At 34.3% G+C, this 58506-nt stretch overlaps 1 protein-coding gene across 1 annotated transcript; it reads left to right on the top strand.

The window, feature by feature from the left end:
• The first annotated feature begins 24364 nt into the window (after positions 1 to 24364).
• Npc2b (Niemann-Pick type C-2b) lies at positions 24365 to 58056 on the top strand. The gene is made up of 4 exons (XM_072533074.1): positions 24365 to 24551; positions 41789 to 41899; positions 52998 to 53200; positions 57923 to 58056. Exons 1-4 carry the CDS (start codon positions 24461 to 24463, stop codon positions 58010 to 58012), a joined length of 495 nt encoding a protein of 164 aa, XP_072389175.1. The 5' UTR covers positions 24365 to 24460; the 3' UTR covers positions 58013 to 58056.
• Positions 58057 to 58506: the final 450 nt, after the last annotated feature.

Here is a 58506-nt window from a genome sequence, read left to right as displayed (position 1 = left end):
TATATATATATATATATATATATATAAAGTAGTTAGGTATTATTGACTGACACGTTATGTAAAATAAAGTTTTATTTTGAGGTTGCAGTCATTAATAGGGCAGGAAAGTAAAACTCTTTGTTCTTTAATCAAGCTTTCGCAAAATTTATTTGCTTCTTCAGGATATGCTAAAATATGGTATCAGTAAATACAACGAAATTAGAACTAAATAGCATTGTATAAAACTAGTAAAAAAACTTACAACATGAGGTTAATCCATTAAATTTTCAAATTTGCAAAACATTAAAACTTAACTTATTTTAAAAATTATACAGTTATGTAAGTACAATATTCCAATTTAATTTAATTTTGTAAAAATTCATTTTGACATTGATTATGTTGATGTTTGATTTATGTCAGAAAGACACTCGTTTCTGTTTATTATATTTTTTGTTGTTGATAATTAGCTCTTGATTGTTATTATGGTTACGTACAAAGTGGCGCCAAATATGAATATTTAAATTTTTTGAAATTCTAATATTTATGGTCAGAAAATCTAATATTGGAAAATTATAGTATTAATTTTCGTAAGACAGAATGTAATTATAGATATTGCTTAGTTTATCAATATAAATATCAATGCGTTAATAAAAAAACTTTTGTTAAACACTTTATATTTAAACGACCTATTTTACTACACTTTTCACCTAAATTTTATAATATACTATGCAGACGATACAATTCTTATTTAAACTAAAGAAAATCAATTTAAAAAATGTCTTATCAATAGAACAATCTATCTAATCATCGTTAATTCTAATCGATTTTGCTCAACATTCATAAAACAATAAAAAAAATTATTTTTATGAGTTGCATACAAATTATCCTGGTGTCGTAATACGGATACTATGTTATAAGTTAGAAATTTAAATTTAAGTACTTATACATATTTTTTTCTTGGACAATAAAAATCAGTGAATCATAAAATGTAAAATACAACTCTGTATATTCGAGGTGTAAAACCTTGAGGATCTACACAATATTATGGTAATGTGACAAATAAATTTCCTATTCGAACAATTTTCTATTGTATGGTAATGGATCACAGGAAGGATCGAGTTAAATTGTGAATAAAAATTATCAACGTTATCAAAACTTTGTGTACAGCAGGAAGTCGCACTAAATTTATGATGGTTGGCAAAAAATGTGCAGAAGAAGTCATACAGTTCAGCTCGAGATAATATAAAACAGTTTTTTAAGTAATGCCAGTAAATATGGCTACTGTCTAATTCTTCTTGAGAGACCTTGAATTAATTAATCTGTTTCCGTGAGTCAGATACTATATATAACAACAAAAAACTGATTATTAGTGCTGTTTCTCCACATGTATTTATTCTTATTCACTTTAGTTTATGTTAATAACCACTGGCATGAACTGAAAACTATGTTTTAATATGCAATTACATCCTTCTAATTGAAAAAAAATTGCAAATTTTTAATAACACTTCCGTTCCTCTAGAAAAAATGTTATTAACTCTTCTATGTTCATTCGACTTTTAATGTATTTTGTTTTGTGAAAATTTGCTCCATCATTTTTAATAGGAACGGAAGGGTTATTATATTGTAGAATACAGGGGAAAAGGGAGGAATGTCAGAAATTTTTCTTTTTTTGTTTTAATAGTTCATTAAACTAAAGAGGGAAATTACAGAACTAAAACATCAACAAAGCGACTACAAAGATGAAATAAGAAAGATGCGAGAAACAAACGAAAAAGCTATTAAACAAATAGGCCAATTAGAGAAAGAAATTACCGCAGCAAACGAAAAAATAGAGAAACTGGAGAGAGAAAAAAAGAGGAAAAATGTAGTAATACAAGGACTAAACATTGACCCAAATGATCAAAAACTATTGCGAGAGGCCGTAGAGAACTTTCTAGAAAAAGAACTACAAGTGTCAGTAGATGTAAATGGAGCGAGAAAAATAGGAGAAAATACTACATTAGTAGAACTTAACAGCGTGAAGAACAAAATTGAAGTAATGAAAAATAAAAATAAACTAAAAAACAAAACAGACGAGCGAATCTACATAAATGAGGAAAGAATTATCCAGAAAGAAATTAGAAGTAAGGCTATGGCAGAGAGATATAATGGAAAAAATGTAAAAATAGGATTCCAGAAGCTAATCATAGATGGAGAAATATGGACATGGAATAACAGCCAACGACAATTAGTAAAAGATAAAAATGTAAAACCAAAAAACTAACAGCAAAATTTAAACAGGCTAAAATAACGAAGACGACTTGGCAAGATAAAGGTACAAGAGATCAACAAAATGTAGAGATCATTACTGGAAACAAAGTAATAAACGAATGCATATTAGTAGGGACATGGAATGTAAGAGGAACGTACGAGGAAGGAAAACTAAAACACATAATCGACGAATGCAAAAAATACAAGTTCGAAATAGTAGCGCTACAAGAAACAAAACAATTAGGGCAAAACTCAATGGAAATAAACGACTATTTATTTTTCAACAGCGGGGGAGAAAATAGAATGTTGGGCACAGGCTTTGTGGTAAATAAAAAGCTGAAAGATCTAATCGTTGACTTCAAACCAATTTCAGAGAGAATATGTGTATTAAGAATAAGAGGAAAATACCAAAAAATAACATTTATAAATATACATGCACCGACTGAAGACAAAAGTATAGAAATAAAAGAAGACTTTTATAATCAAATAGATACAGTATTCGAAAATATCCCCGAATACGATGTAAAAATAGTGCTAGGTGATAGTAATGCAAAAATAGGAAAAGAAGAAATATATGTACCCACCATAGGAAAATACAGCTTGCATGAAACAACGAACGAAAATGGTCTCTTCCTAATTGATTTCGCGAAAGAAAGAAATATGATCATTATGAGCACATACTTCCAACACAAAAGAATACACCAAGGAACGTGGAGATCACCGGATGGGAAAACCATAAACCAAATTGATCATGTGCTTGTCGAAAAAGATATGCAAAAATGTATAAAGAACATAAGAACATACAGAGGTCCAGATGCAGATTCAGATCACTTTATAGTTGGAATACAAATGAAACAACTTATTCCAGTGCTTAGAAACCAGCGGAAGAAAAAGTATAAAGCAACTAAACCTGTGAGACTACTAACAGAAGAGGAACAAAATAAATATGAAAGAATAGTCAGTAGAGGATTAGATAATATTGCAGAAAGTGGGGATATTGAACAAACATGGATGCAAATAAAAGTATGTATGACCAAAGCAGCTCAGGCCAGTAATAGAAATATAAAACACGAATACAAAGAATGGTTCGACGGTGAATGTAAAATGGAACTAGATGAACGAAATAAATTAAGAATGAAAACGATGCAAGAAAAAACAACAGAGATAGAGAGAAAATACAATGAACAAAGGAAAAGAGCCAAAAGAATAATAAGATCTAAGAAAAGAAAATACAATGAAGATAAATTAAAATGTATAGAACAGAGCTATAAAAATAGAGAAATTAGAAACTTATATCAAGGGGTGGAAAATGAGAAAAAGGGGTACCAAGGAAAACCTATACACTACAAAAACAAAAATAGAAGAAATTTAATAAGTGACGAAGAAATATTGAGCAGATGGAAAGAATACTTTGAAGAACTTTTAAATGAAATTTCCACAACAGAATATGAAGAGGAAGAAGAAGTGAAGGAAAATGTCGATCAAGAACGAATAGAGGAAAGACCGCCTAACGAAAAAGAAATAAAAGAAATAATAAAGAAACTAAAGAATAATAAGAGCCCAGGAAGAGATGAAGTAACAGCTGAAATGTTTAAATATGGAGGACCAGTACTAATTAAGCATTTGGAAAAGTTGCTAAAAGACATATGGGAACAAGAAAAATTACCGAAGGAATGAACCGAAGCGACACTGTGCCCTTTTCACAAAAAAGGCGACAAAAGTTTATGCCACAATTACAGGGGAATAGCCCTACTAAACGTTGCATATAAAATACTTGCAGTATATATAAAAGATAAGCTATTTCAAAATATAGATAATGACATAGGGGAATATCAATGTGGATTCAGAAGAGGGCGCAGCACAGTGGGTCAAATTTTCCTACTGCGCGAAATACAAGCAGAAAGCTACGAATATGGGAAACCTACAATGGCCCTATTCATCGACTTTAAACAAGCGTTCGATAGGATAAAGCGCAAAGAAATATACAAAGCACTACGTGAAATGGGAATTAGTGAAAAACTGATAACAATGGTAAAAGTGACACTCCGAAAAACAGTGAATAGGGTTAAAATAAATGGCGAAGAAACAGATAAGTTTGAGGTCAGTGAGGGGGTGCGACAAGGAGACCCACTGTCATCGCTGTTGTTCAGTATCGTCCTCGAAGTTACCATCAGAGAAGCTGGAATCAACAGGTCAGGACTTATATATCAAAGAAAACACCAATGCTTAGCATTCGCTGACGACATTGTACTGATAGCCAGAAGTAAGCAAGAATTAAAAGAAATAATAAAAAGATTAGAAATGAAAGCGAGAAAGAAAGGGATGTACATAAATGAAGAAAAGACCAAATATATCGAATGGACAGGAAGAGATTACCTACAAGAACAATATCTGACAGTAATAACAGATGAAAAAACATATAAATTCGAAGAAGTAGAAATATTCCAGTATTTAGGAGCGACATTCACGAGAAGACCAAATATGAAGGAAGAAATCCAAGCGAGAATTATGGCCGGTAACCGTTGTATTTTTGCACTAAACAATTTATTAAGAAGCAAAAACATATCTAGAAGGGCTAAGATAAGAATATATAAGACAGTAATAAGACCTATTGTATTATATGCCAGTGAAACATGGACAATGAACAAATTTGAGCAAGTCTTGCTGCAAGTCTGGGAAAGAAAAGTCCTCAGGAAAATATTTGGAGGTAAATTATGGAATGGTATATGGATAAAAAGACCAAATATGGAATTAGAGGAGATGTATGGAGAGCCGAATATCGTAGGGATCATAAAGTCACAAAGACTGAGATGGTTGGGACACATCCAAAGGATGGAAAACACGAGACTGCCAAAAAGAATGCTAATGGGAGGAATAGGAGGAAAAAGGAAGAAAGGCAGACCGAAAACCAGATGGAAGAAGGATGTTGAAAAAGACATAGAAAAACTTAAAATACCAAACTGGAAAAATAAAGCAACAAACAAAAAAGAATGGAAAAGAATAGTAACCCAAGCCATGTAAGTAGTTCAGCGAATGTAAATTTGTAAGAAAAAAAAATAATTTGGCTGCATGACCGATGTAAGTAAAAAACTTACAAAGCCATGTTCCAGGGCCTGTAAAAGATTGCAATGTTTTCAAAATGTTTCTAAAGGCTGTAGGAACAGTACTTTAAAGCAATTTAATTTGATGTGTTTTTTTGATGAACAAAACTCATATTTATGTGGTCTAATTACCACACAACAAATTCAAAACCGACGTTTACGTCAAATGGAAGAGAACGCTAAATTTAAAGATACCGTATATAGTTATAGACTAAGGTTTATAAATGATGAGAATGCAATAAAAAAATTTTTAATAAAATCCTTTATAAAAAGGTATATAAAAACCCAGTCGGGCTATGTTAAATAGACAAAACGTTTTCGGAATAAGTATTCCATCATCAGTGTCAGGTTAATACATGAATGTAGCCACTAAATATGGGGGTAAAAACCCTTTAAAAATTACTAAATGAAATTTAGTTTACATTATGTCTTCTTTAAAATTAAGATGGTAAAGTTACCGTTGGATTGGTAACATGGCGACATATGACTCTACATTAAGTTGCAAGTCCTGAGACGGTATGTCTACGAGGATTTTATTAAAGCAACTGAAGAGAGAAGAGAGAAGAAATAAAGAGAGTCGTCAGACAAGGCTGCATACTATCACCTATATTATTTAACGCTTATTCTGAAGAGGTAATTCGAGAAACTCTGGAAGATGAAACAGTCAGCATAAGAGTAAATGGAGTCTTAGTTAACAACATCAGATAGGTATGCAGATGATACAGTAATAATAGCCGATAGTTTACAAGACCTGGAAAGACTCATAAGTAAAATAGTAATGTGTAGTAGGGAGTACGGACTCTCGCTCAATATCAAAAAGACGAAGTTTATGAAAATTTGTAAAAACAACCACAATACTAACGAAATCTTGACAGTAGAAGCCCAGCAGATCGAAAGAGTAAAAAAGTACACGTACCTAGGAACACTTATAACAGAAAATAATGACTACACTGCAGAAATCAAAGTCAGAATCGAAAAAGCACGTTCTAATTTTATGAAAATGAAAAAGGTCCTATGTGGCAAAGATTTAACATTAGCTCTTAAAGTACGCCTAACAAAATATTACGTATACAGTGTACTATACTATGGAGTGGAATCATGGACGTTAAATCTAGATACAATGAGACGACTTAACGCCTTTGAAATGTGGACCTATAGAAGAATTATGAGGGTTTCCTGGGCAGATAGAGAGAGTTACGAACAATGAAGTACTGAGAAGAATAGGTAAAGAGAAGGAAGTTCAACTTACAATTAAAGAAAGAAAGCTACAGTATCTCGAACATGTGATGCGGGGCGAGAAGTATGGCATCCTGTGGCTCATAATGCAAGGAATGATAGATGGCAGAAGAAACATCGGAAGAAGACGAATTTCATGGCTCAAGAACCTGAGAGAATGGTTTGGATGCAGCTCAAAACAACTTTTTAGAGCTACTGCCTCAAAAATTAAAATAGCTATGATGATTGCCAACCTCCGTAGCGGAGATGGCACCTGAAGAAGAAGAAGTAATATTGGGAACTAAGTATTCTGATTGTATGTTTGATTCCTATTTCGAAGGAAAAGTTTGATAACATTGTGCATTCTTTGTGCTGTCCAGATTTTGCACAAAGAATGAAGAAGAGTATTTCAAAGCACTACCACATTCATATTTTTTGACATTTTGTGTTTTCTTTGTTAAGTCGGGTAATTCTGCAACGAACCAGTCTATTGAATTATACAAAACAATATCAAATATACTCAAAAACTTATTAATAATAGATTAAAAAATATTACAGAAACGAAAAAAATCACGGTTTTCGAAAAAATGAAACATATATTCTTAAAAATAGTAAAAATAAAAAAATATCTAGAGAGTTATTGTATCAAACTTTTGTTCGGCAAAGGGAAATAAGTTAACCTGAATTATTATTAATCAGATATCCTTCAGATACATAATTTGCGAAACACCAAGAGCTGTTTACCAAGTTTGTATGAAATATAATGTTTTCTTTTTATACCAAAAAATTCCGCTTGGTGATTATGGTAATTAATAATCAAGCCTGTTTATTTGCAATCTGCAAACTTGCAAGTACTTAAGAAGTGACATTGCTATTAAACGGGGTTTAAAAGTCAATTTGTATTTTTATCTTATTTTGAAACTTATTATGGAATTTATTATACACAAATGTTACATTTTAATGATATTTCAAGATAGTTTCATCTCTTTTTAACATTTTCGTGAAAAAATAATCTCGATATCTCTATTGACAAAGATTATATAAATCTTTTTAAAGTTTTTATGAATATTTAAAGCAAATCAAAGCAAAGATGACACTACTCACATAAACTTTATCGACATTTAAAACAACTAAGACAACATAACCTAACTAATCTTTAATAAGTTCTTTTCCTTGAAATTATTTAATAACGAGTATTGCCTTTTTTATTTCGTCACTGAGACTAGGCATACTTAAAATGAAGCGTAGTATTTAGTCTTGATTAATTGTATCCCAAACTTCTCTCACCATAACTTCTATGTCGTCAAGAAAGAGAGGTGGTGGTTGTTGGCTCCTGGCTTAACCCGGCAACTGTGTTTGTTAGCGCTTGTTAAAATAGTGGCAACATCGCCAGATTCATCTGGCGCCACGAGTACCTTCCCATAATATAACAGATCTTGTATTGCATCATAAATTTCAGTATATAAATAAGATTTTAACGAGTGGTGTCGCGTTCTTTGGACTTTTGGGTGATTTTAACCCCACCACACAGTTGAAGTGCAGTAATATTTAGTTTTTGGGTAATTTTAACCCCACAACACTGGTTAATTATTAACAGGTAAGTTCTTATACTAGCACAATTTATCTTTATTTTTTTAACAGAAACCTAATGTAATTGGTAGGAATATTGAAAATTAATTAGATATTTTTAATTTCAGACATATAGAAATATGTGTAGTTGGGAGAAAGAACAAGAAGCTCTCTTGAAGCTTTGGCAGAATGAATTAACTGGATCAGAGTTAGGATCAGACAGCGAATCTGAAAATGAAAGTCAGCAGGTTAGCCTTCGTCCCAGTGAGGATATTTTAGAAAACCAACTTCAATCAGTGGAAAATTGTCAGCCTGGAAGTTCTAATCAGAAAAATCAATCATCATCGGAAGATTCCTCTCAAGACAACAATAAGTTTGAAGATAATAAAGTAAGGCAATCTAAGTTTTTTATCGGACGGGATGGGAAAACAAAATGGGCAAAGAACTGTCCTAATAAATCGGTTAGAACACGACAAGAAAATTTAATAACTTTACTTCCCGGTGTTCGAAATAATGCAAAATATTGCAAGTCGCCCATTTCTTGCTGGGAATTATTCATGGATAATATTATTGTGGAAGATATTGTCCACTGCACTAATAAAAAAATCAGTTTAGTCGCTCAGAATTATAATGACCAACATAAATATATCACCAAGTCTACGGACGCAGAAGAAATTCGTGCAGTTTTCGGATTATTATATCTATCAGGCGTTTATAAAGCCAACAGGTTATATCTGGAGGATCTGTGGGCTACAGATGGAACAGGAATTGACATTTTCAGGCTAAAAATGTCCCTGCAAAGATTTATATTACTTTTAAAATGCCTACGATTCGATAATATCGAAAATAGAGAAGAACGAAAAAGAGTAGATAAACTGCCAGCTATACGAGCTGTTTTTGATCGATTTGTATCCAATTGTCAACAATATTTTATTCCTATTCAATACTTGACGATCGATGAAAAATTAGAATCTTTTCGGGGACGTTGTTCCTTTCGGCAATATATCCCCAATAAGCCGTCCAAATATGGAATTAAAATATTTACCTTAGTGGATGCCAAAACATTCTACATTTTAAATTTAGAGGTATATGTTGGCTCACAGCCTGAAGGACCTTTTCAATTTAGTAATAGACCGTTTGATGTAGTAAACAGGCTTGTAAATCCAATCCGTGTTACTAACCGCAACATTACATTCGACAACTGGTTTACCAGCATACCGCTAATGGAACATTTGCTTAATGAACATCGGTTAACATCTGTTGGAACTATTCGTAAAAACAAGAGGGAAATACCGACAATCTTTTTGAATTCCAAAAACAGAGCTGAAAACCACGCAATTTTCGGATTTAAAAAAGACATTTCTTTGGTGTCCTTTGTCCCGAAGAAAAATAAAATAGTGTTAGTAGCTTCTTCACTTCATCATGATACAGAATTTGACCATAAATCAAATAAACCTGAGATTATACACTTTTATAATCACACAAAAGGTGGCGTAGATATGGTTGACGAAATGTCTGCGTTATATAATGTGTCTCGTAATAGCAAGCGATGGCCTCCAACAATTTTTTTTTCACTGCTTAATAATGCAGGAATAAATAGTTATGTTATTTATCAACATAACAAGCCAACTGAAAAACTAAAACGCAGATTTTTTTTAAAAGAACTTGGTTTGGCACTAATTAAACCATATATTGAAAAAAGAGGTAACAATCAAAGAATACCATCAGACATAAGAGCGAAACTAAAAAGAAATGATGGTGGAGAGGACTCTCAAGGACTTCCAAACAAGAAGCAACGAACAACATCCAGATGTGGAGTGTGTCCCCGTGGAAAGGACAGAAAGTGCCAAAAAAATGTGTGAAATGTGACATTTTTCTTTGTCTTGAACATTGTGTATATTTTTGTTCTAAATGTGCACATAATTGTTAATTATGCTATTTAAACAAAAGTTCCTAGTTACTTTTTATAAAATTTGTATTTTTTTTTATTCTATATCTCTAATAAAAATTTTGGTAACAAAAATTGTGGTAGTGGTTTAAATATAAACTAAATTTTAGTATATTTTTTAAATTGTTGAATTTTTAACGGAAATTTTTTAAATGATTTATCTTTGAAAAATATTATATAACAATATAACCATGATTTAAAATCTTAAGGTTGCATGTAAAAATAAAATATTTTCTCAATTTTATAAATAAAAAAAATGGGGTGATAATTACCCCAACACACAGCTCCTGTCAGAAAATTTCACCACACAGTCGCCGGGTTAAGAATCAATAATATCCCATAAATGCTCTATAGGATTTAGGTCAGGGCTGCAGGGTGGCCAGTTCATGGTTTGTATATCAATCGCGTTCAAATAATCACACATCACACGTCCAACAAGTGATCGTGCATTATCATAATATTAAAAGAAAATTATTTTCTATGTGAGGAGCGAAGGGAACTATGTAGTTGGATAAAATGTCTGTAATATACCTTTTACTTGTTAAGGAACCTCTTCGTAAAGCAACAAGGTCTGTTCGCACTGTAAGGGATTTTCCTTCCCAAATAATTACAGATCCATTCAATAAAGTCACAGGGCAAGCATTCTATTGTCCGTCGAATAACTTTTACGCGTCTGTCTGAGCTATATAAGCAATATCTCGATTCATCTGTGAACAATACTTGCTCCCAGTCATCAAAGTTCCTGTCAAGGAACTCTCTTGCATATTGAAATTTATTTCTACGATGAGATACGTTTAAAGCTGCTGCTTTGGCTGGTATCCTTACATGCACATCTTATTCAGTACTAATTTGAACTAGTTTTTCTACTAATTTTAATATTATGAACATCTGGCACTTGTATTTGTAAATGTTTGACTGTGACAAAACGTTTTCTTATAGCAGAAAGTCTGATAAATTGATCTTGGGGTGATGTTGATTTTTCCACTACCTTATCCAGGCTGCCTCGTGTTGTCGTTTATTTCTCGAAACTATTAAACGACTAGTGATATATTATAGTAATCGTCGGTCAATAAGTCTCGAACCTTACCATGAGATGGCGACTCTAATGAATTTTCTATATGATATTTGAGTAGTCTTAACCTTCAAAACCATACTGTTAAAATTTCATGTTATTCGGATCATTATCCACCGAGTTAAAGTCAATAGAAGATATGTATACTTTTAGTTTACTCAGCAACAACATGAACGAATTCTGAGAATTTCTGATATATTCACAAAACTTGTTTCCGTCGTCCATTATCTCTTTATATAAAGTAAAAAATTCTCCTTCTGATGCACCCACACGTGTTTATTAGTAGTTTATGTTGCCTTTTCCTGTTGTTCTTCACAGCAATCATCAACAGTTCGCTCTCGGAAAACACTACCATTCTGGTAACCTTCGTTACACGGCACTGTGCTGTGTGAACACGAACTGGCACAGTCGAAATAAGGTAATGTCCCGTTACAGTCACGTCACAGGTGTATGTGAATCGACCTTAGAAGTGCTTGAAGTGACGTTTCTTTTGTGATTTCTATAAACAATGAATTTAAAGCAACTTCTTGTGTTGATTTGTCACTGTTATTTTATGGAAAAAAATACCGTCCAAACTGAGCAATGGCTCAAAAAGTGTTACCGGGCTCTGATCCATCGATTACAACCATTAATTTAACAAATCATCCATGGCTTGCTTAATTATAATGATTTCGTATAGACATCAATAATGCTGAGTGCTCTGGAAGGCAAAATGATGCAGTTATCAACGAAAGCAGCGAAGAAAACGCTGAAAATTATTAAGTAAAACCGCAAATACCCGCAGGAAATAGTTGACACTATAAAGTTACCAAAAGGTGGTTTTGACTATTACCATGAACATTTTGTATCGAAGGATACTAAAAATTCCATGGACTAGCAGAACTAGAAACGAAGAAGTTCTTCGAAGAATGGGACATCAACGAACTCTATTAAATATTATTAAGAGGCGTAAACTAGAATATCTTGGACATATAATCAGAGGACCAAGATATGAGTTCCTTCGGCTAATTCTCAACGGTAAAATTGAAGGAAAGAAATGGATAGGACGGAAAAAACTCTCTTGGCTGAGGAATTTGCGGCAGTGGACAGGTTTGACAGCGGACCAATTGCTACACGTAGCGCAAGACCGAGATCAGTATAAAAATATTATAAGCATAGTAGTCGCCGACGTTCCGTAGGGATATGGCACTTTAAGAAGAAGATGAACATTTTGGTATGCATTTTGCTATCCAAACAGAAGCGGCGTTTTCTAACATTAGAGCAAAAAAAAAACAACCACTTGATGAATCTCGGCGCTATTTAGATATGTTTAATCGGAATAAGTCGGAGTTTTGCAGCAGTATGTCACAATGGACGAAACATGGATCGATGACTTCACTTCGGAATCAAACAGGCCGTCATCTGAGTAGAAAGCACCTGGAGAAAGCGATCTAAAGCGATCAAAGACTCAACAAACTACTGGAAAAGTTATGGTCTATGTATTTTGGAACCAGCAAGTATTTTCATTGACTATTTAAAACATGGAGTAACAATCAACAACAACTACTATATTGGTCTATTGGAACGTTTGAAGAACGAAATTGCAAGGAAAAGATCTCGTTTGTCGATGAAAAAATTATTGTTTTACCCAGACAATACACTGTGTGATAAACCTATGAAAACGATGGCAAAAATGCACGAATTGGGCTTTGAATTCCTTATCACCCACCATATAGTTCAGATCTGGCTCCCAGCGATTACCATGTTTTTTCCGATGTAAAAAAAATGCTCCGCGGTAAGAGATATCGCTCCTATTAGGAAGTAATTGGCGAAAGTGAAGCCTATTTTTAAGGCAAAGATAAATTGTTTTACAACGACGGCATCGAAAAATTAGAAAAGCTTTGGAATGGTTGCATCAACGCTAAAGGATATTATTTTAATGAATAAAGAGTAATTTTTACAAAAAATGTTGTTTTACTAGTTAGGCCTTATTGACCAACTTTGCCAGGGCCGCCGCTACCATGTGTGCCAAGTGTGCATCGCACACGGGCGGCCAACAATAGGGGCGGCCAAAAGCAGTCCACTGATGATAATACTTTTTTAAAACGAAACAAAATTCAAATAATTAAATAATAATGATTCAGATAATTCTGTGAACTCTAATATTCCAAACAATAACAATTATTCAGTACGTGATAATACTAAAATGCGTTTCATTTATCATGTATACTTCTTTTTTTCTACATGAAAATATAGAAGACTCCTGCGGATAGAGACGGAGGATTTGATGACAATAATAGCGATAGTGCGAGTGCTGATGCTGAAACGCCTGAACCTAAAACCACCAACCAAGACAGAACAATTAATGTTCCAGTTAATCTGGATTGCAGTGTAGGAAGCTCCAGCATATACTTGGTTTCAGATGATCCCGGAAAATGGCCTGCAAATATGAATCCAAGTGAAGTTCAATTTGTTGTTGAGAATTTTCCTCAGCAAATTACAAAAAGTAACTTCCCCAGAGATACAAATAGGAAATTTTCAGAAACTTATTATCGCACAGTCTAAATCATTATTCTAAATGTTCAAGTAAGTATTTATCTATTTACAAATTATTATTGTTATGTTATGCATCTTCTGCATATTTCTTTAAATAATAGTATGTATGTCTAAAGTGTTGGAAGGGGGGCGGCAAATATTAAGTTGCACACGGGCGGCCAATACCTTAGCGGCGGCCCTGAACGTTGCTGTCAGGAGTTACCATCGCACAAGGTAACAGTAGCTGTATTATGTATTATTGCATAAAAAGCTTTCTTGAAATACGATCCACGTCATCTAATTAACATATGCAAATCGGACAAAACAATTTATTGAATTGTAAACAATATTTTTAGTCTAAAACTGCACTGACAAAATTTTTTAATTAACATTCAAACTTATTCGACAAAAATATAAATTAAAATTGCCAATACTCAAAAACTGGACTAAAATATGATATATATTTCCTATAGACGTAGGAGTGTTGAGGCAGGTTGAGGTATTAAACGTGGTAGGTATATCATTCGCTTACCACTAACCAATTCAGGCATTATCTTGAAATTGTATGTTATAAACCCGCCTTGTTTTTATTTCACACAAATCGCCTGTCGATAGTAAAAATATCTATACCGCCTTTTATAACTATTTTGGGTGTTGTAATGCTTTTTTGTGACCCTATATTATTTACTAGTTTTTATGTAGCTAATACATTAATTAGGCAGGTAATTGAACTTGTTTTCGAGGATAAAACTTACAATAATCGAGTAGTGGAATACAAATAAATCAAATGAAAAGACTGATAATATGTTTTTGTACAAACTTATGACAAATAACTCAAGTTTGGAATATTTTCCTCTCATTAGAAAATTTTGCTTAGCGTATACACCGAGCGTGTGTAGTTCCAACACAGCTAACAATAATACACTGCGCTATAAAATTATCGCATAATTTAAAAATTCTTATTTTGAGTTGTAATAAAAAAATTTTTGTTTGTTCTTTTCTGCTTTATGGTTGTTTTAGAACATCTTAAATAAAAAACTTTTCTTTTTTTACAAAAAATGTATTGAAATTAACAATATAACATCATAAATCTAAACATCTAAACAAACAACAGATCTAAACAAACTAACAATATAAATAAAATTATTGACGAAATTGAAATTTTTAAAGTTGAAGAAAATACCAGTACCGTGTACTAGTATCGAGTATTGCCTCCTCTGGCATTTATTACTGCTTGACAACGATCTCTCATACTGAGAATAATCATTCTGATTTCTTCTTGATCAATTCTTGATCTTCTTGATCCCAAATTTCAACCAACCGCAAAAACAGTTCATCTTATGTATTTGGTGCATTGGGTAGTTGTCGTAGTCATTTGCCTATAATGTCCCAAACATATTCTATTGGGTTGAAGTCAGGACTTTTCGCAGGACAATCCATGGCAGGCATTCTAACCTCCTGACGATACCGCTGCACAATTCTTGCCATGTGTGGCCTGGCATTATCTTGCATAAGCATGAAATTATCCCCAATAAATGGTGCAAATGGCACGACATTCTAAAATGTCTGTTATATACCTCTGCGATGTAAGCCGACCGCGATCTATTCTAACTAATTCCGTACGAGCCTCTAAATTACTCCCACCCCAACACTATTACCTAGCCGCCGCCATACTGTACAATCTCTGCGGTGTTACACTGTGCGTAACGTTCCCCAGGCCTTCTATACACTAGGTTTCTCCTGTCATCAGAAAAAAGACAGTACCTGGATTCATCGGTGAACAATATTCTTTCCCAATCGTCATTATTCCAATCAACATGTTCACGAGCAAAATGTAATCTTTGCCTTCTATGGTCTCTGGTCAATAATGGGCCAATTGGTGCCCTTCTAGGGTGTAGGTCGTTTTCGGCAAGTCTTCTTCTAATCGTATTTTGGCTGATTCTAAAGTTATAACAATCCAAAAATTCATTTTGCAGAGAAGCACTGGTAACAAACCATTGTCTCAGTGTACGAAGTGTCAAAAACCGGTCTTGATTAGGAGTTGTAACCCTTCTACGGCCTTGACCGGGTCTTCTCGAGCTACTTCCAGTAACAGAAAAACGTGTTAACACTCTTGAAATGGTTGACTGGGTGACGTTAAAACGTCCAGTGAGTTCTACTTGAGTGTATTCTTCTTCGCGAAGAGTAACGATTTTAAAACAGTCACTTTCTGACAAATTTCGATTTTCTTGCTGCTGGTGGTTCATTTCAAAGAAAAAACACTTTTTTGAAAAACCCCTTCAAACGTTCAGCACAACGTCATCCAACCAAACTAAATTCGAAATAAAATGAAGCACTACTAGCTTGTTTTTAATTTTTTTTTGTAAAAAATGGTAAAAACATCAGGGTTTTTTACTGTTCTTTCGATAAATTTTACAATATACCGGGGGTAACAATAATATATTAGCACAAAAATCGAATTATTAAAATTATTTGAGTTACCAGGGTTTTTAAAATTATGGATTAATTTTGGAGCGCAGTGTATTTTCAACATGGGTATTGCGTTTGATGTTTACCTACTAAAAGGGAAACACATGGGGAAACACTGTTCTCGACATTTCTTATTTAATTTAAAAACTGTTTTAAGGAACATGCGCTGATGATAGCTTCAGGCGCTGACTGTTCAAGTGGCACGACGAAATAATATAACCAGTTACACCGCTGGTAGTACACAACTATGAGAAATATTCTTTAGGATTCTCAAAAAGTCTTGCTGTAGCTAATGGATACATATATTGACCAATACAGTAGTTAATCTATTTTTTGCATCTTTTTATACAAAAACATCAATACTTGAAAAAGTCTTTCTATATTCTACATACTTAAGAAAGAGAAAAACATTAAAGTTCTTCTAGAAAAATTATTTCTTATCTTCATTATATATCAAGTTGGGGAAAGATTTTCTGCCTACATGCCCTAAAATAAATGCCTTGTCATAACCAACCTTGTTAACCTGGGGCCTGATTCTAATTGAGATTTCGACTCAAAACATGTCGAAATTAATATGGCGACGTCGAAATGCGACTTTGCGAACCTAGTGAATTTCAGCTGAACTAACCAAACGACGTCACTAATTTTCGACTTATCGAAATTAATTTCAACTTCAAGAAAGTGGTTGAAATTTCATTTCGAGTCGAAATTAATCTGACATGACTGACTGGACTGGGAGAAGTGAACTTAGGTTCAGTTGAGGTAGGCGGTGTTTTGATCCTTGCAAGGAAAACTGAGGCAAAAAGTATCAATATGGCTGTGTTTTACGGACATTTGCTAGTTTTGGAGGAATTAGAGAGGTTAGATATCCGACGCTCATAACGGAGGATAAGAAGAATGTTACGGGATATTCAAAATTCTTTTTCACTAAGTGATGCTCAATTTAGGCAGCAATTCCGGCTTAATAAACAAGCTGCAAATTATTTAATAAGGGTATTAGAACCATATTTGGAAGAAGGTGTTTATGCCTCTAGGATACCCAAAATGTTTAGGGTTAGTATTACTAAACTGCAGTAAATTTAAAAATTTATTAGAATATAACCACTAAGTCAAATCTTAGTCGTTATAATTTAAGAATCTCCCAAATCGCCTTTTTTTTCTTGCCATCTTTTCTTTCAATTCAAAATATAATTGAGAATGGCCAATATTTATGATTTAACAACTCAAACAAGAAAAAAAAGACGTTCAGGTAACGTAAACAAAACAAACATTCAACAAGCGTAGTGCAGCCAATAAACAACAGGGCCAACCCAAATTTTCAGCAGTGTCAAAATGATAAAGTAAATATCCCCAGTTTTAACTACAATCGAAATGAATGAGAATCGCTAGCGATTGCGACTGTCATGGCGTAGTCGCTTTTAAATTTCGACATCGAAATGAAATAGAATCAGGGCCCTGATCGTGTTGTTTTTATTTTATTTAGGCAAACTAAAAGTGTGAATGCAACTTTGTTACTTTCAAATTATGAATGAAATCGTTTGAACTGTTGACCCAACGCTGTATGTATATTAAAAAAGAGTGAATTAAAATACAATTATTATTCGCATTGATAATCCGTACGTAATTCTATCTGTGGTGGATTATTAAATGTTTACAGGCAGGTACGGATCTAATATTGTAGTCGATCTAATTTTTAAATGTTGGTATAGATATTTATATATAACAGATTTAAACAAGTATAGTCGAAGTATAAAAAGAATGCTAAATTAAATTTGGAAATAAAACGCCTGGCAATTATTTGAAGTGGTTAATGTGGATTATGTTTTTTCTAAATAAAAAAAAATTATTTGAAGATTTAAAACACAAGTAATGACACCAACTCACAAAGTACGTGTCTATTTTAAAGTTAAATTGAAAACCAATGTAGTTAAAAACACAAAACATTTCATAGTAAAATTATTAAATAATTATTAAAAATAAAACAATTAAGAATTACTTGTTAAAAAGCACTTAAAAGTGCATATAGGCAAAATTGATGATTTATGGCATGTCTTGGATATTAATTGCCACTCGCCATTATGGCATTTCAAAGAAAGCAAGAAGGGAAACCAACAAACTCAACAGATAGGAAGGAATGATAGATGCCGCAAAAATTTAAAAATGGTAGTGTATACTGTCCTTAACATTGGATGCATACGATTGTAATGTTTTAATAACTTGCGTGATTGTGAATTCTTTTTCTTCTTCTTAGAGTGCCTGTCCGTTCCGAACGTTGGCGATTATTCTGGCTATGATGACTCTGTTGGTTGCTATACGGAATAGCTGGCTAACTTCTTCATTGGTGACTTTGTGTGTCCATGGTATCTTCAGGATCCTTCTGTATAACCATAGCTCAAAATCCTGAAGTATTGATAGAACTTCAATGTCCACGTTTCTACTCCGTACAGAAGCACTGATTACACGTAATATTTCAGGAGCCTTATTTTTGTTTCTAGGGTAAGGTCATGACTCTTGAACAGAGAGCTTATGGTCAAGAATGCACTTTTTGCTTTTCCGATACGACATTTAATCTCTTGGGTATTGTCCCACGACTCATTGATTATAGTTCTTAAGTAGTTATACTCTCACACTCACTTCGATTCACATACAGATTTGCTCCAATATTAAAAATAGCCAACATTCATCTTAATAACAACTAACCTTAATAATTCATCAAATAAATATTATTCTTCTAACTTTTCTTTTATTGTTATTTTTATTTTTACATTTGAAATAATTTAAATTTTTTATCGTATAGCTGTAACGAACGTGCTTAAGACAATTTAATCTTGACATTCAATATTTCAAATACTTCAATGTCAGTTTTTATTTGCGAAATCTTTTAAATTCTGTGAGTGTTTTAAAATGTATTTGTACGCCATTTTTTGTAATGTTCAAATTGTTTTTAGTTTACTCCTGAGGAAGCTTTTAAATAAATGGCGAAATATTGAGTAATTTAGAAAAAAGAAAGATTTTTATTACAGACCACTTTACCCGATAATTTGAACGTATTTATATATACATATAACGGGTGTTTTTTTTAGAGGTATAGAAATAGAAGTTGGCAACACGTTTTTAAGGGGCGGCCATTTTGACAGGTGTCAGGTGATTATTATTTACTTTAGTTTGACATTTTAATATAAATAGACTGACGCCTGAACAACGCTTTCAAATTGTGCAAATTTATTTTGAAAATCATAGTTCTGTTCGGAATACGTATCGCGCACTACGTCCATTTTATGGTATACATAATCGCCCATCAGAGCAATTAATTCGATCAACTGTGGAACGTTTTCGCACCACGTTCACTCTTGACGATAATACGCATCAACAGAGTGCGTACAGAAGATGTTGTTGCTGCTGTTGAGCGTAGTATAGAGGAAGACCCGAATCAGTCTATACGCCATCGTGCATAGCAGTTGGATATGTGTCCATCCACTTTATGGAAGATTTTGCGAAAAGATCTTGGTTTGCGTGCTTACAAAATTTAACTCGTGCAGGAATTGAAGCCACACGATCACCTAGCAAGGCGCAGATTCGGTGAATGGGCCCAAAACGAAATTGCCGTTGATCCCGACTTTCATAAGCGAATTGTTTACCGACGAAGCTCACTTTTGGTTAAATGGCTACGTCAACAAACAAAACTGCCGTATTTGGAGTGAAGATAATCCTCAAGTGTATGTTGAGAAACCACTATATCCAGAAACATTGACTGTTTGGTGTGCTTTGTGGGCTGGTGGAATCATTGGTCCGTACTTCATCAAAAACAATGCTGGCCAGAACGTTACAGTCAATGGTGACCGCTATAGAGCCATGATTACTGACTTTTTTATTCCTGAATTGAACAACCATAATATGCAGGAGCTGTGGTTTCAGCAAGACGGCGCAACATGTCACACAGCTCGTGCTACAATGGATTTATTGAGGGAAACGTTTGGTAACCGCATAATCTCGCGTTTAGGACCCGTGAATTGGCCTCCAAGGTCGTGCGATTTAACACCGTTAGACTATTTTCTGTGGGGTTATGTGAAGTCGCTAGTCTATGCCAATAAGCCTGAAACGATTGACGAACTGGAGGACAAAATTCGCCGCGTTATTGCCGATATACGGCCACAAATAGTGGAAAAAGTCGTCGAAAATTGGACCTCCAGATTAGACTACGTCAGAGCCAGCCTTGGTGGTCATATGCCAGAAATCATATTTAAAATATAATGTCAATAAATTATCTTTCAAATAAAGTTAATTTCCTGTTCATATAAAAAATAATCTTTGTTTTATTCCACTTTAAAGTTCTATGCCTCTAAAAAAAACACCCGTTATATATATATATATATATATATATATATATATATATATATATATATATATATATATATATATATATATATATATATATATATATATATATACATACATATATAACGTCCCGTCCTATAAGACTTAGCGACAATAATCAAAGGTCATCCGAAATAAATTCAATAAGATAAACACTCTTACAAAACGGCTACCACAAAACCCAAATCAATAGGAGCATTTAAAAACATCTAAACCCCATTCCACCCTAAAAAGAAACCTTGTCACCGGATCAACCCCAAATCTTTCTACCTTTCATTAAATGTGTCACTGACAAGATCAGTAGAACTCTTATCTCTCTAAACATCAAAACCATCTCCACTACTCACTCAAAATTGTCCAATCTTGTCAGATCCGTAAAAGACCAAATCCCCAATGAAGACCATGGTGTCTACGAGATACCTTGTTCCAGTTGCCCACATACATACGTAGGACAGACAAACCAACGAACCCATAACCGTATTTACGAACATTCTCACAGGCCACAAAATATATTTCGAAAAAGTAAAAACCATCGCTCGTGTCTTTGATTTTAAAAATGTCTTAAAAAAATGTCCTTTTTGATTTTATGGCTATATTTTATAAAATAATGTACCTGCTTTAGGCTTTGCAATAATCGAAATTAAGAACTGCTTATTTTACCCCTTCAAAGTATCAAACGGTTGTTATACGGACTAAGGAGCAAGCAAACAATTTAATTAAACCCAGCTTGTGAGACATGTTCACCCTAAGAATTACGTTCGGGTGTAATAATTCATTGGAGCGAGGTGTATTAACTCGAGTAAAACCAGGAGTCACTCCACCGCGCTCCAATGCCCCAGAATATTCCTTTCCCCGCTATAGCACTCTGACGCGGATAGGGGCTCAACTATCAGCCAAATGCTCTTCATGTGGGAGTCCTGTGTGTGCTGTTGGTTTCTTTTGACTGTGGACTTAATCCATTAGCCGAACTAAAATTACTATTATAATATATCTCTTATACTCATTATATTTATAAATATTTATAACCTATTTGATAATGATTTACAATAGTAATTCACACATATATTATACAGGTATCTACATATATATTTTAGTGAGCGTTTTTTGTTTTTGTTGAAGAATTAGACAAAAAATACTGCATGCTATACTAAATATGAATACTACCTACTAATAACTATTAAATTATATAAATTTCTTTTTTTTTTAACACAGCGCTAGGGCATAAACCCTGTTCAACACCTCGGAGTTTTAGGCCCTCTTTGTGTGTTTTTTTATTTATTTTTTTTTTGTTTTTTTTTGTTTTTTTTTATTTATTCCTTTTTTTAATTATTTATTTATTTATTTTTTTATTTATTTATAATTTTTTTTATGTGGGAGTCCTGGATAATAGAACTCCAACATGGTTCCCTAACCGAATCAAATTCAGGACAGCGCATTGTCGATATAATCCTGTTATCTTAATGTGGCTTATCCGCGAACTAAAATTGCTTACTTGGGCCTCAAGTTTACGCTCTGAGCTAGGCTCAGTTCGGAGGCTTGGTGCTCAAGGGGTTGGGCCCTACGTGCCCCGGTTTTTTGTGGTTTTGTGTTCATTTTTTTTGTAGCATACGCCGGTTTTTTGTTCGTAATTTTTTTGATTTTTTTGTTGGTCGAATCCGTTTTTTGTGTGTTTTGTGGATTTTTTTTGTAGGATACCTGAAACAAAAAATCAGAATTAGTGTATACTTATGTATAATAATAACCAAATTAAAATTAACTGGGCCCACGCTGTTCGTTGCGATTGTCCACGAGTTTTTTGAGCTACAAACACATCTTCCTTGTGTGCTGTTATATTTTGTAATGTTTTCTCTCTAGTGTTTTGTTTTCTGTCTGATGTTTGAGACTGAGAAGCTGTTCCTGTCATCGCCTTTTATATCGTAGAGTAATTTTCAAAAATGCATGAAATCGACCTTTTTTTTAACAACACTTTGGGCTAAAAATCTAATGAACTATCCTAACATCAAATTATTCTGAAACGTATCTAAGAAATAAAATTTTAAGTTCTTTTAAATTTGATGATGGCATTCACTTTGTTGTTTGTTGTAAGCGAGGAAGATAAAATGGAATTGTTGAATAATTAGTTTGGTCTAGCGTAAATACAATCTACTTACAGAATAAGCCACAGTTCCTTGATTTCCTAGTTTATTTATACATATTAAATTCTGGAAGTCGAAGCATCAAATAACGAATTTATTTTATAATTTTTAGAAAACGCATAGACCGTTGAAAAGGTATATTTTTTATGCCTTAGAAGACACGATTTTATTTTTTTTTAATATGTGGAAAGGGGAAGTATAAGCGTTGATAGAATATCCTAATATCCACAAACTTAAGCTTAAGTTTATACTATTATAACCATCTTCTTCTTGCAGTACCGTCTCCTATCGGAGGTTGGCTACCATCACAGCAATCTTTACTTTGTTGGCTGCAGCTCTGAACAACTGTATTGAACTGCACCCGTACCACTCCCTTAAATTTCGCAACCAGGAAATCCTCCTACGTCCCACATTTCTCTTTCCCAAGATTTTTCCTTGGATTATGAGTCTAAGCAGAGAGTACTTTTCTCCTCTCATTATGTGGCCCAGAGATTGCAGTTTTTTCGTTTGTATGGTTTTTATGACTTCGCATTCCTTCCCCATCTTCAGCAGAACATCTTGATTTATTACTCTTTCTTTCCATGGTATTTTCCACATTCTCCTGTAACACCACATCTCGAATGCCTCAATGTTTTTGATGTTTATCTTTTTCAGTGTCCAGGCTTCCATGCCGTACAGCAGAACGGAGAAAACATAGCACCTTAACATTCTCGTTCTTAAGTTTATATTTATGTCCCGGCTGCATAGGAACTTTTTCATTTTGACAAACGATTGTCTCGCTATCTCTATTCGCCTCTTGATTTCTCTTGTCTGGTCATTAGTATCAGTGAAGCAAACCCCTAAATATTTGTAGGACGTAACTCTTTCAACTGGCTGATTATTTATGGTTAAATTCACATTGGTGTATAGCTTCTTTGTTACAATCATGAATTTAGTCTTTTTGATGTTCAGTTTTAGACCATATTTTTTGGTATGGGTGTTTATGTTTTCCATCAAAAACTGTAAATTTGCTAGGTTATATGTTACTACTAGCGTGTCATCAGCGTATCGTATATTGTTAATTAACTCTCCGTTAATGTTCATACCAATGTTTTGCTCTAGGAGCGCTTCCTGACATATTGTTTCGCTATATATATATATATATATATATATATATATATATATATATATATATATATATATATATATATATATATATATATATATATTATAATCATCCCCACACATCAAAAAATAAAATTACATCCTCTCAAAAATGTAGTCTCAATGTAACTTTTCACTGGACTAGCAGAGGATTGATTATTTTTATCAAAATATTAATAATAACAAGAACATTCTACATAGTACGAAGCACCACAACATATTATATTGTATGCCTTTTTAACAATCCCATTTTATCATAAACATAAATCTTTTATCTAAATTTATTTATATAAACTAACAAATTGCATTCAGGAAATAAAACGAATAATCTATTTTACATGCGGGGACTCTTCCTCCTCGATTGTTCTACCAGATTTACTTCAAAGGTCATGATTAGTAGACATCAACAAACACATTTGCGAATTCAATTCACGTTTGCAATTATTATAACTCTTGTCATACTCTTGTCTCATACTAATATCCCTTTACATACTAGGAAATATCGTTTGGCACAAAATATTCCGGCTCAAAGTTTCATACCTGGGGAAGTGTCAGGTATAGAAGGGGTCAAGGACGAATCTTCTTATTTAAAACATTCTTGAAGTGAGAGTGTAGCTACAGTACCAACAGCAACTCAGTGGTCTAGGTAGTATTCGGTAGTTTATTGCCTGACTAAGTGATAACGTGCAAAATGAAATACGTTTTGATTGTTGTTTTATGCACTGTTAGTGTTGCATACGTTGCGGCTACGGCAGTGAAAGAATGTCCAAATAATAGTAATGGTAAGTCACTTTTATCAAAAAATTCAACAGAAGATATTATGTAATAAATGGGTCACTATTCAGATTAGTATATTATATAATATAACGACTTTGAAGGTGTACTATTCTTCCTATATTTCCTGAGATGACCTCTTTACGTACTCGAAGTTTACTTAATATTTTCTAAAGTTTTCATGCTAGTTTATTTGCAGTCTATATTGTGAAGAAGTTATTAAAATTTTAATAATTAAGAAACTATTAGTTCCCCACATAATACGTCCAAGATGATACAGTTCACAACTTTTCATGGATGCACAATTTCGGTCCTTTTAATGTTCGTATTGATTTACTTAATCGACAATTTTTGCTATTATTCTTTAGATAGGTACACATCTATTTTATTCTAGTAATAATTATTCGTGGTGCAACTTGCTACAAAATACACAAATGAAATAGATTTACCTACAGCATTAAAGTTTGATTAATAAATGTTAATGATAGGATAAAACATTTTCCGCCCTTTAATTTTTTAGTGTGATTCTTTCTCGCTTTTCTTAACCCTTCTATTTACAGATTCGTTGTTGATTTTCTGTATCTTAATTTTTAACTGCTGGGTAGTAGCATCATTTAAAGTAGTTTTAATTTGTGGTAGCATCTGGCTTACTTTCACTTCCGCCTTACTTTTTTTTGTTTATTTAATCTCTGACATATACAGGGTGAGTTTTTAGTGCGCCATCGGTTGATAATTCCATTGTATTCTACAGGGTATTTAATACGAGAAGCTAATTAACCCAAGCGATGCCGACGTTGCCAGATTTTCTTTACCTAGATTTTAGCGCGATTTTTAAATAATGGAGGCGTATTACGCGTATATCCTCTTTCGGGAAACACATCTTAACCATCAAAATGAAAATTTTTTATGAAGACTTTATTCAAAACATTGATTTGTTTTGAATAAAGTCTTCATTGTTTTGAATGAAGTCTTCCCTGTTAATAAAAGAATGAAATATTTTTGTAGTTATTTTTTAAAAGAAATAAATACTTTGATTATTTGATTCGTTAATAGCAAGGAATACATACTTTATTTAAAACAAAACTTCACTTGTAAAATTTTTATATTGATGGTTACGATGTTATTATTTGTTATTATAAGGAAAAGGTCAATATTTTCCTAACGTTTCTCTTTGACTCTAGAATTAATTGTACATTTTTTTATTATTTTAAAGCAACTGTTGCAAAATATAATTAGTATATTAAATTACAACATTCGTACATAAAAACTACACAACAATTCTATTTAAGAAATTTTAATTTGCAAGTTGCAACACAATAAAAATTCCACATTTTAGAAAATGTATATATATATATATTTGATGGATTCGACCGTTACTTGATGGAAATTCATTTTATGTAACAATAAAACACTGAAAACTTTGTTTTCAAAACTTTCACAAAATTTATTTTAAATTCTTATCACTTCAGCTGTTTCGGCTGATTGCCTTTCTCAAGTAATCTGTTTTTGGCATGGGTTTACACTTTATAGTCTCTAATGAAATAGGTTGAGGAGGGGAGAACTGTTTGTCTCAAGCTGGTCATTCAGAATTATATCTGTGTTTTTTAATTTGTTGATTTCCATAGCTTCTAACAAAGATAGCTTAAGGCCTTTATTTTGAATGTGTAGAATTTTAAATTCGTCATTAAAAGAATGATTATGATCTAGAAGGTGAAGTGCGTATGTAGAATCTGTTTTTCTATTATTGAAAGCCCTTTTATGTTCTGCTATTCGTTTATTAAAATTTCTACCTGTTTGACCAATGTAAGTTTTTGGGCAGTCGCCACATTTAAGTTTGTACACACCACTGTGTATTCTATGCTATTATATTTAAGCCCTTTAATACCATATTTAATTAAAATAATATTACCATAATTCATGTCTTAACATTAAAATGACCACATAAATGTCCAGGTAAACTTAGTCATTCCAAATATTGGTATTTTTTTATTGTCCTTCAGGTATTTTCTTGTGACATCTTAATACAATTTACTCTTCTTATGATTTACTTCGGAAATCGTTATCAAAATACAAAACATAAACTTTGAAAAATCGTATCTTGGTTACTATAAACTCTAAGGACTTCTAACAAATGTCATTTTGAAAAGAAAGAATATAAGCTTTTTTTTATGAAGCATTGCCTATACCTACACGCCTGTGGAAAAAAAGTTATGGCGCAAAAAATTGCGAGTTTTTGTGATTTTTTGCTTTGTTTTTTGGATATATTTTTTTCAAAAAAATTTTTGATTTGATTTTTTGATCTTGAATTTGATGTAAGGATAAGAGTGGATTAGTAGAATAGGTCGTTCTAAGAGTACAAAGATGCATTTCAGTTAAACAAAAGATATTTTCCCGGTAATATTGTATTAACGCCAAAACGAACAATAAGGCCAACGCCATTTTTCTAGGGTATAAATTTAAGAGATTTTTGGCACATACAAAACTAAGGGAACACAGCTCTTTTATTTTTGAAAATGTATGGCACATTTATCTGCATCAATAGTGATTTTAGCATATTCTTCATCAGTTTTTCTCAGCAGTTTTAGTTGTTCTGCAATCTAAATGAGTATTCGTGTTGTAATATTTAACAAATTTTTTTTTTACCCCAAGGCCCTTGGTGCTTTTTTGTAGGTTAACGAGTCCTAACGCATAGTGAAATTTATTTGTATTTTACGAAATACAAGCATACAAAAAGTTTTTCCTTTTTGTCTTGCGAGCTATTAAGAAAGTGAAGTTGATTAAAAATAATTACTATAACTAGTAATAAGAAATAGTAGTAAGAAATAATTAGTAAAGTGTGTACCTATTTGCGATGCGAGAATTAGGAACTGTGTCACAATGTACGAGGTGTTCTGGCAATATCGCAAAAGCACGCAGTTCTTATCTGATGTTTTTTTTTTTAAATTAGTGTTGTCAAGAATAGTATGAATCTTTAAGTAATCTGCCTGTAGTACTTACGACAACTTCCTGGCGGCGTATTGAAAAACAAAGAGGGCCATGTCTACGTAAAAAGAAGAAGAAGAGAAAGGACAATAGAAAACAAAAAAATAGTTGGGTGTTATTAAAGTGACGCAAGCAAATAGAGCAGTATCTATAATATATCTATAATAATTGAATTTCATTAAAAATAAATCAATAGAAAACAACATAGTGTTTACAAAAGCAGACTAAGGTAACACTACTATTGCTATAGATAAAATAGAATATAATAACAAAACAATAGAATTTTTAAATAATCAAAACATTGAAACGTTACACAAAGATCCAACAGAAAAGTATCAAAAACAAATTAAGTTAGCGTTAGAAAATTCAAAATCAATAGTAAATCCAATAGAACAGAAATACCTCAGTATCATGAACCCACAGCCTCCTAAATTATACTCTTTCATTAAACTACACAAACCGGATGACCCAATAAGACCTGTAGTGTCTTTTTATACAGCTTCGTCATATAAACTTTCAAAAAAACTGTTAGAGATTATTTTAGAACACACTAAATTTTCACGTAAATTTACCATAAAAAATACAATAGAACTAGTTAATAAAATACAACATTTTCAGTTACCTAACAACTCCAGATTAATTTCATTTGACGTAAAAAATCTTTTTCCTAGTATCCCTCCTACAGAAACTTTTATTCTAGTAAAAAACCTTTTAGACCAAAATAGTATAAATCCAATCATTACATCTGAAATTTTACATCTTCTTGAAGTTTGCATAAATCAGGACTACTTTGAATTTAATAATTAATTATATACAAATAACAGTGCAGGACTTATAATGGGCAATCCTCTAAGCCCATTGCTATCAGATATTTTTATGGATCATCTAGAGACAAAGATTTCAAAACATCCCATATTCAAACAGTTTTTATATTGGTTGAGATACGTAGACGACGTACTGGTATGTTTCACAGGAACTAACAGGCAACTCGACCAATTTTTATAGTATATTAATTCTCTTCATAGTCATATAGAATTTACAATAGAAACAGAACAAAATCAATCCATAAATTTTTTAGATTTAAAAATTACCAGACTTAAAAACAAACATGACTTCTCCATATTTCATAAACCTACCCATACTGACACGACTATTCACAATTCATCATCCCATCCCACACAACATAAACTGGCAGCCTATCATAGTATGTTACATAGATTAACAGCAATTCCTATGTCAAAATACAATTTTGAGACATAATTAAATATCATTAAGCAAATAGCAGTAAACAATGGGTACAACGAACAAACAATTAATAAAATGTTAAATCAAAAACTACACAAGAAAGCCCTGAACTTAGTATTTCCACCACCAGAGAAAAAACCCAGTACCTTCTGCTCGATTACATATACAGGCAAAATATCAACAAAAATAGCCAAACACATAAAAAAGAAAGGAATAACACCATCTTTCAAAACAAATAACAACCTAGGCAAATATATTAATAACAACAAGAGCCAACATAAAAAACACTTACACAGTGGTGTGTACAAACTTAAATGTGGCGACTGCCCAAAAACTTACATTGGTCAAACAGGTAGAAATTTTAATAAACGAATAGCAGAATATAAAAGGGCTTTCAATAATAGAAAAACAGATTCTACATACGCACTTCACCTTCTAGATCATAATCATTCTTTTAATGACGAATTTAAAATTCTCCACATTCAAAATAAAGGCCTTAAGCTATCTTTGTTAGAATCTATGGAAATGAACAAATTAAAAAACACAGATATAATTCTGAATGACCAGCTTGAGACAAACAGTTCTCCCCTAGTCAACCTATTCCATTAGAGACTATAAAGTGTAAACCCATGCCAAAAACAGATCACTTGAGAAAGGCAATCAGCCGAAACAGCTGTAGTGATAAGAATTTAAAATAAATTTTGTGGAAGTTTTGAAAACAAAGTTTTCAGTGTTTTATTGTTACATATCTATAATACACAAAAAATGGCGTAAAAATATAACTTCCGGGATCAAATATCTGTAAAACTAATTAAGATGAATGTGTGTCTCATTTTCACTTCTTCATAAAGTCTTCGTAATCTATCAAAGGTTGGTGATCATAACGGCTATTTGCATTGTGTTTACAGCTGCTCTAAAACAGTTGATGTAATGAACACAAACCATTTTCTAAGATAACGGGCCAAGACATTCGTCTTGATCCAACGCTGCCTTTTCCTATAACCTTTTCTTGAATAATAGCTTTTAAAAGCTGATATTTGGTCCTTCTCATCACATGGTCTAGATATTGTAATTTTCGTTTCTTTCATTCATTGTCTTCGCAAAAGTTCGACATGCGCGTTTTTGAGTTATTACTAAAGTTCTGTTACAAAAGAATTGTTTTAATTTCATGAATGAACTATGAGCAATTTTAATTCGTGTACTTAGTTGTATAAAAAAATCATTCTTATATTTTATTAACGTTCTAAGATACTTGTATTTTTGCACACTTTTGGAAAACTTTGTACAGGTTTATGTTTATCTTATTCATATTCTCATTTTTAGGACTGTTTTTGCTAGGTAACCTCTTTGTTGAATTGCTCTTTTCAAAATCTCTTCATTTTTACTATCTCCTCTATTTTTGCTTTTCCAGTTCTCTTCACTAGTACTCTCGTATTCCGATCTAACTGCACCTGTTTTCTTGTATGTATGCTCTGGCTCTGTGCATTTTGTGCCTTTCTTTAGATTTTATTAATAAATAAAATAAATAAAAATATTAATAAAGCTTTTACGGTTACTTCGGAAACCTGAATAACATAAAATAAGTGACCGGTTTATTTAAAAAACATATCTTTGATATAAATGATTTTCTGTGACTGTGTAACAAAAGTTGATCACTCTGAGAATTAGATGAAAGTTTTGAATTTTTGGATCATTAGTTTATATTAATGAAAAAGTTGTCTTATAAAATTAGTTTTTTGCGATTAAAAATTATGCAATTAAAAATCATATTCATAATTTTAAATAATAATTGGTTTGCGTAATCGTTTATACTTAATTACAAAATTTAATTAACTTTATACCATTAAATTTAAACGGCAAAACTTTAGTCAAGCGGTTTTAAACTATTTTATAAAAGCTATTATTAGCTGTTATTTATAACTTACTGTTTTCTTCCAATACTAGTAATCTAGTGTAGCACGGCAAAAATATCGTAAAATATCCGATTTCCAACAACACGTATTGATTTTGATGAAGTTTTGGGATAAATCTATATTTATGCTGAACTTCAAAATCTATTTTATATGTCGTTATAATACGTGCTTATTATTCTGAGGGGTAGAAAATATCTCTTATTAGCCCTTATAGTCCAGTTGCCAGATATTTTACCTCTAATAATCACACGAACAAGCTGAATTTTGTTGGGAATATCAATTTGGGACACCAAAAAAGATACAAAACAGTTTACTACTTTTACCAACCGGCTTCCCGCTTGACGCCTCATCGTAGGGCGGTGGGAAAACAGAAAACAAAATGTTTTAAATAAAAAATGTAGCTAAGATAATTTTTGAACAAAAATTAGCACTTTTTGTGTAGAATGAACCGTTCTCACAGAAACAGCGCTTGAAGCGACCGGCGGTAAAAATTCGATATCTTTTGATTAGAGTGTCGTATCGACTAAAATGAAAATGCGTTTTAAAGGTAAAGATTGCAGCTTTCGTATGTAATTTTTTAATTTTAATATAATTTTTGATTATAGTGTTTAATTTTTGAAAAAAAAAATTCTTCATCTTCATCAGCTTCTTCAATAATTTTTTGTAAAGCTGATTTATTTTGCATGGCGATTTCCACAATTAATTCTTCGGCTACACGGTTTTCCTTGATAGAAGTGGAATGATTTTTCCTTTAAATTCCTCTCACCTTGAAGACAGTTCTTCACTGAAGACAAACAAATCACTGAATTAGTGCTTTGTTTGTCTTCAGTGGAGAACCATCTCTAAATGAAGCCAAATGTTCGTTTATGGTAACTGGAAATATTCCACAAGAACTAAAGCGCTCTAAGATAATAGCCATACTAAAGCCAGGCAAACCCGCCGACAACCTAAAAAACTACAGACCAATTGCGCTTCTCTCTGCCATCTACAAACTATTAGAGAGGCTTATATATAATAGAATCAGTACAAAACTGTACCAGGCGATCCCAGTCGAACAAGCGGGTTTTCGACCAGAACGAAGCTGTGCAGACCAGGTAATGTCACTCACCACCTACATCGAAGCCGGTTTCCAAAGAAGACTTAAAACTTGCAATCGCCTGTAAACCAATAGCACGCCTAATAGATAGCATGCTCAACGACCGAATGTTTCAAGTAGTGATGGGCACAGATATCAGCCTACCAAAGAAACTTAAGAATGGCCTACCACAGGGGTCAGTGCTCTCTCCACTACTATTTAGCTTATACCTAGCAGATATGCCGGAAACACAGTCAAGAAAGTTCGGATACGCCGATGACTGGGCCCTCGCTACACGATGCAGAATACTAGAAACGTCTGAAGAAGTTCTGACGGCAGACTTGTATATATTGGGCAAATATTTTCGCAAGTGGCGACTTCAACCAAATGCATCCAAAACAGAAGTTAGTTGCTTTCACCTGAACAATAAACTTGCTGGAAAGGAACTCAACATACGGTTTGAAAATACCACACTTACCCACAACAAAACACCGAAGTACCTGGGCGTAACACTAGACAGAACGCTATCATTTAAAGAGCATTTAACAAAAACTGCCCAAAAGTTGAGTACAAGAAATAACATTATACAGAAGCTCTGCGGTACCACCTGGGGAGCATCGGTTTCCACTCTCCGCTCTACTGCCTTAGCCCTTGTTTTACCGCTGAATATTGTGCTCCAGTCTGGCTACACAGTCCACACGTAAAAAAGGTCGACAATCAGCTGCACAGCACTATGAGGATGATAGCTGGTACAATTAAATCAACTCCCACCCAATGGCTTTCAGTATTAAGTCACATCCCACCTCCACATTTACGACGAGTCGACGCACTTACACGTGAGTACAAAAAGATCATGAACAATATAAACCTGCCGATCCACCAAGATACCGAGGATACACGAAATAAGAAGCCACCAGGTTTTGATCTTCCACGCAAAACATGGTCCACTCTAAATAGGATCCGAACCAGACATGGCAGATGTGCATACATGCTACATAAATGGGGAAAGAACCCGTCTCCTCAATGTGACTGTGGGGAGAACCAAACCATCGACCACATTATTCAAGATTGTCCCTCAAGATCCTACAATTGTAGCCCTGAAGACTTCCTGTTTGCAACTTCAGAGTCAATTGATTATATAAATACACTTGATGTTTGTTTGTAACTATTTAAAGTTTGTCAAATACCTACATTACTAGTGTTTGTGTATTTGTTCTAAATGTGTTGTAATTGCCGTACGATAAATAAATGTCCGTTTAAAATTTTTTAAATCTTCGTATTTACGAATATGAACATTATTTTCTGCAGAGTTTGTGTGTTTTTTGTTTTTTTTTTGGTAAGTTAGTTTTAAATAATGAGTAAAGTTTACGTACATATATCAAAACATCGATAATATACTACAGTTAGAACTGATGAAGCTTCATATAATATTGTTCTGAAGCTATTTTCTTGTGGCATTTTAAATTAATTACTATTTAAATGAGAATAAGCTACAATTAAAGGTTAAAATACGTTTATTGACGTTTCAATTTCCACTTCGGACAATTGGTTTTTTATGCTTACCCTTGGATAAATTCTTAAAACCTCGTATGCTACCTTTTTTTTTTATAAACCTCTGGACACAACCTTTGGACGTGCCATTTTTTCGGCCATTGAAAGCAACATGGCGACAGATTCTCGAAGAGTGGAAAAAGGGCACAGGAAGAGCGGAAGTAACTGTTAATAAGGATAAATTTCCAATGTTATTGAAAAAGTTGTGTGATTCATTGAAGAAAGAAAATGTGATCGCCGGTTTTAAGAAGTGCGGTATAGCGTTTCTAAATAGGAACAAAGTGCTGTCTATGCTTCCACAAATTATTGATGAAGAGGAAAACCAAAATCCTGAAAACATTCAGAAGAACCACGAAGCTGTTGACAATAGTTTCAAAGAGCTCCTTCATAGTCTTAGAGAAGATCAGACTCCTAAGATAAGGAAAAAGAGAACCAAAGTTAATGTGAAACCCGGCAAAAGTATCAGTGTTGAGGACTTTGTCGACGACGATGAGAACTTAAATCCCCAAACTTCACTTGCTAGTGACCAAAACCCATGTTCCTCCAAACAGGTTCAGCCAAATAAAAGCCGAAAGCGTGTGGAGTTATCATCAGAAGATGAAGATGACTTTTCAGTGCAGGATACTGACTCTTCAGATGCCCCTGATCTAGATGAAAGTACTGACAAGGCCTCAGGCGAAAACCTCGTCATCAATGAAGATGACTACATGTTAGTCAAAGTTTATGGTAAAAAAAACATCTTTTAGATGTTATATATGCAAGGTTGCTTTCCTTGAAGATGACGGTTTCGTTGGAATATTTTTGAAAAGAGTGCAACAAACTAATAAGTTTACCATAACTGAAGAAGAATCACTTGTCTCCAGAAACGACGTCATCCTAAAACTATACTCCCCAGTATTTTCCTCAAGTACGCGATTTAAAGACATATTTTTCGAAGATGACCTGTCTAATTTCACAATTTGTTTACTTAGAGTTACGTAATTTCTTTTGTTTATATAGCTACCTACTTAAATAAATCATTATGTTGAGAAATAAATTTGTATTTATCCATTTATAAATTAAAAATACCATATCTAACTGCTTCTATTTACCCCCGATTCCCTTCAATAGAAACAAACATCAAATTAAAGTACTGTTTCTATTCACCCCCCTTTGAGGGGTGAATAGAAACACCATGTTTTAATTTTTTTTCTTTAAAATAAAATACATTAAATATATATATGTATATATATATATATATATATATATATATATATATATATATATATATATATATATATATATATATATATACGTTAAATAGTGGGTTTGCAGCAATAAAAATGAAATGTGTACTCTTTTAAATTTATTGCTGCAAACCCACTATTTAACGTTTACTTCCTTACGTTGTCAGCAAATACTTCTGGTTCATTATATATATATATATATATATATATATATATATATATATATATATATATATATATATATATATATATATGTATATATATTCCTTCTCTGGAATTCTTCATTCTTTCTTCTCTTGCAAGGGATCTGGGATAGACGGATAGACGTTGAGCTTTAAGGATTTTTCTAAACTTTGGTATGTTTACTTTTCCTATTAACCTAGGGACATCATCATCATCATCAGTGGCGTTACAGCTCTTTATGAGCCAAAGCCTTCTTCAGAACAATCTTCCATTCGCCCCTGTCTCTGGCAACTCTTCTCCATGCTCTAATTCCGATAGACTTCAAATCATTTTCTAGGTTGTCTTGATACCTAAGTCTCGATCTTCCTCTTCTTCGTTGTCCGATCGGCCCTCTTCGGTCAAAAACTTTTCTGACTATGGCATCTTCCTCTCGTCTGATTACATGACCTATCCATCTGAGGCGTGCTACCTTAATAAATTTTACAACGTCAGGTTCTCCAAATCTTCTATACAACTCAAAATTGTAACACCTGCGCCACAAACCTTGTTCTTTTATGCCTCCATATATTCGTCTTAGTATTTTTCGCTCAAAACGTTTGAGCAATTCTTAGTCATTCTGTGTTAGTGTCCAAGTTTCTGAACCATATGTTAGCACTGGTCTTATTACTGTTTTGTATACAGTCAGTTTAATTTTTCTAGGCAATTTGAGGCCATTTGTCTTCTTAAGCCATAGTAACACTTATTGGCGAGCACTATTCTTCTTTTGATTTCTTCACTGACGTTGTTATCTTTGGTTAGCAGCGACCCTAGGTATATGAAGGTGTCAACACCTTTCAGTTCTAGGTCATCAATTATTATTCGTGTAGGTGTCGGGTTGCTTGACCTAGTGCAACACATATATTTGGTCTTTTGAACATTTGTATTTAGTCCCATTCTGTGTGCAGATGCTCTTAACGACCGAAATGCTTCAGTCAGAGATTCTGTGGACCTACCTATGATGTCTATGTCATCTGCGTATCCGACAATTTGTACTGATTTGTTAACGATAGTACCATTCGTAGTAATCTGCGACTTTCGAATTATTTTTCTAATGCCAGGTTAAATAAGAGACACGATAGTCCATCACCCTGTCTTAGTCCATTTTTGCAATGGAAGGGTCTTGAGAGATCGTTTTGGATTTTTACCATGCTCTCTGCACCTGTGAGTGTAAGTTCAGTTAACCGGACAAGATCAAACGGAATGCGAAATTCTACCATAGCAAGTAGAAGTTTATTTCTATTAACGGAGTCGTATGCGGCTTTGAAGTCAACAAATATGTGGTGGGTGTCGACGCCGAACTCTAGGGTTTTTTCAAGGATCTGCCTCACTGTAAATATCTGGTCCGTTGTTGATTTATTAGGATGAAAACCGCACTGATATCCTCCCACTTTAGGAGAACACTTTAAATGCGATATTGAGTAGAGTGATGCCTCTATAATTATCACACACCATCATGTCTCCCTTTTTGTGTATAGGACACAGTACACCTAACTTCCAATATGTGAGTGTTTCTTTCTGTTGCCAGATTGCAGTTATCAGTTTATGCGTGTGTTTAATGAGGGGGTCGCCGCCATTTTTGAAAAGTTCGGCAGGGAGATTATCCGAACCGGGAGCTTTATTATTTTTCAGTGTTGCGATGGCTTCTTTAATTTCTTCTTCGGTGGGGGGTGGTTGCCGATCATCTTCATTCATTTGAAACATGGGATCCTCAATCTCACCATCTTCGTGGTTGCCGCTAAACAGTTCTTCAAAATGGTCCGCCCATCTGTTTAGTATCTGTTCTTTGTTACTAATTATAGAACCGTCCCTATCTTTACAGGCTATGATTCTGGGTTTGAATTCTTTTCTGCAGCTGTTTATCTGTTGGTAGAATTTTCGTGAGTCTTTTCCATTGTGGTGGTTAACAATTTCGTTTAGAGCGTGTTCGTATTGTTCTTTCTTTTTTCTTCTAAACATTCTCTTTTCTTCTCTTCTAAGATTTTCATAATCTTCCAGAGTTAATCTCGTTCTGCGCTGCTGGAGTCTCTTATATGCTTCGTTTTTTTGTTGGTTGATATGTCTGCACTCTTCATCGAACCAATCTTCGTTTTTTTTGGTCTTAATAGGTTTTAATACAGTTTCGGCCGCTGTGTGCATAGCTTCTTTACATTTAGTCCAATGTTCTTCTATACTTAGATTTTCTTCGATTGTTGGTAACGCTTCGTTTAATTAGTTTAGTTTAATTTTATTCACCTAGGGACATTTATATTTTATTTTATTGTATAGGGTGTTTTTTAGAGGAATTACATTTCCCTAATTCCAGTTATTACAGTTTTTCCGCTAATACTCGGTCGCCAGAGCCTTATCTGTGATAACAGAGTTCACAAACGTGCAAATGAGGTTGACATTTAAGTCGGAGAGGCTATTTGAGAATGTTTCACTAGCCTTACTAGTATTTTTTCTGTATAGCTATCGATCCTTTTGGACAAGTTTCTTTTTTTTAACGCCACTGATGTGCATGCATTTTCTACAGGTCTGCATTCCTTGTTCTTTCTTTTTTGTTGCAAATAGAGCAATAAAGCCTAGCTTATTTTTTTTAACTTTTCGTAGAATGTCTTGTGTCTTTGGTCTTATTCCTGGTATGTTACACTTTCTATAAATCAATGAATAAGAGAAGAAAAAAACGTTGATAGTCTTAAAATAAATCCTATTACAATAAACATAATTACATGTACTACGATTTGATCCAAGTTCAAGAACATATATTTACGTACATACTCACATTGTTTGATTAATCACCTATAAAATGGATTTACGCGATATCACGAGGTAAATAAACACATTTCTAATACAAGAAATCTGATCACGCGTCTAGTTGTGGTAGAAAATAATAATATAATCTTAATCCCTAGGATTGACGTGTCTGAGATACCAATAATCTTGGGACATCGCAGTCTTCAGATATGTTTTTAAGTGATCGAAAAAATAAATAAAAATTTAAGGATCAAATCAATAACGTACTTACTTCATAATACGTTTTTAATAGAACTAAAATTATACACCTGGTGATATATAAATTTTCTTCAATTTTTTATTATGAATAGTATAAAGGTAAAATATTTATATTAAAAACATAATGTGTACAGCTAGAGGAACATGCATCCAGAGTTGCCAGACCGGCAACACTGGAAGAACACTCACATCACAAAAAACACAAAATTGATATTTCCTATCGCCACCTATGCTTCACAGACTTGGACAATAAAAAAAAGCTGATTCAAAGCGTAGAATGGCATTTGAAATGTGGGTCTACCGTAAAATGTTGCATAAAACTTAACATAAAAACTAGACTCATCACAACATTGGTTTATCAAGGAGGCAATTTGGTTTTTGCAAAGGGAAAAGCACGATTGATGCAATCATGAGTGTACTCGAAGCATTGCGCAACAGAGGGGATGAACATCGCTGGGCGGCTCTGCTGTTATTTGATGTTAAGAATGCATTCAATACGTTGCAGTGGAACGAGGTAATGAAGGCTATGGAGGAGAGAGAATGTCCTGGTTACCTGATGAATGTGGTGGCGGAGTATCTGTCCGAGAGAAGGATTATGGTGGAAAAGGGCACGATCGTGGACGTGACGGCCGGGGTACCCCAGGGATCTGTATTGGGCCCGACGCTATGGAATCTGGCATATGACGGGGTTATGCACTGTGAATATGGAGAGGGTACAACCCCCTTCGCATTCGCGGATGACCTCGCTGTACTGGTAGTGGCTCGGGATGAGCCAGATCTCAAATACCGGGTTAGAAACGCAGGCGGCGTCGTAAAGAAATGGATGACGCAGCACGGACTGAAACTTGCGACAGAGAAAACCGAAGCCATCATTCTGAAGGGGACAAGGCATAGGCAAAATATTGAATTAAAATGTGCGGGAGCATGTCTAACACCTAAGAAACATGTAAAGTATCTAGGAGTGACATTGCACCAGAATGGAAAATGGGGAGAGCACGTGCGGGAGGTGGTCCGGAAGGCTGCGAATAGTACGGCTGCGTTGGGGAGGGTGATGCCGAACATTGGAGGACCCAAATCCGAAAGGAGGAGGGTCTTACACGGTGTTGTACAATCGATCGTCCTCTACGCGGCACCAGTCTGGAGCGAGGCGGTAGAGATAACTGCCTGTAGGAGTCTCATGACACGAGTAGACAGAATAAGTCTGTTGCGAGTGGCATGCGCCTACAGGACTGTGTCTGCGGCAGCCTTATGGACCATCACTGGATGTGTTCCGTTGCATATTTTGGCGGTGGAAAGAAAAGAGCTTTATGAGAGAAGAGGTCCAAACCTTACTGTGGCCGAGAAAAGACAGGAAAGGGAAAGGTCAGTTGAAAGATGGCAAGAAGAATGGAACAACACGGAAGATGTGGCACAGTGGACGAAAATGCTGATCCCGAACATAAGAGATTGGGTGGACTGTGGCCACAGGCGACTGGATTATTTCCTGACGCAGGTGCTCACAGGACACGGGTGTTTTAGGGCCTACCTCTATAGGATCGGAAAGGCTGATACGATGAATGCCTATACTGTGGATACTCGGACACTGTGACACATACGATGTTAGATTGCAGCAGATGGATAGTGGAAAGGAACAGAATGGAGAGAGAGACAGGTGTGAATTTTGTTACAGTGAGAGAAATGATTGAGAGAATGATTGAAAATAAATTAGTTTGGACTAACATACACAGCTATATCCGTGCAGTGATCAAGAAAAAGGAAGAGGAAGAAAGACTGCTAAACCAACGCTAAACGAGACAGGGAACCTCCTTGCTGATGAATAGAGTGTGGATGTGTATGAATGGAGAATGAATGAATAAAGGTAGTGATTCGAAAGTGATACCGGCCTTACAGCGGCCATTCCGCTTCCGGATCGCTGGATGACAGAGGAGGGTCTGGTTTAGCAGGTAGGCGTTCGGCGTAGACTCGGCGACGAGAGGGCATTTTAAAGTACCTCGGTAACTATCGCCGGGAGTACGAAGAACGAATCCTGCAGGCGGCGCCCTGGACTGAGATGTCTTTTGAAGATTCCAGACCCCCCCTCTATAAAGACGAAAAAAAAAAGACTCATCACAACTATCAATCAAAATATGCTGAGATATTTTGGACGTATAACTAGAAGAAGAGAAGGCATGGAGCAAATGATAGTTGAAGGTATCGTAGGGTGTAAAAGATCGCGAGGAAGATCTCCAGTACGATGGTCAGACCAAATAAAGGACATGACTGGTTACTCATTCTCCGAAGCAAAACACGCACACGCACACTTAGAAAAGAGAAAAAATAGATGAGGAGGACCCTTATATGAAACATGACCGAAAAACAAAAAGCAGATTAAATGTATTAGCGTAGAAGGGACAGTGGAACACTAAGTTATATGAGAAGACCAACAGATTGTATCAAATTTTATCGTTGTTGGACATACGATCTTTCTTTATCTGTACATAAAATTTAGGGAGATCGGCCTTGTCCGGTCTTGTTGAAATTACCAACCATTCTTGCAAATTATTTTGATTCTACGTAAGTTAAAAGAGTTGGTCGACTAACTACTTCAGATATCCAGTGGAAAATGTTCTACTCTGTATTATTAGGTATGTCTCAAGATACAATACTGGTTACCTTGAAGAATGTGACCTAGATAGGACATTTCTCGACATTTTGTGGTTGTTAAGAGTTTACGAAGTTTACGAGTTTATTTGGAGAAGGCGATATAATTTCGAATTGTACGAGAAGTATAAAAAAATAGTAAATGGTAGAGATGTAATATCCTTCATAAAAATAGGTAGTCTTAGATGGGCTGGACATGTGTCAAGAGCAACTGAAAATTACCCACCCAGACGAACTCTATTATCGGTCCCAGTGGGAAATAGGAGTAGAGGCAGACCACGACTGAGATAGAGGGACGGTGTGGACGAGGACGCAAGGAAAATCGGCGCGGCAAATTGGCAACGGTTGGCGATGAACAGAAACGACTGGCGAAATAGACTGGGGAAGGTCAAGGCTCAACTAGAGCTGTAGCACCACTGATGATGATGATGATGAAGAGTTTACGAATAGTGGTAAGCGTTGTAAGACTCCATTCGTTATTTAATCGGTTTTCACCTACGATACCAATATAACTGAGCTGGGAACCAAATTGACAATTGGGAGGATTGAAACTAGATACATAGTAAGGTCTAATATTCCTTAGATCAAATGTTGAAATTTTGTGAAATTTTAAAATTGATGTGACGCAAGGTCGATGTTGAAAGATTTTACTTTAAGGGAACATACTGAGTCCTACTCGAAAAAAGGAAGAGAGATACCAGCCAACTCTGCAGCAACTCGAGAACTCTCATTTCTGACTGACGTTATTCCTGTCATTTACTATTGAGCCCAGGTAGGGAAATCTGGAGGCATGTTTGAAGGTATGATTCTATACATTTAAGTTGTCATGTCAAACAAATTTTGTGCACTTAATTTTTGTTTTTCTTTTGTTAATGTTTACGCTAAATTTAGCGATTTCTCGTTTTAAGTCCTTATTCTTTTCACACAGCTTCCTTATGTTACGGTTTATCACTATAATATTAGGAACATATAATTCTGTTCTTATGCTGATATTCCAAGTTCGTAATTTTTATCTTAATCTCGAATATTTATTCTGTAGTTTTAGTTGTCCGTTTGGTCGTTCGATTTCTGTATTGTTTATAGCATCTGCAATAGATGTGAATAAGGTGAACAGGTTATTAGCCTATTTGAATCCTAGTCCAGTACAAGAGCTACCGTCCATGCCTTCTGGAGTAACCACGGTTTCTTCCGGATGCGGTAGCAAGGCATTTCCTCCAAGCTTGTAGTACTAGTGTTTTACCGCTCATACTTAGTCGTCAGAGCTTCGTTGGTTTTGAGCAAAATATATCGGGTAGTTCTTACTACCATTCGAGCAGTGGGAGTTTCTGTTTAACGTCTTGCACTTTCTGTTAGCATATATTATGTACTTCATTACTATTAATATCCATTATTTTTTTCAGGTTTAAGTTACACTGATTTAGCAGACAGGGTTGTTCTTCAAAACTGTACTAAACCTCCATGCAGAGCCAGAAAAGATAGCTTTTTGAAAGTTGAATACAAATTTACACCAGGTAAGTTAGCGATATAATGAATTATGTACATATATATGTTTATAAATTATGATGCCTTTTCTCAATACACCGATAATCACATATCTACCCGACAAATAACAAATCATATAGACAAAACTTTTAAATCGCTAAATGAATTAATTTTAGAAAGTGCTATACAATAGTAAAACCAAACAAATACAGGGACATATAACAGTACTGTGGTACTAAAGAATACGAAGAGGCCATAAGAACAATAAATTTGCTTAAATAACTACAAAAAAGCAATAATACACCGCAAAATAAAATTCTTACAAATTAATGGCAAAAGAGCAACTTACTTATAACTTATAACACAAGCTAAAAGGAATTCGTGGCAAAAGTTTGTCTTGAAAATCAGCAAAATAACAAGCTCAAAATGTTTGGAACTCTTCAGACTTTTGACAAACACTTAAAGTATAAAATAAAATTATATCTAAGTACAGATGAAGATGTCGCACACCTTCTAGCGGATTTTTACGAAAGCTTCGGACAGACTCTTCACACTATAAAAAATCACCTGGAAACTATAAATTTCTTAACTATAAAAATCCTATGGTAGCTAGTCTTGGACCCGATGATATCCTAAGCATATTTCTAAAACATCTTCTTCTTCTTAGGGTGCCTGTCCATTTCGAACGTTGGGGATCATTCTAGCTATGATGACTTTGTTGGTTGCTATACGGAATGGCTGTGTTAAAGTCTTTCTATACCATGCTCTCAGGTTAGCAAGCCAGGATATTCTTTTTCGTCTTGGAGCCCTTTTTCCTTCGATTTTACGTTGCAAAATGCATTAAAGTAGCTCATATTTGCCTTGATTTCTCATTATATATCCAAAGTACTGCAGCTTACGACTCTTCACGATGTTGACCAAATCTGCGGTTTTTTTATCCTTTATAGTACTTCTTCATTGGTAAGTACTTCTTCATTCCATATCTTTAGCATCCATCTGTATAACCATAGCTCAAAATCCTAAAGTTTTGATAGAGTTTACGATTTTAATGTCCAAGTTTCTACTCCGTACAGAAGCACTGATTACATGTTACATTTAAGGAGCCTTATTTTTGTTTCTAGGGTGAGGTCATGGCTCTCAAACACAGAGCTCATAGTCAAGAATGCACTTTATGCCTTTCCTAATCTCTTGGATATTGTCCCACGACTTATTGATTATAGTTTCCAAGTAGTTGTACTGTGATACACGTTCAATTCTCATTTGGTTCACATACATATTTGATCCAGTTATGTTTTCCTTGCTGATGATAATTAGCTTGGTTTTGCTGGTGTTTATATTCAGTCCATATGTTTTACTTGTTTCCGTTATTTTGTTCATTAAGTTTTGTAGCCGTTCTATGGTATTGGAAAACACTATTGTGTCATCTGCCGCAGGTTAATGAGCTTGGCTTCATTTATTGAGATGCCTCTATCAATATCTTTTAGAGCCTCTTCAAAAATGTGCTTCGAGTACAGATTAAATATCAGTGGTGAAATTATGTACCCCTGTCACATTTCCCTTAAGATTTTGATCTGATCTGTATATTTTCCATATATTCGGAGCATCGCTAATTGATTGCAATATAGGTTAGCTATTATTTTTAGGTCTCTTATGTCAATCCCTGATCATTTGTTCATGCCTGACTCTATCGAAAGCCTTCGTGTAGTTAATCAGGCATGCAAAAACATCACAGCTGGCATCTCTACATTTCTGAAACAATACCCGCTAAATAAAGCTTCCCTCGTACCAACGGCGTTTACAAATCCAAACGGATTTGGCGCAATTTGTTCCTCGCATTTCCGGCAAATTCTTTTATGGATGACTTTTAAAACCAGCTTCAGCAGATGGTTAATTAGTCTTATGGTCCTATAGCGTTCACAAACTTTTGCTTCTGGTTTTTTGGGCAATGGTACGAACTACGTTTTGAGCCACTCTACTGGTATTTTTCCTGCCTTGTACATTTCATTAAATATTTCAGTTATTATTTTTATTTGTTCTACATCTAATAGCTTCAGCAGTTCTGCAGGAATTTCATCAAGTCCCGGTGCCTTTCCATCCTTCATTTGTCTGATGGCTGCCGTTATTCATATTCTGAAACATTTTCTTTAATTCTAAATTATTTAATTTTATATGGACGCAAGAGCGTTTTCCTTTAATATGGACTAATCGGACTGTTCTTTTTTAATCGCGACCGACAAAAGTTGGTTTAACGAGTTTCAAAGTGGTTGCACGTCGGATTTTGAAAAGTCACGTGAAGGTACCATTGAAGATGACATAAAAAAATCCACGATCTCGTATTATCAGACCACGGAATGAAGACTTGCGAGATAGCTGAGACAGTAGGCATCTTAAAGCCTGTTGATATCAATATCGTTAAAGTGGTGATGCTTTCTGATTCTCTGAGATCGATTACTTCAATTTAACGAGTATATCCTAAACACGCAATTGAACAAAACAAGGGATCAAAACAGGTTACATGTGTCAAAAAGGGGTAAAACAGTTGACTTCATATGAATGGACGAATTCAAACAGCAACGAAGTCATTTTAAAATAGTTTTAAATTTATGGGTTGTTCTAGGACAAACAAAGTGAATAAAAAATTTAATAAACCGTTTGAAAGCAATCGACATAGCGATATCTGAATAATTTTTTGTTTAAAATTATATACACATTTTAGTACTATTTTGAAAAAATTTCTTTTTTGTAACTAGGTAACCTATATATTTATACTTTTAAAAATTTTGGAACAGTTTTGTCCCTAATTGCTATTAGATGGATGTGACTTTGTCTTACAAAAAATCAATACTTTTTTTTTAATTTAAAGCGAAACTGACATTAAATAAATAAAAAAATAACTGTATTTCATTTCTTTAATAAAACTACAATTAAAAACCGTCTACGGAAACTTTGTTCCCAAAACAATTATATGCGTATATAAATAAAATAATTTAGCTATTAGAATTCACCTTGGTACGGTCGTTTACAAATTAGAAGTGTCACATTGTTGGAAATGCGTAGCTCATATTACTATATTTAGCTAGCAATTTGGAAGATCAGCAGTTATTATTTGATAGGGTGAATAGCATAGGTAAAAAATATGGCCTCAAAATCAACATTTTGAAAACGAAATATATGGTCATTAGCAGAAACCCTCCAGAAAACCCGATAATATGCATAGGTGACGATCGCATAAAACGCGTGAAAACTTTTAAATACCTTGGCACCACAATCAATGACCAATCGGATCCACAACAAGAGATAAAAACCCGAATACAAATGGCAAGACAAGCTTTTGTGAAATTCAGACCGCTCCTATGTAATCAAAACCTAAATTTCGAAATACGCTACAGAATGGTCAAGTGCTGCATATGGTCCATCTTGCTTTATGGCATGGAAACGTGGACTTTGAAAAAAACATCTATCAACAAACTTGAAGCATTTGAAATGTGGTCATTGAGAAGAATGATGCGCATACCTTGGGTGGATAGAGTTCGAAACGATGACGTCCTTAAGAGAGCCGGCGTGGAAAGAGAACTCTTTGAATTAATTAAAAAACGCAAGATTGGTTACCTTGGGCACATATTGAGAGGAGCAAAATATGAAATACCACAGTTAATCCTACAAGGGAAGATCGAAGGTAGGAGAGGAGCCGGCCGCAAACAATTATCCTGGTTAAGGAATATTAAAGAATGGACAGGAATACACAATACAGGCGAGCTGTGTCACGCCGCCAAGAACAGAATTCTAGTAATGAGATAGTCGCCTACGCACTTTGTTGTATGGCATGTTAAGAAGAAGAAGCTAGCAAATATAAAATCTGGCGCAATAAACTTCATTGAACATAACCAAGGGTTACTATTTACACTCAGGTGCAAAAAATTCGATTAGCGCTTATTTTATAGAAAAGATTTTTGGAAATGGCACTAGTAGATATGGGCAAAGATTTAAGGAGGAACATTAACTGTAAATAAGAAACACAATTTAGGCAAAAAACTATTTATTTATAAAAACATACGACATTATTCGAAAAATAAAAAAAAATGGAAGCACTACAAGCATGCCGCATTGACTATCGGTATACAAGGTTAATTTACATATACATTAATTACAAATACATACAAGAACGGTAAAACTACCTAAAAACACGGATCATATTCCAATCAGCAGAGGAGTCCGACAGGGTGATACCTTATCGCCTAAACTGTTTACCGCAGTACTAGAATATGCTTGTAAAAAACTTAATTGGGAAGAGAAACACATCGACGGTAGAAGATTAACAAATTTGAAATTCGCAGACGACATAGTTTTGTTCTCGGACAACCTCAAGGAGATATGTACAATGCTACACTTTAAACTTTAGTTAGTGTGTGCCAGTGTGTGTCTTAAAATAAACATCTCCAAAACAAAATTCATGACAAACCTAGTACCTAGCGGAAATATCAATATTGGAGACAACGAAGTAGAGCTGGTGGAAAATACATATACCTTGGACCCGAAATAAAGACCACAAGAGACAACCAAACATGCGAACTACGAAGAAGAATAAACCTACCATTAGCAGCCTATGTAAAAATCAAAGTTATCTTTAAAAGCGATATACCAATTTCTTTAAAACGTAAAATATTTGACTAATGTGTGTTGCGTGTGTGATGACCTACGGTACAACTTCTTAGAGAAGTTAGAAATGAAGACTTAGACGAAGAACAGGAGTTATCAATTTCCCGAATTGCCACACTTAAATGGCACTGGGCCGGACACGTCGCCCGAATCAGTGATGAAAGGTGGACGAAGAGATTGTTTGAGTGGAGGCAGAGGTCAGACAAAAGAAGTAGAGGAAGACCCCTACTCGTTGAACTGACGATCTCAAGAAAATGTCAATAAATTTGAGGAAAAGTGCTCAAAATAGAGCACAATGAAGGAGGCATATGTCCAGCAGTGGACGCAAAGGGCTGGGTAATGATGATGATGGTGAAAAAAATGAAAAGTAGCCTTGCGAATAAAAAATGTATGTTATTTATTATTAATACCTAGTATTTTGGCTTGGCTTTGTGGTAATTAAATGTTGAACATGAAGTTAGTTAAATTAGTTCCATATTGTCTGAAGAGCCTTATTAAGCTCGGGCAAGTTATTTGGGCGTAGTCTTCTTCTTCTTAGTCGTTAACCTGATGCAGGTGTCGTGATATCATGAAGCTATTAGCTAAATTTCCCAATGTTCCTCCACGTTTTTCTATCTTCTGCCATTCTAGCACATTCTGACAATGGAGCGCCAATGGTAGCAACAATATGGCCCGTGTATCGTGTGGGAGATCTACCTCTATTTCTTTTGCCTTCTACTTTTCCCTGGATGGTAAGTTTGGGCGTAGTAGCCGAACTTAAATCCATCTTCCCAGTGTGTCCCACAGATCTTTGATTGTATTGAGGACGATGCTTAAAGCTGGCCCATTCACACGGACAATCCCTACGTCTTCTAAGTATTCATTGAAGATTCTAGCATGGTGATGAAAGATTATTACAAAGCTACGGAAAGCTTGAAACTAAAGTGGAAGGTCAAGTGAATAGAGCAAACAGAGTCGCAGGCTGCCTGAATGAAACAATATGGATAAATAGAAATATCGGGAAAGAAACAAGACAGTCATCAAACCAATAATGACATAAGCGACAGAAACAAGACCTGACACAGAGAGGACAAAAAGGATGTAAGAAACAGAGCAGAGATGAAAACACTTAAGAAAAATTAATGGTAAGACACTATGGGACAAAGCTAGAAGTACAGATATACGACGTAGATGCAAGGTGGAGAACATCAAGAACTGGGTAAGAAATAAAAGAGTAGAATGGAACGATCATATAAGCCAAATGACAACAAATAGAGTAGTAAAGACGGCAAGAGACGGTTCCCCAATAGGAAGATGATCAGTAGGAAGACCACGACAACGATGGAACGACAACTTACTAGAGGCACATTGAAAGACAGACAGAGTCATGTCTATATAAAAAGAAGAAGAAGAGTGAAAAAAGAAGTACCACATGCCCATCTAAAATAGGTATTTTATACCTTGCTCCTGCCATAAAACCTCTATCAATCAGAACTAAACATTTGAACTTACATCAGTCCAAACCATCCAAACTTGATAGTCCTCAATAGGTTATTCTGTCAGAAATATTGCATTGGGTTTTCCTTGTCTTCTCCAGATTGTTTTGCGATCGTCAGGTGACTTTTAAGTGAAACCTGGACTTATTCGAGAACAAAGCAGTACTCCAATCTGCTCAACTTTAATTTTGGATGTTAGAAAAGGGTGTTAGAAACAGCAGAGACGAAAACACTTAAAAAATTGATGGTAAGACATTATGGGACAAAGCTAGAAGTACATATATACGACGTAGATGCCAGGTGGAGAACATCAAGGACTCGGCAAGAAATAAAAGAGTAGAATAAAACGATTATATAAGCTAAATGACAACAAATGGAGTAATAAAGATGGCAAGAGACGGTTCTCCAATAGAAAGACGATCAGTAGGAAGACCACGTAAACGATGGAATGACAACTTACTGGAGTCACATTACCAAATGCCAGAGATGCCACAGAACCTCTAAAATCCTACGAACAAGCTGAATTGTTTTGAGGATGTTCATTTTGAAACTTCAACAAATATACACAAAGTTTACTATTCCCACCATGATGCCTTTTGATATGTAAATATGAAAATTGCATAATTAGAATTACTATGTATGATCAGAGGAGAAAATAAAGTACTTGGGTCATGTTAGAGGTGAAAGATGTGAATTACTTCAAATCATATTGAAAGGTAAAGTACAGGGCAAATTATCAGTAACGAGACGCCAGAATTTGTTGCTCAGGAGATGGTTTGACCGCTCAGTCGCAGAAATCTTTCTTGCAGCAGTTTTCTCAGCTACAATGGCCATTTGGATCGCCAATATTCGAAATTAGATGACGCAAATAAAGAAGAAGCGTACGTTTAGTTAAAACAACAATTTCAAAATCAATTTAAAGCAATAACATTGTGGATCTTTATTATAATTAAAACTGAACTACGTTTCAATTTATTCGACCATAGTACAAAATGGCCATGGCCAGCTTTATTTTACATATTTTTTTATTATTCACTCATTTGTTTATAACCGAAATAAGATTGGCCTTGTTTTATTGTTGATCTATCTTAAAATTAAATTAAAAATATTCCAATTAACGTTTTATATAATATTGATTAACATATTAATTCCTCGGTCGAAGATAAAAAAAGTAATTCTAAGAACCATTATTTATACATTACTGTAAAAAATTAGACATCCAATTTTGTTGTAAAAAACCAAGGTCGCTGGTTTCAATAAAAATTAGTTACGTAAATGTAAACAGCAGAATCACCATACATATTCCTTTTGAACTTGTCATAAAACGGTCTAATTGTGCTAAGCTTGTATAGTTGGCAACGAAAAATTAAAATGATTACTAAAGGGAATAATCATGTCGTTACATGAATGGAGGATAATACTTGAGTATAAAATTAAAACGTAAATTGGTTGGATAAGAAAGTAAAAATAGAAGCCCGTTCATGTACATATATACAATATAAAATAATAATATACTGGATATTAGAAAAATATTAGTAAGATCTTACATCTTCTTACATCTTCTTACATCTTTAGTTTGGTTCTGACAATACTCACCATAACCCCATAACTATTTTTATGTAGCATTTTTATATTTTTCTAGATTCAGCAATAATTTTTCGTTCCAACTACACTGGGGTGCAAAATTAACCGGACACTTATGATTTTTCCTAAAAACTGGAGTTTAAAAGAGTTGTTTAAGATGTTCCCAATTAAGTATTTAATAATAGACAAAATTTAAAAGTCAAATTTATTACATCTGAATGTACATTCTAAGAATGTTACTCGGAAAAAACAATTAACAATTCAAAAAATTTAAAAATCCGCAAAGAAAAAAATATTATTTTTTATTTTAATATAAACAATTTTTATGGAAAACAATGTTTAGTAGAGTGTATTACCTCCACGAGCCCTAATTACGGCCCTTACTCGATCAGACATACTTCGGATCAAGGTAGCAAAGTCTGCTTGATGGATTTGCTCCCATTTGTCACGAACTGCTTGCTCCAAATCATTCATGGTTTCAAACTCACCATGGTTACGTCAAATACGTCGTCCCAGAATATCCCATGCATGCTCTATTGGATTTAAGTCTGCACTTCTTGGCGGCCATGGTAATAAACGAATTCCAACTTCATCCAAGTAATCCCGTGTTATTCTTGCGCTGTGCGGATGAGCATTATCTTGCATTAGACGAAAGTTTTCTCCAATAAATGGGGCAAATGGCACTAAATGATCTTCCAAATATTGCTGAATATACTGTTGAGCGTTCAAACTGCCCCCTTGAATTGTAACAAGTTCTGTATGAGCCTCTAGGGAAATGCCTGCCCACACCATTATACCACCTCTACCAAATTGAACTCTCGGAGCAAAACAACATTGCTGATAACGTTCACCAGTTCTTCTCCATATCCTATGCCGTCCATCCGATGAGTATCTGTTAAATCTTGATTCATCCGTGAAAAGCTCAGCACTCTAATCGTCAACACTCTAATTAAGATGTTCGCGAGCGAAGTGTAAACGTTGCCTCCGATGATCTGCTGTTAATAGAGGTCCCGTGACAGGTGTCTGGTGTCATAATTTTTTTAATGCAAGTTTTAAACAGGAGACAATCAAAAACCTACAGCCGAACTTATAATCAGGTACAGTACCACAATAAACTTAAATTAATACTAAGCCAATATTTCACATTAATAACAAAACGTATGTGTAAAAGTGTTTTTGTTCGCAAAAAACATCTAAACAGGCTCAAACAAGAAAAAAACTTGTCGCTAATAAGGCATAAAATACAATTTCAAACAAATTAAACAAGTTTCGATCTAAACACCAACAAAAAACAAAAAAAATTGAGTGTCCGGTTAATTTTGCACCCCAGTATATATTAATTACCGAGCAGTCAGACCCCTCACCAATTCTTTGGATTCAAAGTTACACATTACTATCTTAGTATTTATAATCGTTGGATATTAAATACTTAGGATTTTACGTACTTTTTTGGAGCCATGCTACTTCCCACACATTCGAACATTATTCCTTCCATTTCTTCTCCATGGTTGCATGAGAACTATCACCTAGGTCTTTTTACAGTTAATTAAATACTTATACAAGCTATACTAATTATATCAATACAAAATACATAGTATATAAATACAAAATACACAGTTTAAAAACACAACTATAAATTAATGACTGCAACGAAACAATTAGCAGTTAAATCAACTAAGAAAAAGGTGTAAATGCCTTGTAGGTACCTTAACTGAATACCCCAATAAATTATATGAACTGCTAAATTCATTTCCACTTCTGAGAAGTCTAATCAAAAAGGTTACACAGGTCTATATTCAATTTTTTTAGGGGAAAACCATCGAAGGGATTTAGGGGGCCTATATTTTTTTATTGATACAAACACGTTAATAACATTATGTAAAATTTGGTAGTAAGACTAAGTAGTTGTTGATAGCATCGTAATCGGCACTTTTAAAATCATAATAAGAACAATTGTAAGCTAAGGGACAACAATCAGCAAACGTAAACTCCAACGATATCGATTCTAAGATTAGTCATCATTTTGACTCCAAAAATTTACCATGTTGGTTATGCACGAAAGATTTCTGTAGATGAGTGGTCAAACCATCTCCTCAGGTCTTTCAGCCACGAGTTCTGGCGTCTTTTAACTGATCTTTTGCTCTGAACTTTACCTTCCAATATGGTTTGGAGTAATTCATCTTTCATCTCTCAACACATGACCCAAGTATTGCTCTTGAGACTCTTGACTCTTCTCATGACTTCTCAAATTTTTGACGTTTGGTGCCAATATATTTTTTTTAAGCTCTTTTCTCTATTCGGATTGCCGAATATAGGCCTCTCCTAATTCTCGCCATTCATCTCTGTTGTTTGTAAGACGTTTCCTTCTTCTTCTTAACATGCCATACACCAAAGTGCGTAGGCGACTATCTAATTACTAGAATTCTGTTCTTGGCGGCGTGACACAGCTCGCCTGTATTGTGTATTCCTGTCCATTCTTTAATATTCCTTAACCAGGATAATTTTTTGCAGCCGGCTCCTCTCCTACCTTCGATCTTCCCTTGTAGGATTAACTGTGGTATTTCATATTTTGCTCCTCTCAATATATGCCCAAGGTAACCAATCTTGCGTTTTTTAATTAATTCAAAGAGTTCTCTTTCCACGCCGGCTCTCTTAAGGACGTCATAGTTTCGAACTCTATCCACCCAAGGTATGCGCATCATTCTTCTCAATGACCACATTTCAAATGCTTCAAGTTTGTTGATAGATGATTTTTCAAAGTCCACGTTTCCATGCCATAAAGCAAGATGGACCATATGTAGCACTTGACCATTCTGTAGCGTATTTCGAAATTTAGGTTTTGATTACATAGGAGCGGTCTGAATTTCACAAAAGCTTGTCTTGACGTTGTTGAAAAGACGTTTCCACAGTTCTTTTAATATCGTCGCTCCATCGCATTTGCGGTCTTCCTCGTGGTCTTTTGGCTTCATATGGCCGTCAATTCCCGATTTTTTTATTCCATCGGCCATCCGTAAGACGTTCGTTATGTCCAGCCCATTTCCATTTCAGTTTAGCTGCCAGTTCGACCGCATCTTTTACTTTTGTTCTATTACGAATGTTGTCATTGGTTTTATGGTCTTTGAGTGAGATACCCAGCATCTGACGTTCCATATAGTTCTGAGATAATTCGCAAGTCTTGTTCGTCAATTTCAGTTGTTCTCAGAATTCCGATCATCTTTTGATGGTTAACGCAGTCAAATGCTTTTCGATAATCAATAAAACATGAAATTACATAAATCGTTAATATCATAAAATAAAAGATAATAAGATATACAATCCATTGCAAAATTTAACCAAATTGTAAATTGCATAATAAAAACTTACGAACTAATAAGTTTAAGTTGCTGACTTATTCAAATAAACCATTTTTTAGATAAAGATTACAAGGATCTCCATACAAGAGTAACTGCTGAAATATTGGGTACTGCTCTACCTTTCCCAGGAGTTGATGGTCAATCTGCGTGTAAAAATATATACGAGGAAGATAAGACTACGGTAGTAAAAGATTGCGAAGTTAAAGCAGGAAAAGACTATTATTACTTAAACGGTTTTGAGGTTTTAAGAATTTATCCAAGGGTAAGCATAAAAAACCAATTTGTTTAATTTATTAATGTTTGTATTTTGTTAACGATTTTCGAAGTGGAAATTGAAACGCCAATAAACTTACTTTAACCTTCAATTGTGGCTTATTCCCATTTAAATAGTAATTACTTTAAAATCCGCAAAGAACATAGCTTCAGAACTATAATTGTTCTTTGTCAAATAGGGAAAATTTATTTAAGTGCATACAGCAAAATCAATACTGACTTGTTTAAACCAAGTTTTTCAAATTTCCTTCAAAGATACAAAAATGACGATATACTACACCAAATTTGGTATGTTATAAGTCGAAAAACTGATAATTTTATATAAAGTTACATCTTTCGTGGGTTCATACACATAATAGGCAGTATAGGCACTAACTTTGAAGACTTTTTCGTATTGATTTACTAGTTCTGTTTTGTTTTCGTAATCACAAACAATGATGTTTTTAAGCTACTTAGATTATTATTAGACTCCTGCGCTAGTACTACTCTTAAAGTATACAGTGATGAGTGCCTTAAGAACCGGCAAAATAACGCAAAAGATAGAAAACATAATACGTTGTGAAATAAAAAGAGATGAAAGTAGTAGAGGTGGGAAATTATCGATAGAAACCTCTAATTTACATTACATTACATTCGGACTATCGATAGTTTCCCACCTTTAGACGTTAGCTTATGAGCTAGTTGACTTCAGTCATAATATTACAAGTATGACGTCGAACATTAACATTTTTTAAATTTCGCATAAAGTAAAAACTGATTAAAGGCAATAAAGCAAATGTAAGTAAACAGTTTAATTAGTAGTAATTTGATAAATACAGAATAACAAGCTATGATAATTCTGTACTGAGAAGAGTGTATGCGACGTCTCAAATCACAGTTTATTATTGATCAATACTTTAATTTTGGATAAAAACATACTCGTACTTAAACTGTTTTTACTTACATTACGTGATACGTATTACTATGACTGAAGTCAACCAGCTCATAAGCTAACGTCTAAAGGTGGGAAACTTTCGATAGATCTAATGTAATGTAAAGTAAATTATAGGTTTATATCGATAATTTCTCACCTCTACTACTTGCATCTCTTTTTATTTCACAACGTATTATGTTTTCTATCTTTTGCGTTATTTTGCCGGTTCTTAAGGCACTCATCCCTGTATATAAGTGACGGATTCGACCGTTACTTAAAAGAAATTCATTTTATTTAGCAATAAAACACTGAAAACTTTTATTTTCGACACTTCCACAATATTTATTTTAATTTATTATCACTACAGCTGTATCAGCCAGAGTGCCTTTCTCATGTGATCTATTTTTGGTATGTGTTTAAACTTTATAGTCTTTAACTGAATAAGATAAAGGGGGAAGAACTGTTTGTCTCAATTTGGTAATTCAGAATTATGTTTGTATTTTTTAATTTGTTGATTTTCATAGATTCTAATAAAGATAGCTTAAGGCCTTTATTTTGAATGTGAAGAATTTGAAATTCGTCAATAAAAGAATGATTATGGTCTAGAAGCTAAAGTGCGTACGTAGAGTCTGTTTTTCTATTATTGAAAGCCCTTTTATGTTCTGCTATACGTTTGACAAAAGTTCTACAAGTTTGACCGATGTAAGTTTTTGGGCAGTTGCCACATTTAAGTTTGTATACACCATTGTGTAAGTGTTTTTTATTTTGGCTCTTTTTGTTCTTAATATATTTGCCTAGGTTGTTGTTTGTTCTAAAAGCTGGCGTCATTCCTTTCTTTTTTATGTGTTTGGCTATTTTTGTTGATATCTTGCCTGTATATGTAATCGAGCAGAAGGTACTGGGTTTTTTCCGTTTTTAAAATTTTATTAATTGTTTATTCGTTGTATCCATTGTTTAGTGCTATTTGCTTAATGATATTTAATTTTGTCTCAAAGTTGTATTTTGACATCGGAATTTCTGTTAATCTATGTAACATATTATGATATGCTGCCGGTTTATGTAGTGTGCGAAGCGTTGAGTGCCCTAAAGACACGAAAGGTTCCGGGACTCGACGGAATACCACCAGAAGCGGTGAAACGCATTGGCAGTATGGAGCCGACGTAGCTTTTGGACCACATGAATGTACTGCTTGAAACTCAGCGATTTCCGGCAAATTGGAAGATCTCGAGGCTCGTACTGCTCCCAAAGGGGGAAGACAAGTATCGACCTGTTTGCCTTCTGTCGTGCATAGGTAAATTATACGAGAGGATCCTAACACAGGGGCCTCCTAACACTCCTCTCCTGAAAGGGAGGACCTTATCTTTGGCGCAAAGAGCTACGGTGAGATCCGCCGCATTGGGAGGGATCATGCCCAACATCGGAGCGCCCAAAACTGAGAGGAGGAGGGCCCTTCATTCTGTTGTGCAATCAATCTTTCTCTACGCTGCATCTGTCTGGCAGTTTTAACAAAGGCGTACAGAAAGCAGCTCACCCGAGCAGATAGGAAGAGTCTATTGAGGGTGGGGTGTGCATACAGAACAGTGTCTGCCGAGGCGTTAGGAGTTATCACCAAGTGTATTCTGATGCACATGCTAGTGAAGGAAAGAGGAAGAATATACGAGAGAAGAAATGAAGACATAGCAACAGAAAGTTTAAAAAAAGAAGAAAGGGAAAGACCCATAATGGTGTGGCAAGTGGAATGAAATAAGATGAGAAGGGTGGCGCAGTGGAATAAGTCGTTGATTCCTAATCTGAGAAGATGGATGGATTGTGGGCACCGGCGTTTGGATTATTTCCTGACGCAGATGCTCACAGGACTTGGTTGCTTTAGGGCATACCTTTACAGATTTGGAAAGGCAGAAAATGACAAATGCCTGTATTGTGAAATATCGGACACTGTCTCACACACTCTATTGGTATGCGATAGATGGATAGGTGAGAGGAGCCTGCTTGAGAGAGAGCTAGGAAGTAGGGTGCAATCAGTCATTGAACTGGTGGAGGAGATGCTTAGGTCGTCAGATCGGTGGATAGCAGTTCAGAGATATGTGAGGAGAACATTGGAAAGAAAGGCACAAGAAGAAAGGCGACCCGAAGGTAGACATAGTGCCCAGGACCAAGAAAGAAGATAAGGCAGAATGAGAAGCGGTGAGATTGAACACGAATAGGGAGGAATAGAGGGAGAGAAGAATTCCGTCGTAGTGGGAAAGTGCTAGAATGTGTGAGAATTGTGCGTGAATGAAATATCGGGTGAATGCCGTGCCGATGTTGCGTCCCAATCAGGGCGATCCGGTCGGTAATTCACCGCTGAGGAGGGTGTTTTTTTAGCAGGTAGGTCTCTGGTATTGACGGCGATGGTGTCCGAACAACCCTAGCGCGCGGCCTCGGATATCATTGTGGCCACGCTGGAGGAGTCCTGCATAACCGAGGCTGGAAGGCGGTTCTGCCTACCTTCTAGGACCGAGGTATGTTTCGAACATTTGCACCACCTTCCCTCATATAAGAAGAAAAAAAAAGTTTATGTTGTGTGGGATGGGGTGATAAATTGTGTATAGTCGTATCAGTATGGGTAGGTTTATGAAATATGGAGAACTCATATTTGTTTTGAAGTATGATAATTTTTAAATCTAGAAAATTTATAGATTAATTCTGCTCTGTTTTTATTGTGAATTCAATATGACTGGCGTGAATTATTATACGATAAGAATTGGTCAAGTTTTCTGTTAGTTCCTGTAAAACATAACAGTACATCATCTACGTATCTCCACCAATACAAAAACTGTTTGAATATTGGATGTTTTAAAATCTTTGTTTCTTGATGGTCCATAAAAATATCTGATAGCAATGGGCTTAAAGGATTACCCATTATAAGTTAAGCAATGTTATTTGTATATATTTGATTATTAAATTTAATGTAGTCCTTACTTATACAAATTTCAAGAGGATGTAAAATTTCAGACGCAATAATTGGATTTGTAATATTCTAGTGTAAAAGCTCTTTTACTAGAACAAAAGTTTCTGTAAGAGGAATACTAGGAAAAGGAAGTAGGGAGTAGAAGAAGAAGAGTTCGTAGGGTCCATACACATAAAAGACACTAACTTTTAAATACTTTTTCGTATTAATTGACTTTTTTTTTCGCAATCATAGACATTTATTTTTTTTTTAAACTAGTTTTATAAACTAAATTAGTTTATTAACTTGTAAGCTCACATTAATCTTAATTACCTAAATTTTTATAGTTTCACCGTGTATAATTGTAAAACATATCGATTAGTAGCTTAATTACACTTTGTTTAACTTCCTGAAAATTGTAGAGTGCCTAATAGGTATTGAGGAATTGCTTGCAATAATTTCCTTGTTTCAAGTTATATTTGCCAGCCTTCAAAAGTTAAAGGTTTTATTTTATGCAGAGGGCAATACACTTATTTGATGAATCGTAGCATTTTAGTGAGATTATAAATATGTCTAGCTTCGGGACTAGCTATATAGCAACAACTATAGTGTAATAATTCAGTAGCTGTCAATAAAACTATATTTTACTTCATCACTTCAACTTTTTATTTTATCATCGTCGATCGAGATGGATTGGACACAGGGCATTAGAAACAATTTGAAATTATGATTACATTCGAACAGTACAAACTACTAAAGAAATAAAAACTATAAAATATAGATATTTATAATTTATACAATTATTATATTTTTATACATAATTATTGATTTATTTTATAAATTATTATAATTTTTTTTTTATTTTTTAGATTAAAACCAATGCCCATTGGGAACTCTATGATCCAAAAACTTCAAGGAATATTATGTGTTTCGAATTTTTAGTTCGCATAACCAACTAGTGATATTTTGATAATCTACGTTAAATAATAAATTTTTTATTAAAGTTTTTTGTGTTTTAGTTATGTGTGTGCGAGATATATCGCTAACGTATGTAACAAAAGTTTCCGGAAAACATTAAATGTCTGATAGTATATATCCGTTTATTTTTGACTGCCCAACATTCTTTGGTAATATTCTCACCATCTTCATCCATGTCCTATTCCTACTGTATCTTTATCCATTTCCCCATTACTTTGTAACACTGATCCTAGGTACTCAAAATAATCACTTTTAACAATTATTTCACCATCCAAAATCATCATTTTGTAGTAACTCAATCTTTACATTCCTTTAAGTTTAAAACCTTTTTTCTCAAGAATTTGTCTAAGCTGTTCCAGTTTTAGTTTCAAATCACTCTCAGTATCTCCTACTAATACTCACGTCAGTGCTAGTTCACTCAATCTTCATTCACTTTTCGGCGGCAATCCTTTCTTATTGAGCGTTCACCTCAGAA

The sequence above is a fragment of the Diabrotica undecimpunctata genome, chromosome 5 (genome assembly GCF_040954645.1).
Source record: "Diabrotica undecimpunctata isolate CICGRU chromosome 5, icDiaUnde3, whole genome shotgun sequence".
In the NCBI taxonomy this organism is placed as follows: Eukaryota; Metazoa; Arthropoda; class Insecta; order Coleoptera; family Chrysomelidae; genus Diabrotica; species Diabrotica undecimpunctata.
This window is presented reverse-complemented; position numbering and strand designations above follow the sequence as displayed.

Coding starts and splice junctions, on each gene's coding strand:
- Npc2b (XM_072533074.1), top strand. CDS start 24,461: ATGAAATACGTTTTGATTGTTGTTTTATGCACTGTTAGTGTTGCATAC. Junction 24,552..41,788: donor ATGTCCAAATAATAGTAATG/GTAAGTCACTTT, acceptor TATTTTTTTCAG/GTTTAAGTTACACTGATTTA. Junction 41,900..52,997: donor TGAATACAAATTTACACCAG/GTAAGTTAGCGA, acceptor ACCATTTTTTAG/ATAAAGATTACAAGGATCTC.